The sequence below is a fragment of the Podarcis muralis genome, chromosome 6, assembly GCF_964188315.1.
Source record: "Podarcis muralis chromosome 6, rPodMur119.hap1.1, whole genome shotgun sequence".
NCBI classification, from domain to species: domain Eukaryota; kingdom Metazoa; phylum Chordata; class Lepidosauria; order Squamata; family Lacertidae; genus Podarcis; species Podarcis muralis.
Window position 1 is genome coordinate 23,984,033 of NC_135660.1, and position 56,245 is coordinate 24,040,277.

The 56,245-nt window shown below is 43.4% G+C and overlaps 2 protein-coding genes and 1 non-coding gene across 3 annotated transcripts; all 3 read left to right on the plus strand.

The window, feature by feature from the left end:
- Window positions 1–7,965: 7,965 nt before the first annotated feature.
- On the plus strand, window positions 7,966–17,875 carry CLRN1 (clarin 1). The gene is made up of 3 exons (XM_028731301.2): window positions 7,966–8,353; window positions 14,975–15,154; window positions 16,334–17,875. Exons 1-3 carry the CDS (start codon window positions 8,101–8,103, stop codon window positions 16,597–16,599), a joined length of 699 nt encoding a protein of 232 aa, XP_028587134.1. The 5' UTR covers window positions 7,966–8,100; the 3' UTR covers window positions 16,600–17,875.
- Window positions 17,876–28,991: 11,116 nt separating this feature from the next.
- On the plus strand, window positions 28,992–55,841 carry MINDY4B (MINDY family member 4B). Its single transcript, XM_028728487.2, has 12 exons — window positions 28,992–29,104; window positions 30,125–30,152; window positions 35,464–35,637; window positions 37,420–37,539; window positions 39,401–39,495; window positions 41,007–41,172; window positions 43,816–43,881; window positions 46,174–46,244; window positions 50,241–50,313; window positions 52,151–52,324; window positions 53,704–53,884; window positions 55,404–55,841. Exons 1-12 carry the CDS (start codon window positions 28,992–28,994, stop codon window positions 55,544–55,546), a joined length of 1,404 nt encoding a protein of 467 aa, XP_028584320.2. The 3' UTR covers window positions 55,547–55,841.
- Window positions 51,909–51,991, plus strand: TRNAR-CCU (transfer RNA arginine (anticodon CCU)). The gene has a single exon. It is a non-coding gene; the product is annotated as a tRNA-Arg (tRNA).
- Window positions 55,842–56,245: the final 404 nt, after the last annotated feature.

A 56,245-nucleotide genomic window follows, 5' to 3' on the forward strand; every position in this document is an offset into this window, starting at 1 on the left:
TCTTTGCAGAATACCATGTATGTGTAGAATTGGTATTCATAGCTATATAGTTGTTATATAACTACTATAGATACATAGTTGTTATATGCAATATGTTGTTTTTAAGGACATATAGAAACTTCATTCCAGTACAGTGGTACCTCAGGTTAAGTACTTAATTCGTTCTGGAGGTCCGTACTTAACCTGAAACTGTTCTTAACCTAAAGCACCACTTTAGCTAATGGGGCGTCCCACTGTTGCCACGCCGCCAGAGCACGATTTCTGTTCTCATCCTGAAGCAAAGTTCTAAACCTGAGGTACTATTTCTGGGTTAGCGGAGTCTGTAACCTGAAGTGTATGTAGCCTGAAGCATATGTAACCCGAGGTACTACTGTAGTTTCATTGTACATGTGCAGGCTTCAAATGCCACATAAATTATTGTGGCACTCCATGTACACATCAGAGCTACATACACCTCTGGCTCTCAGCAAATATATCTGTAGACCCTCAGTGCAACTTCTGTAGAGTATGTGGCCCTGCAACAAAATGATGCTCAGAGTTGCTGAGTCTGCAGATGCAAGGCAATGTGTCCCGATAGAGCATGGGTAGGCAAACTAAGGCCCGGGGGCCAAATCCGGCCCAATTCCCTTCTAAATCTGGTCTGTGGACGGTCCGGGAATCAGCGCGTTTTTACATGAGTAGAATATGTCCTTTTATTTAAAATGCATCTCTGGGTTATTTGTGGGGCATAGGAATTCGTTCATTTTATTTATTTATTTTCAAAATATAGTCCAGCCCCCCACAAGGTCTGAGGGACAGTGGACCGGCCCCCTGCTGAAAAAGTTTGCTGACCCCTGCGATAGAGCCTACATGCATGTACAAAAGGCAGGAGCCCTTGTGGACAGCACTGCAAAAACCAGTTCATTAACAGCTGGGTGTCCCCTCCCTTGTTTTATAGAATGCAGTAGCTACACAGCTTCTCCCAACACCTGTGGTGGATGTTGATAGCAATGTTGTCTCCATGGTTCCAAAGGCAAAGCATTAATTAACTCAACCAGCACCTGGTGTCTGATATTCCTAGACCTGCTGAAGTCGTGGGAGTTCTGAATGCATGTGGAACTGGTAATGAAGAATCTGGTGAGGTATATTTGAGGAAATGAAATGAGGCAGCACAAGAAGATACGATGACGGGATTTTTGTGTGCATTCACACATGCCATTCCCCCGTCCCACTCTGCCCCATCGATTATTTTTTTCATTTCCTTGCACGCCACTAACCACAAGGTCACAGGGTGGGTTACAACTACAGTGGTACCTCGGGTTACATAAGCTTCAGGTTACATACACTTCAGGTTACAGACTCCGCTAACCCAGAAATAGTACCTCGGATTAAGAACTTTGCTTCAGGATGAGAACAGAAATTGTGCTCTGGCGGCACGGCAGCAGCAGGAGGCCCCATTAGCTAAAGTGGTGCTTCAGGTTAAGAACAGTTTCAGGTTAAGAACGGACCTCCGGAACGAATTAAGTACTTAACTCGAGGTACCACTGTAGTTGCAGCTATAAAACAAGTGTATTTTTTTAATAAAAACAATCAAAAACAATTTCACATATTGAAAACAGTATAACCGTTTTTTTAAAAAAAACAATTCCACATATAAAAAGAGTAAAAAAGTAGTTCCAATACAGATGCAGGTGAGGATGAAGATCTCCACTTGAAAGACTTGTTGAAAAGAGAAAGGTCTTCCTTAGGTACCTATAATGCAACAGAGACTGTGACTTTCTAACAGGGAATACCAAAGGGTAGTTGCTACCACATTAAAGGGCCAATTCGCGTGTGTGTGTGTGTGTGTGTAAGTGTAAGGAGGGAATAATCTGCACACATCCCTGCTTAATAAATTCAGTCTTCTCTCTCTCTCTCTCTCTCTCTCACACACACACACAGAGAGAGAGAGAGAGAGAGAGTACCCTTTTAAGCATATAGGGGCTGATTCAGAAACCTGATCCATGCCTGAAAAACCAGATCCGTGCATGTATCACTCTTGTTGGATCAGGGTAAAAATGTATCTAGAACATACGCATGAGAACATATTAATGGGACCCTGACATTTACAAATGCTTTTGTTAGCATTGTGAAGCATTTCCACTCCTACCAGAATCAGAAAAGTCGCATTACTTATTATGCTGAAACACACCCCTCAATCCTTGCCTGGCTTCTTTGCTATAAATCCCTATGCTCATCTAATAACATCCTTCAGCCAATCAGCGCACAGAGATTTGTATCCTGTACGGCTGAGCAATAACCCATTTAGTCTTCATGCAAATCAAACACGGAGCCAAAAAATGGAAAGCTAAATCACAGGGGAATGAGTTTGCAGTTCTGGGTCAGTAAGTGCCCAACATTCCCACACATCTCGAGTGCCTGAGACAATTCCATGCTAGAATATATGTCAAGAAGCACTGCAAGTAATATAATTTGCCCCCAAATTTACCCTTGCCAGTTACTAGGGGCTAGACCCTGGAAATATTGCTCACTTTTACTATGGGAACTCACAGTGATAATGCAGCAAACCAAACAGAAACAACACAACATGATTTGTAAGTTTCTGGATATCACTGATATCATCAGAAGTTCAGCAACCCCAAAACACATCTTGGTGATTTCACACACACCCTTTACTTATTTACTTATTTAACTTATTATATTTCCACACTGCCTTTCAGCCAAGGTAAAGGTAAAGGGACCCCTGACCATTAGGTCCAGTCGTGACCGACTCTGGGGTTGCGGCGCTCATCTCGCTTTATTGGCCAAGGGAGCCGGCGTACAGCTTCCGGGTCATGTGGCCAGCATGACTAAGCCGCTTCTGGCGAACCAGAGCAGCTCACGGAAACGCCTTTTACCTTCCTGCCGGAGCGGTACCTATTTATCTACAGTGGTACCTCGGGTTACAGACGCTTCAGGTTACATACTCCGCTAACCCAGAAATAGTACCTCGGGTTAAGAACTTTGCTTCAGGATGAGAACAGAAATCGTGCTCCGGCGGCGCGGCGGCAGCAGGAGGCCCCATTAGCTAAAGTGGTCTTCAGGTTAAGAACATTTTCAGGTTAAGAACGGACCTCTGGAACAAATTAAGTACTTAACCCGAGGTACCACTGTTCTTGCACTTTGACGCTTTCGAACTGCTAGGTTGGCAGGAGCAGGGACTGAGCAACGGGAGCTCACCCTGTCGCAGGGATTCGAACCGCCGACCTTCTGATCAGCAAGTCCTAGGCTCTGTGGTTTAACCCACAGTGCCACTCGCATCCCTCAGCCAAGGTATTAACATACAAAAGGGGCTAACATTTTATTCCATTCAGTAATCTGTGCTGATGTGCCATTAGAGCGAGTCTCTATCCCCTTTTCATCATAGGGTTAGACTGAGATGAATAGAGAACTGTTACTTAATAATAATAAAAATTAGGCTAGACTGGAGAAGCATACCAGAAAGACTGTTTGTAATCTATTAATATACTGGTGATCAGTTTGCTCTGATCAAGCAGCAGAAAGGCCTACATGAATGCCAGTTTCCAGGACTCCAGCTAAGAGACGTGTGAGGTTTTGTGTTCCATGTGGTGAACCAGAAAACTGCATGTTTCCCTAAGTGATTTTTAGATGCAACCCATTAAAATAGAGCAGGGATGTCCAACAGCCTCCTGACTCCCCCCACCCAAAAGGCTTCCCAAAAAAAATCTCCACAACTTTGGCTCCTTAAAAAATCTCCACAACTTTGGTAGATCACTGCCAGATCGCAGTTTCTTGGAAGTTGGACATGCCTGATATAGAGGAATGCTAGGGCAAAGGGCAACTTTTGACTCAGGCACTTGTTAGAAATTTTCTCTGGCCATACTTATTTCATAAACTCTACCATAAATAGTTCAATGGAAAGCATCTAATCTGCTTTCAATGAGGCCTGGTAATGTGGCAAAACGAATGTTGTGTATGATCTAAAACCTTAAATACAGATGGTCACAGAACAATAATCACATCATTTGGGTACCAGCAGATATAGGCGTCTGCTTGGCCATCATGAGAACTGGGCTAGGTGTCCCTTTGGTCTGATCCAGCAGAGATTTCCTATGTTCTCAATATTATTTTATATATACAAACCTTGAAGACTCAGGCTGTGTTCCCCTTTCGACCACACACTGCATGGATTGCAGGTTATGTGATTTCCTTTTTAAAATGATTTCCAAAACCTTCATAATGAAGGGCAATACATCAGAGTAAAAATTGTTATATAAGCTTAAAGGCTGCCCTTGACCATGGATTTTATTTCTGAATAACACAGAAAAGTAACGTCACGTGTTTGAGTTTCCTGTCAAACCTTGAGCAACGCTGCAATGCAGAAACCTAATTTAGGAGAGCCACTATTGTTCGTAAAATTGTAGCTTTTGGATTTAGAGCGCCGTGAAATCTCAGCACCTGACAGATTACATAAATATTAATTTAGCTTTTTAATTAGCACATTAAAGGCCTGAATGGGCTGCCTACTGTGCCTGTACAAAGTTTCAGTCACATGGATGCTGGGTGGAATAATTCTGTAATGGGGGCTGCAGACAGTTGATGTTTCAATAGAACCCAGTTTAAGGCAATTAAATAATCCCATTATCTTTAGCTAACTCTTATTTTGTTAGTTCCATTTATCCTCCATGGTAAAAACCAAGCGAGACATGATAGAAGTGAGTAACAGTTTACATGGTGTGAAGAAAATGAATAGGAAGAAAAACTTCTTTCTCATGACACTAGAACTCTGGACCATCCTGTGTAGCTGAATGTTAGACGACCAACAACATCCCTTGCTTCTTAGTGTGGCGCCATAGTTCATAGTTCTTCATGTCAAAGTCCTCTGGGCAGCTAATACAGAATTCAAACAATTAAAATAATGAAATATTAGAGAAAATGATGATGATGATGATGATAACAGTAGCATTTCAAACATTACAAATGAATCAGTTCAGTTTGTTGTCTACAAATTGAGACAAGCAGCATAACAGTATTTAAAACACAGCAGAAACAAATTGTACCAAGGTCTGGGAGATTTTTTTTTAAAAGTATTAACTGGTGCCAAAAGTATCTTAATGTAGGCATCATGTAAGCCTCATTGGGGATCAGGTGGGCACTGACTGTTGAATGCTTCCAATGGTAATTAAAAGCATAATGAGCAGACAGGTAACCACCCCGTGGCTTCAGGAAACAATGGGAATCTTGATTTCTTCAAACATGTCCTTCTTCACTGTCTGATGAAGGAAATCCTTTCATTTTCCTAGTTCAGATGCTGCGGTATTCCCATTTCCTCTGTTTTGCCCTGGTTATACCTCTTCTGAGAGTCTGCTATATAGAGATCCCACACCATACCTTGGTATGATGCATTTCACACCTGTCAAGGACATTCACACCTGCACACATATGCAATGCCACATGCCTCCATATCTGAAGATGAATCTGATATATTTGTCCACATATAGTGTAAATTTGGTCCTTTTCTGGTTCACTGTTATACCGTGCTCAGATATTAAATACGCTACACAGGACACCTAGGAACGCGGGTGGCGCTGTGGGCTAAACCACTGGTCCTCTTGGGCTTGCCGATCAGAAGGTCGGCGGTTCAAATCCCTGCGACGGGGTGAGCTCCCATTCCTCAGTCCCTGCTCCTGCCAACCTAGCAGTTCGAAAGCATGTCAAAGTGCAAGTAGATAAATAGGGACCGCTCCAGCGGGAAGGTAAACGGCATTTCCGTGTGCTGCTCTGGTTCGCCAGAAGCAGCTTAGTCATGCTGGCCACATGACCTGATGACCTGGAAGCTCTACGCTGGCTCCCTCGGCCAATAAAGCGAGATGAGCGCAGCAACCCCAGAGTCGGTCACGACTGGACCTAATACACATGGACACCAATGTGTATTATCACATATCTCCATATGCATAAATTAATAGTGTCATTGTTGATTATGGATTTATTGGGGGGAAGCCACACCACCAATCACAACCATCACCTATGACCTTATCTGCACCTTTTGTATGGAAGTAGTATACTTTAAGCTTCAGAACTGTTTTGCCCTCTTGGAATTCTGAAAATTGTTCTGTAGTGATACCTTGCTTGGCATAAATCCATTTCAATGTCTTCTTAAGGCACAGTGGTGTGCCACCTTTTGGTTATACCATGTAAGTGCAAGCCACGGTGCAAGGTTTTATTTTCAGCATAAAACATAAGAGAAGAATACGCAATAAGAATAATTCTTTGCCCATTCTTTGCCAATGCTTCGTCACATTGTGCTAGCATAGTTGATGGTGCACTTAAGCATTCATGTCCTACGTGTAACTAAGAAATATGCTGTTAGGAAATTAATTTGATTTGGAACATGCATGCATTAAACAGCTGAGTGCTCCTGTTGCAAAGATCCTGTAGCACTTTTAAAAAAAATCAGACCTATACCCCATCTTTCCTCCATGGAGCACATGACAGCACACAAAATTCTCTCCTGCCCCCAACCCATTGGTTCTTCACAATAGCCCTGCAAGGCAGGTTAGACTGAGAGAAAGAGAGAGGCTTCCTTATGGTGGAAATTTGAACCTGGATCTCCCCAGTCTTAGTGTAATAGTCTAATCAGCATACCCAATTCTCAGTTGTAACAAGATGATACAATGATAGAACTATCTAGAAAACACACAAACTGTGAACGACGCCATTTTCAGCCCGCTTAAAGCCACTTTCTAACCACAGCCAACATCTGAACATATTTAATGAAGCCATGTGCTTTAAAAAAAAACAAAAAAAAAAACCCCACAACAGTCAAATTTACAAATACCTGAATTTACATGGACTTCAACAGAACCAAAGTACAGTATTTGGAAGCAAAACACCGATCAGAATGATTTACCAGTAAGTGCTTTGTGGCAAGTAAAGGTAAAGGACCCCTGACAGTTAAGTCCAGTTGCGAACGACTCTGGGGTTGCGGCACTCATCTCGCTTTACAGGTCAAGGGAGCTGGCATTGGTCCGCAGGCAGTTTCTCCGGGTCATGTGGACAGCATGACTAATCCGCTTCTGGCGAAACCAGAGCAGCGCATGGAAACGCCGTTTAGCAGTATAGTGATTGTCTCATCTGCCCTGTCTAAATATACCAGCTACATTTCAGCCACGATGAAGTGTGCACACTGGTTGAGGGTTTTTTCTTGGGGGGGGGGGCTTTTTCAGTTATAGATTTCCTGAGTTATATACAATAACATGCAATACAGTGGTACCTCGGGTTACATACGCTTCAGGTTACATACGCTTCAGGTTACAGACTCTGCTAACCCAGAAATAGTGCTTCAGGTTAAGCACTTTGCTTCAGGATGAGAACAGAAATTGTGCTCCGGCGGCGCAGCAGCAGCAGGAGGCCCCATTAGCTAAAGTGGTGCTTCAAGTTAAGAACAGTTTCAGGTTAAGTACGGACCTCTGGAACGAATTAAGGACTTAACCCGAGGTACCACTGTACTTGCACTTTGACATGCTTTTGAACTTTCGTACCACTGTAGATGATAGATAGATATAGATAGATAGATAGATAGATGATAGATAGATAGATGATAGATAGATAGATAGATAGATAGATAGATAGATAGATGATAGATAGATAGATAGATAGATAGATAGATAGATAGATAGATAGATAGATAGATAGATGATAGATAGATAGATGATAGATAGATGATAGATAGATAGATGATAGATATAGTTGATAGATGATAGATGATAGATGATAGATAGATAGATAGACAGACAGATAGATAGATAGATGATAGATAGATAATCTATATCTGTACTGATATCTCCCAAATGAAACCTTGCACAACTTCTTTGCAAAGTTGCTAACTTAATTGGAGAGCCATGTCTGTTTCTGGAATTTTCAGCTCACCCAATCAGACAAAGGGCTGTTTAGAAAAAAAGGGGGGGCGGCATTCATCAAATTACACTGAGGGTTCCATCTGTTATCTTAAACCTTTGTTCTCAAGTGACACAGAGAGGAGATGGTGCAAAACACACTTTGCTAAAGGTTTTATTTGAGGCTGCATTTTCCAGGTTGTTTGTATGCCATCCAGGATTATATATGCCAGCCCAACAGAAGAAAGTGTTATTCTGTGTTGCTGGCGTGCTAAGTTTTGCTTGTGCTCTCAGTATTGCAGCAGCCATCGGAACTCAGCTGTGGCTCAGAGGAAGAATACTCTGCAAAACTGGAGCGCTGCTTGTCAATGCTACCGGCCAAGAATTAGAGAAGTTTATTGGTGAAATTCAGTATGGACTTTTCTATGGGGAGAGGGTTAGACAATGCGGGCTCGGAGGGAGACCTTTTCGGTTTTCATGTAAGTAACAATGACATCTGAATTATTTAATGCTTTAGTGCATGCTATCGTGGTCCGACAGATAGGTACATGAGCATTCTCCTGTTTCTTCCAAAAGATGCGCTAGTGGGAGATGTGAAATTATGTCACCGTAATATACATCATGTGCTTCTTCTATCAACATGTATTTACTGTTATAATAGCTTGCTAGTTGAAGGAGCAGTCAGATCCTGTGCATGTCTTCTTGGGAGTAAGGCCCACAGAGTTCTGTAGGATTTTCTTTCAGGAAAGCTTGCATGGCATCGCAGCCTTAATTTTTCAAACTCTTTTCCAATACTGTGCTTTGGTGTCTCTTTTAATTATTATTGTTGTTATGTTATTAATTCTTATTGAATTATTGTCATTTTAATATTGTCATTTTAATATTAATGAAATGAGTGGGAAGGAACAAGAACTATTGTAAATACTTGTTTATGTTCTGGATATGCAGACTGTGAGAAATCAACAGTCCAATCCTCTGCATGTTTACTCAAAAGTAAGTCAATTGAGTCTACTGGGACTTATTCACCAGCTAAAAATCTAAATGCCAGAGTCCAATCTTATACAGGTGTACTCAGAAGCAAGTCCAGTCGAAATCCAATGAGCTTACTTCTAAGTAAGCGTGCATAGGAATACAGCCTCACTTGCTCGACAAATCATTATTATCCAGGACTGGCAACTGCAGAGTTGCATAGGATGAGAGTTTTGCAGTTCATCTGTTTACCTTCCAGGAGTAAATAATGTTAAAATGGTCAGTCATGCACTTGATTTATGCATAGCACCATATTAAAAAGAAATAAGGGTTATCTGGAGAAGAGTTCATAATATGCCACCTAACATTTATTTTCTTACCAGAAACAATTTGCAAGTAATCTGCAGAGAAACATTGTGGCTTGTGTGAGTCATTTCTGGTGTACGTCCTGAACTGCAGACATGAAAATGATTGACTGTGCAGAGGAAGTAGACCAAATTCATTTTGGATATTATTGAGAATTGCTTCATCTAATTGCATTCTATAGTAGGCTTTAGCAGTTCTTGAGACCTCACTGAAAATCCTGCTTATCATTGCTTCCCGCTCCTGTCACCCTGTAGGAATTCTCAGAATGATTTGCTAAAGAATCTAGGAAGCACTAACCAAACTTTGTTTATTAAGATGGTGGAGCTGGAAGAATGCTTAAGACATAGTCCATTCCCATGAGTTAGTGCACATAGTATTATGAGAACAGTCTGTATGGAGGCTTGCACTCCTCATGTACCCTCTTCCTTCCTCTGGCATGGTTGCAAGTTGCTCAGAAGCTTTCGCTTCCATTCCAAATTAATCATATATTGGCACATTGTCTGAACCCTATATTGTGCCTAATCTTAATAGTTAATGGTAAGAAGTTGGCATCATAAAACATAGCTTGAAATTGGCTCGATTCCACTAACCGCAGTTAAGTTAGAAGACAGTTTACCAGGTGCACGTAATGCAGTTTCGAAAGAAAAGCTTCTGAATTTCCCCTAACACCTAAGTCAGAGGGGGGAACTCAACCCACAATCTAAACCAGGGGTCCCCAAACTAAGGCCCCTCGGGCCGGATAAGGCCCAAGGGACTCGTTTATCCGGCCCGCAGCAATCCCTGCCACCAGCTGCCACTGCCCGCTCTTACTAGCGCTCCGTGGCTGCCCACTTCCGGGTCGGAGGAGCACCAGAAATAGCTTGTGCGCATGCGCAAGCATTATTTGCACATGCGCAAGCATTATTTGCAGTGCACATCCGGGTCGGAGGAGGCCCGTGCACATGCGCACAAGCTACAGTGGTGCCCCGCAAGACGAATGCCTCGCAAGATGAAAAACTCGCTAGATGAAAGAGTTTTCCGTTTTTTGAGTCGTTCCGCAAGACGAATTTCCCTATGGGCTTGCTTCGCAAGACAAAACGTCTTGCGAGTTCTTGCGAGTTTGTTTCCTTTTTCTTAAAGCCGCTAAGCCGTTAATAGCCGCTAAGCCATTAATAGCCGCTAATAGACGCTAAGCCGCTAATAGCCGTGCTTCGCAAGACGAAAAAACCGCAAGATGAAGAGACTCGCGGAATGGATTAATTTTGTCTTGCGAGGCACCACTGTATTTCCGGTGCTCCTCCGACCCAGAAGTGTGCTGGAAATAGTGTGTGCGCACACGTATGGGCACGCGCTCCCCCGCCCTCCGGCCCACCTCATGATTGGCGCTGGAGACACCGGCCCGAGGTGCAGTAAGTTTGCTGACCCCTGATCTAAACAGATGGCAGTCGAGAGCTTGAACATTTAAACACTGTGGAAGCTATTCTTCATTGAAAATATATTGTTGGAACATATCCTTATTCCCACCCCCACCCCCAAATGTTATGAAATATCCATTCCATGTGAGGGTTTTGCAAAGGGAGGTAAGTAGATCTGGTGCAGTTGGCATGCCGTAACTGTCCTGCCCTGTCCCGCATGTCCCCACTTCATGCATGTTCCCACCTGGGAACATGTGTGATGAATGCCAGGTGAAAAACCATGAGGAAGCTGGGTTGCATCAGTCTACTTCCTGGCACACCACGAGAGTAATGCGAATAGACCTCCCCGGGCAATTGTTTGCAGCCTTATTTAGATAACATATCCACCCACAATCAAAGCAAAAAGGAGGGTGGGTATGGGGTCATTCCCACTGGTCCACTCAAACACTCTACACATTGATCAGTTTACCTGCACAGAGAGCAGATACATTCAAGTTCCACACATAAAGATGACTTGATCAACACACAGAAATCAGTGGCGAGTCAGAAGCACGACTCAATTCTGCCCACTCACCCCGTATCGATTGTACAGTACTTGTGTCATCTGCCTTTTATGATGGAAAAAGGAGTTTGCAATTATCTATTTGGCTCCAGAGCAGAGCTCTGTGATTAATCCGGGGAGAGAGAAAAGTAATGGCAGTCTGAAATAGCAGTCATATTTACTTTGAATGAACTTTTTTCTTTTTCTTTTTTTTTTACTGGGTGAACATACACCTAGATGGAACTTATTAATGTTATATAATGTCCAGTAGCTTAAAGGCAGCTGCTTCCAATACAAGATTCAGTCTGCTGTGTAATTACTAGGGAACATTGGCTGTTGTTCACTGCCTTTGCTGCAATCCACAAGGAAACTCTCTCCCTAAATGGCTATAAATGTCTTAGGAAATGTTACCATTTACAGTAGATGTGTTTGCATTTTAATGCATTGAAGCACAGCATGGCAAGGCTAAGAAGAAAGGATTAAATCATCTGCCTTGTTTTTGTCCTGCGTTTGCGCCCATTAAATGCTCTCCCTGTTGGCCGCTATATCTCTTTTAATTGTAAAATGAATTTGCTCTGCCTGTAAAACCCATTCAGGCTCAGGAAAGCCTTCTGCTTCATTTACTCTGGCTCTTGTCTGTTTCTGGGTCAGCGGTTCATTTTCTAAAGGCCACTGGCATGCAGATTCAATGCTTATAATGAAGGTCTGTCTTCTCTTCCAGGGCAACATTGCTGCTGCATTAATTTTATCTGGTAGTCACCTATAAAAGTTTAATGATATGTAAAAAGTTCTGAATGTCGCTATTGAGGGAAACAGCCTGGACGACCCAGTGTTGTGTGTGGCATGGCAATAAGCATGACAAAAGCTGCTTCTGATGCGCAGTGGTACCTTGGGTTAAGAACTTAATTCATTCTGGAGGTCCGTTCTTAACCTGAAACTGTTCTTAACCTGAGGTACCACTTTAGCTAATGGGGCCTCCCACTGCCGCCGCGCCAGCACCGCATGATTTCTGTTCTCATCCTGAAGCAAAGTTCTTAACCCAAGGTACTATTTCTGGGTTAGTGGACTCTGTAACCTGAAGCATCTGTAACCTGAAGCGTCTGTAACTCGAGGTACCACTGTATATAAAACCAAATCTGTGCTGGAAAGAAACAAACTCAATCTTGCATCAAGGGAAAATGAAATTTGCAAGCTGTGTAAACAGTTCACGTTTTTGCACAATGTGCCCTTGCATGTGCTTACTCACAAGTGAGCACCATTGTGTTTTATGATGCTTACTTCCTAGTAGGTGTGTTTAGGACTGCAACCTTACCGTGCAATCCTATGCACGTCTACTCAGAAATAAGCCACGTTGCGACCACGTACTAGTGACAAACAGAGGAAACAAGCTATGTAAGAGAATAGTGTCCTTTCTCAAGTTGTTTGTCGGCAGAATTTACATCCCACCTCTCATCATACATGAATAATAATAATAATAATAATAATAATAATAATAATAATAATATATTATTTATATCCCACCCATCTGCCTGGGTTTCCCCAGCCACTCTCTGCAGCTTCCAGCAAAATATTAAAATACAATAATTCATCAAATATTAAAAGCTTCCCTAAACAGGGCTACTTTCAGATGTATTCTAAAAGTCAGATAGTTGTTTATTTCTTTGACATCTAGTGGGAGGGCGTTCCACAGGGCGGGCGCCACTACCGAAAAGGCCCTCTGCATATAGGCCCTATAACTTCGCTTTTTGCAGTGAGGGAACCGCCAGAAGGCCCTCGGCGCTGGACCTCAGTGTCCAGGCAGAATGATAGGGGTGGAGACGCTCCTTCAGGTATACTGGGCCAAGGCCATTCAGGGCTTTAAAGGTCAGCACCAACACTTTGAATTGTGCCTGGAAAGGTACTGGGAGCCTATGAACTTGCAGCAGGACACAACAATGCAAAATACAATGCGCAGTAAAAACAACAATACATTAAGGGTCATATCCAGTACTGGATGAAGGGAGTCGTGCCCATGCAACATTTCCCCATCCTCTCCTCTCCCCGTGCAACCCCAAAATCTGCTTCGGAGGGTCCTTCACTTTTGAAGGTGTGTGGGGGGCTGCAGCAGGGAGCGTGAGGAGGGCAAAGTTCCATCACTCACGTCTGTTGCACTAGTGGAACAGCAGGGTTGCATATAATCCTGTATTTTAAATTACAACTATCTCCAACTCTAAAGTATATCAACCAAGTACATAGCCAAGTATTTATCAGGTACATAATGGCTCTTTCAGAATTTTATTTATTTGTTTGTTTTAATTTAATTTGTCTAGGCCTGGTGGAAAAGGAAAGCTTTTAGCTGGGGCCAAAAAGTAATCAAAGTTGTTCCCAGCCAAACCTCAGAAGGTAGAGTGTGCCATGACCACTGAGGTGTTATTGCTTAGAAGTCCCACTGACAAGCCACAGATCTCATAATCTACTGCAGCTGACCTTATATAGGATTATACCTGATATGCCCCTTCAAATACCTGGGTCTAAGCCATTTGAGCCTTTATACTAACACTTTGAACTTGGCCCAGTGACATGTTTTTTTACAAGCTTATTTTAATGAACTTTGCTGTCATCGTCATCAACATTTCTTATTTTACAAACATTAAAACCTACAAAACAAAAAGTTGAAATTATCTGTGCTTTTCTACTGTCTGCTAGAACCAACACCTGTCTCAAAGAATTAAAAAACAACACAACCTGAGAGTCTCTTTTTGAAATATTTTTTCTTATGTTTGTAATTAATATACATAGTCTTTCAATTTCCCATTGGCTAATTGCAACCACTGAGCAAGAAGGAAGCAATGGTCATATTACAAATAATCAACAGATTGAATTGGATTGAATCAAGCAATGTTGGATGGCTCTGATATGCCGACTGCATTGCCTGCCACAAACCCACTTGCTAGCAATTTACATTTTACATGGTAGATAAAATTTATTTGAAGTGCCTACAGAGCTTTTTCTCAGCATGTTCTAACCACAGCAAGGCAGTTCAAAGGAGTATTAGCACTGGCTTAATCATACCCCCATGGAGTGGGAGCATTTACTCTGCATTCAATGATTCGTTTTGAAATATCTGCTGTCACTAAACTGTGTAGAAATATTTGAAAATTGCCCTGTGGTAGCAAGCCTAGTTCACCATCCACTCTGAATACTTCATGTATATAATAGGTTACCATATTTAATGGGGCTGGGCCAAAACAGAGACACACTTTGGGGGCTGGGAAGTATAAACCACCACCACACCAATGATTCCTATGAAACATTCACCACCTTTAGCTTCCTAGAAAGGGCACATTTCCTTCATATTGATCAGGTGTGTGTCAGCTGACCCTGGAAGGCCAATCCTTGGCCATCCAAGCCCTTCGGCTTTGCCTTAGTCAAACTTGCTTGTTGCACTCGGCCTGTTACCACACCTACTCAAGTCTATTCCTAAACCCAGGCAAGAATTTCTCGGTCTTGACCCAATATTGGAACTGGATGTTTTATGAGCCCTTATTTAACCACCCTGCCTTCCAGAATATCACCGTAAACCTAACTTGCAAGAATCATTCTGATACTTTTGCTTCTCAGAAAATTATTATGTATTGGGCCATAAATGTAGACATTGGGTCCTGCTATTATTTCTTTCTTAAGTGTTTTTGAACAGTTCTTCTCCCCTTATCAGTTTCTTCCATCTCCCAGTGATAAGCATGTTTCATGGCATCGGGGTCCTGTTTTTCAGAGATGACAACTTTGCCTGATTTCCGCAGTAATTCCATTCTCTGTCTTTTGTTCTTTTATGTGTGTGTTTGTTTTTTTAGTTTTTCCAGATTTGTTCAAAGTTATCCCTGCAAGTATCCATGTGAGTGTTATCCTCTTCTCTTTGGCGTTGTTAGTGTTTGCCCTGATTGAGACTGGGTTCTTCATGTACAACGCATTCGGCAAACCCTATGAAACACTGCATGGTCCGCTAGGGCTGTACCTGTGGAGCTTCATCTCATGTAAGTGTTCCAAATGTAATGCCGCGGTTATGTTTGTCAGAGCCTGGGATGAAAGAGTGGTTAAGCAAAGTATCCCTTACATTTTGTGGGCTCTTGTGGGCCAGCTTTGACTGATGGGTGGGACAACCCATCTGTCAATCATCTGGCATCACAACCCCAGATGACTGGCACCTGTCAAAGTCCCTTGCACAGTGCTTCCCAAGTGCCCAACCGCCAGCTGGCTGCTGGGTGATTGGGAACAATAGTGCAAGGAGATTTGCCAGCATATGTCCAGCAGAGGGTTGACAAAGCTACTCTCTGCAGGGATCTTCTGCTCAGTTGCATTGCCCATGAAAAACCCAGTTGTGCAGCTGATTCAGCCATGTCTCTATGTGCCTCACATTTGATATCACCTGTGATGTCAGGTGTGGGGCAGGTGGGTGTGGTTTGGTAGAACGTCCTCATGGGTCAAATTGGGACACGTGCTGGGTTTAAATTGGCCCATGGTCTGGAGGTTACCTGACCCTGCCTTGCATTTTGCCTGTTTTCACCTCTTAACACTGAAATATAAACCCAACTAGGGAAATTTCCTCCCATCATTTTGATGTGATTTCTTCTCATTGCACTCCCATTTGAGGCAATCTGGTTACCTACCACATTAGGTATTAGTGGGTAGCACTGTGGTCTAAACCACAGAGCCTTGGCCTTGCCGATCAGAAGGTCAGTGGTTCGAATCCCTGCGACAGGGTGAGCTCCCATTGTTCAGTCCCAGCTCCTGCCCACCTAGCGGTTCGAAAGCAAGTCAAGTGCAAGTAAATAAATAAATAGGTACCGTTCCAGCGGGAAGGTAAACGGCATTTTCGTGCACTGCTCTGGTTCACCAGAAGTGGCTTAGTCGTGCTAGCCACATGACCCGGAAGCTGTCTGCGGACAAACGCCGACTCCCTCGGCCTATAGAGCGAGATGAGCGCACAACCCCAGAGTCGTCTGTGTCTGGACCTAACGGTCAGGGGTACCTTTCCCTTTTTTACCACATTAGTTATTGGAGTAAACCATGGTGCACTCCACAGAAGAGATATGCAAAGTGGGGTGCTGCTTTGTAACTACTGAAATGCAAAGAAAACAGAAATACTGCCCTGTTGTGCAAAGGTCCGTTAGAAAACTGTCAAAATGCTAATTTTGGATTTTCTTCTTTTTCAGTTTCTTGTGGCTGCCTCATCATGATACTCTTTTCATCAGAAGTGAAAATCCACCACCTCTCAGAGAAAATAGCTAATTATAAAGAAGGGAGCTTTATTTTTAAAACTCACAGTGAGCAATTTGCAAATTCATTCTGGATCATTCTGGTGTGCTCATTGGTACACATTCTGAACATTTTGCTAATACGCCTTGCTGGATTTGAGTTTCCTTTTTCAAAGTCGAAAGATTCAGAGACAGCAAATGGAGCAGTCGATCTAATGTACTAGACAGGTTTTGAACCATGTTTAATGAAAATGGTTCATCATGACCTTTTCCCCCAAGACACCAAATGTAAATGGGTTTAAAGGCTGTTTTTTTTAAAAACAAACAAACAAACATGTATTTGTATATTGTGAGCCAGAGACATTTACAGAGATATACCAGCACAAAAAAGGAATTAAATAATATCAATAAGAGTTATGTGGCTCGCAGTAGGTGATAACTTGTCACTAGGAAGGTATTGAGTTGGTTTAGATGTAATGTCAAACAATGGTTTGTGATAACTGTAGTTTAGATTCCTAATGAAGTTGTGTGTTCCAGATACAGAGATAACTCGTGTGGGATTCCTTTTCTCTTACCTTTCCTGAGAATCCCTGGGTGCTTTCCCAAACAACCTCAAAGGTTGAGCATCATCTCAAACCATGATTTGTTGGTTCGGATGCAATGCCAAGCTGGTTTGCACAAACTGAGATGTGCAAGCCGTCTCTAAACCATGGCTTGCAGACCCTGTTATCAGATCCTAGTTTGCCGGCCACTCACAAACAATGGTTTGTGCAATGGCATTTGTTTGGACATCATGGCAAACCATTGTTTGGCATTATGTCCAAACCATCCCATTGTTTTCTTCCAAGATCTAGAACCCTAGAGGAATGTAATGTTGCTGAAATAGTGCGATAAAAGCAAAAACTCAAAACTTAGACAGCCATTTCAGTAGAAGAGGACAGCATGTGCTTTCCTCTCATGCAAAGAAGATGGTGTTCTAGAAGTATTACTCTTAAAAATCTGTGTATCAGGACAAGAATAAGAACTTGACTTCTCCCCTAGAAAATTGGAATAAGGGCTCCTTCATGAAAAGGCACTAACTTTAAAAGAAACTGTATTGGCAGCAACCAAGTTAAATTTTAGTCACAGAAAAAGAGTTGTATTCACAGGAGGACCCCTTCTACGAGCTCACCTCATGTTCCACGAATGGAAGCTCCTTCCATTCACAGAGTGGGTGCCAGCCTATATTTTTTACTTATATGGAGTGGATTTAGATGCAAATTCCTGGTTTGCAAACTTTACCAAAGATGCTGCTCAGTGTGTTTAATATCAAGTATTTGAAGAGCTGATTCCAAACGTAGCACCTAAAATCTAATCTAACATTGTGGCGTTTTTGTTCTCGTTTTGTAATGCTTTTGTTTTGTTTTTCACTTTTATAAGCTTCAGTTTTAGAAATAGAGATCTGATCCTCCTGGTGTGCAAAGTGGTACTTCAGACAATAAATACATTCTTCCCCTCGTTCTTCCATAGCACTTTCAAGTGATTGTCAGGGGGGGGACATGGCATGAAGAGAAAGAGAAGAAGAAAACTAATCTGTGCGGGAATTTCATATAACTTACTCCAGCCTTCCGCAGCCTGCTGCTCTGCAGCTGTTTTAAACTACAGCCCCAGCCAACAGGGTCATGATTAGAGTGATAAGAGTTGTAGTCAAAGCATTTAGTAGGCAAAAGGGTGAGAATGACTGGTTTATTCAGTACTTTATCGCTACATGTGGTATTTCTGAGTAACAAAACATTCTGCCCATAGCTTCATGGGAATGTAAACATAAGAATAGCCTGCTTGATCAAGCTAATGGTACTTCTAGTCTAGCATTCTCTTCTCGCAGTGTCTAGCCAGATACTTCGCCTCTTCTGTTTCTTCTATTTCCTGTGTAATAAAAAAAATCTACACTTATTCCCTTTTGGGGGACACAAGAGCCCTTATAGAGTCCTTTGTAGGTTCTCCATTGGTAGGAGAAAATAACAGAGGCCAACCAGAGAATATTGAGAAGCAAAGCAGCTAGTAAGCCTGATCTTTATTAAAGCTATTGCAACAGGGTGCTCCCCTCACACGCAGGAAAGGAGGAAGACCCAGGACCAAGGTGTGCCACCCCTTCATACATTATGCATACATCGCAGAAGGGGTGTAACCCAAGACAACCCCCCACAAACATAATACCTACATCACAGAAAAGGCGATCTACAACAGAAATTTGAATGTTGTTTTTCCTGTCTGTCAGGTTATCTGATAATGCCTTATCTGATTGCCTTTCCTGGTAGTCTGGTCATTCCTTTGAAATGGTGATTTCCCAATTCCTGAGACAATGGGAAGGTTCCCTCACCCCCTCCCTCCTTGCAGAGAAAACAGTTTGGTCAGTTTGGGAGTCAAAATGGTTTCAAGGTGCTCTTCCTGTGCTGCTCCAGACATGTGGTCCACATGTATGTGCTTGGTTGGTACATTTATTATATATAAAAGACCTTAATTTTTTAATTTCACCTGCAATTGGCATTGCTCCCAGTATGTGTATAGGTAGCAAAAGATATGCACAGCCACATATTCCCATATCATAGCATCCTTTTCTTCGGACACGTCAAGGCAGGAGCCGAGAGCAAGTCAGCAATAACTCACCAAGTGTCAGTGAAGTTAACAGATAGTTCAAAGAAACCAAACGGCTCAGGCCTACTGATCACAGCAACTCTTCCCAGCAGGTCTTGCCCCAGTTCTCACAACTGCCTTCCCACTAACAGCAGAATGCAAGGGGTGCCTCTGTGGTCATCATTCCCCCCCCCCCCCAGTACCACCAGAGAAGTGAGGAGAAGTTATTGTGGCAGATTCCGGGTTCTGGCGAGACCTTATGAGAGCCCTGCAAAATGTCGCGAGACCACCACGAGATTTTGCGGAGCCTCTGGACACCTCCGTGAGATCTCACGGGGCTCCTGTGAGATCTTGCCACAACCTGGAAGCCGTAGCCCCATGACCCTGGTAAGTGAGGCTTCATTGGGGGTGGCCAGTGTGCACACAGGGCAGTACCTTACTGTTTTGCCTCAGGCAGTGGAGTGGGATGAGCCAAGTTCAGGGGTAGTTCCCTATAGGTAAAGGCAAAGGTACCGCTGACCGTTAGGTCCAGTCGCAGACGACTCTGAAGTTGCGGTGCTCATCTCGCTCTATAGGCCGAGGAAGCCGGAGTTTGTCTGCAGACAACTTCCGGGTTATGTGGCCAGCATGACTAAGCCGCTCCTTGCGAACCAGAGCAGTGCACGGAAACGCCGTTTACCTTCCTGCCAGAGTGGTACCTATTTATCTACTTGCACTTGACATGCTTTCGAACTGCTAGGTGGGCAGGAGCTGGGACCAAGCAACGGGAGCTCACCCCATTGTGGGGATTCGAACCGCCGACCTTCTGATCAGCAAGCCCTAGGCTCTGTGGTTTAGACCACAGCACCACCCACGTCTCTTAGTTCCCTCTGTAACTTTAGACTGGACTATTGCAATGCACACTATAGAACTATAGTCCAGTTTAAAGTTACTGAGGCCTGCACCACAGTGGCCAAGCTATCCCTGTCAAGGCATGGCTGTAGCTGGTGCCCCAGGTGAAGCAGGAATAAAGCACTCTTGGGCACTCAAAGCAGGAGCCAACCCTGACCGCTTCAGCAGATGCAGGTTGTATTCTGCAAAAGATTATTCCACCACAAAAATCTGAGGTGAAGTTTGAAACAGCAGTCCCGTTGAAACTTGTTCAGGCGGAATATGCCACATAAATGTAAATTGATAGTACCTATTTGAAACAATTGTTTACTTATTACTGCATAGCTTGGTGTGAGCTCGACAGGGAAAGTGTTGACATTTCCACAGAAACCGAGGGGAAGGCACTAATTCCACGCATGACTTTCTAGCTAACTTTCTAGCAGAGACTCAGCTAGTAGGCACCCTTGGTTCTGGCCTGCCATGAAGCTACAATTCCAACTTCTGACAGAAAATTGCTCGGAGACAGGAGATTCTGAGGGCCTTCTATGACATAAAATGGTAAGAAAAAGGAGCAAAACAAAAGGGATAAAAAAGGAGAGCAAGCCAAGCAATACAGGAAGTTTGCATAGCTGTTGTATGGAAACCGCTCCAGAGGGACATAGGACAAGCTAATTCATGAGAAAGGGTGTGGAGGAATATAATACAGTACATTCAGACCAGGGAAATCTGAGAATCAAAGCTCTCTGAAGGGAAGGGAATTGGGGTCTCCTAACAACTCTCAGCACTTCTAACTATATTTCCCAGGATTCTTTGGGGGAAGCCATGACTGTTTAAAGTGGTAAGGTACTGCTTTAAATGTACAGTGGTACCTCGGGTTAAGTACTTAATTTGTTCCGGAGGTCCGTACTTAACCTGAAACTGTTCTTAACCTGAAGCACCACTTTAGCTGATGGGGCCTCCTGCTGCTGCTGCGCCCCCGGAGCACGATTTCTGTTCTCATTCTGAAGCAAAGTTCTTAACCTGAAGCACTATTTCTGGGTAAGCGGGGTCTGTAACCCGAAGCATATGTAACCTGAAGCGTATGTAACCCGAGGTACCACTGTGTAGTGCAAATGAGGCCTGACACAGAATTTATTATTGATTGCTTAAAATACACCTCCCCCCTGTGGTGATGATATTATTATTATTATTATTATTATTATTATTATTATTATTATTATTATTATTATACATTGCAGTTTTGATGATTAAATAAGAGTCTATGTTCATCAGTACTGGGTTTTTGGTTCATTGGGCTGTCTGAGAAACTTAAGCCTATGTACCATAACAAAAGAGTGGGCATATTATGTACCAGTCTCAAAAAAAATAATCACCACTTTGCACTCTTGAAGGAGCATAACAGGCTTCACAGGAAGTAGGGAGCAGAGGAACTTAGCTGTCCCCAAGAAGTTAATTTCTTTGTTTAGAGGGTTTCTGGGCCCCTCCAGATGATATTTTTATTCAGCGTTCATCCTGGTTTTCTTACACAAAGATGACATGGTGCCTAGACTATGCCTGGTCTTTACTGAGCATTCCTTCTGACTAGGGTTGCCAGTCAGGCGCCTCCCAGACCCTGAGATTTTGGGCCCAAACCTGAGGCCTAGGAGCTGGTCCTGGTGATGTCATTAAGCACAGAACATTAAGCATTAACCACAGTGCAGCACCTAGAAAGGAAGAACAAAGGACCTTGCAACCTGCGCTTGTGGTGAAGTGTTCTTGCAAATAGCTGGTGTTAATGATATAATTGCCAGTCAGTAATGTACGCATTATGGGACGCGGGTGGCGCTGTGGGTAAAAGCCTCAGTGCCTAGGGCTTGCCAATCGAAAGGTCGGCGGTTCGAATCCCTGCAGCAGGGTGCGCTCCCGTTGTTCGGTCCCAGCTCCTGCCAACCTAACAGTTTGAAAGCACATCAAAGTGCAAGTAGATAAATAGGTACCACTCCGGCGGGAAGGTAAACAGCGTTTCCGTGTGCGGCTCTGGCTCGCCAGATGCAGCTTGTCACGCTGGCCACGTGACCCAGAAGTGTCTCCGGACAGCGCTGGCCCCCGGCCTCTTGAGTGAGATGGGCGCACAACCCTAGAGTCTGTCAAGACTGGCCCGTATGAGCAGGGGTACCTTTACCTTTACCTTTTTAATGTACGCATTTAATTTCCTTCTGACCTCACTGTCTACAGGGCCACCCCTCTCACCAACACGTATGCCATTAGACAATTTGTTACTTTTTAAGGTGCCACAAGACATTCTTGTTTGTTCAGAAAAAAGAAAAGGCATTTAAGATGTTCATAGGAATACATAACATTGACATCAATGTACAAGATCAAATATCTGTCACATAAGACAATGGCAGAAGTCAGAGGGGGTACTAGCGCAAAGGAAATTAACCTTCCCAGTCTCTGCTCAACAGAAACACACACACAAAAAAATTATTCCCCGAGCCTTGGGTTCAAGACATGGGATGTGATGGGAGTTGTAGTCCACCAAAGTAAATATTACAAGGACCTTCTGTTCACACCAAGAACAGACCTTTCCAAATTTCGGTTTTACACAGAGACATAATTTATGCTCTAAACTCTGTGCTGAAGACACGGTGGGTGGGAACCAAGAACACTACTTTGCTAGCAGAATTCCCTTTTGTGAATCAATATAGATCTGTCTTCAATCCACATTTTAGTTTGGGAAACTCTTCCATAATTATTAAACACATACCACTGCACTCTTTTCCACATCCAGTGATTTTATACCCAATTACGAACATCTGACAAAGAATCTCTGGTTATTCCACTAACAATAACTAACTTCTGACTGAATATATTGTTCTGCTGGGGCTTAGAGTTGGCAGGGGAAGTGATAGCAAAGTTATTTAGGTATGGTCACATCAGGCAACAGTCTCTTTTGCTAAAGTAAAGTCAGGTTCAGAAGAAAGTAGCTTGACATAGCCAAGATATGTCCAGGTTCATGGCATACTTTATCAGGACCATGGAAAGCTCCCACTGTGCTCTTCTGGCTGTAGCTCTGCCCCAAGTGTGACTAAAGGAGAGATGTTGCATTAGCAAAGTGCTGAAGCCATCTGGAAAGCTGTGAAGGCCTGACCTGATATCAGTCCATTAACCATACAGAGGAATTCAATGTTGCACGCTTCTGATCATTCTGTCAGCACAAGCATTTCTGCTTGCCAGACAGAACGACCCCCCCACTCTCTTCCCACTGTGTTCCAGGGATTCTGCTCACCATCCAGAGCAGATTTGGGGGAGGTGCAGGGGGCTCACAGAGAGAGGAGAGGGGGGAGAGCCCTGCTGTGGAAGAGGGAGCCCTTGCTCTGGCTTCTGCTAGTGCACCGGGCTGGCTGAATCCAGGCCACAGTTTACCAAAATGTGGGAACACAGCCAATACGTCTCTTCATAATGAAAGTAAAAGGAGCAGTATTTGTCAGGTGAAGAAGAAGAAGAAGAAGAAGAAGAGGAGGAGGAGGAGGAGGAGGAGGAGGAGGAGGAGGAGGAGGAGGAGGAGGAGTTTGGACTTGATATTCTGCCTTTCACTCCCCTTAAGAAGTCCCAAGCAGCTAACAATCTTCTTTCCCTTCCTCCCCCACAACAAACACTCTGTGAAGTGAGTGAGGCTGAGTTCACCAGATTACGAGTCCACCGTTCTTTTTTAAAAAAACAACAACTTTTTTATTCAAAATTAAAACAAAACATATTATCCAGAAACATATCGTTCTTATCCCCCCATTTTTCCTCCCCCTCCCTCCCCCCACAAAACCCACCCACCCCCACCCCCCAACTTCCCTCAGTTCCAGTCTTTGATTTCTCTAAAAATGCAGTTTTCTGCATGTTACACAGTTGTATAGATCCTCAAACTATTTAGCTGATTATTATCAATAAAAAGTTTGTGAATTTTTATTCAAAGCCAGCCAAGGAGTCCAGTTTGCTTTGTTGCGTCTTCAAATACTTTGTAAAGGGTTCCCATTCATCTTTAAAGTCACAGTTAATGAGTCCACCATTCTTAACCACTACACCACGCTGGCTCTTTTATTTAAATACTTAAATGAAATCCAGTGGGTAAGTCAGCCTTCTGTGATATATTGGCTCCTAAACAGAGCTGAAAGTAGTCAAACTTTTCAGATGCACAGTTCAAATTAAGATCTCTAAATTGAATTATTATAGATATAAATAAAATTCAGCTGAGTGTTCCATGTTCAGTGAGAAAAAGAAGAGAGGATAGCTTTATTCTGACATTCATAATTATGTAACACAAGAACATAAAAACAGTCTGGTGGATCAGGCCAACAGCCCATCTAGTCCAGCATCCTATTCTCACAGTGGCCAACTAGATGAGTAAAATGAGACCTTTCCTTCTTTGCATCTGGTCACTCTATATGTAGTTGGGATGTTAAATACTCACCTCTAAATAATAACCTCTGATCCTTCTTTAGCATCCGTCAATATCTTAAGTTTTACTCGAGGCTTCCTGCCCTGCCAAACCAATCCAGGAACATCCCTCTGCCACCTCCTGAAACAATCCCTCCCATCAAAAACTTTTTGACACAAAAGCAACATCCCCGGCAACACAGCAACCCTCATCCCCACCACAACAGCTCAGCCCAACCATAACAACTTCAGATTTGTCCATATTTCCCAATCGCCCTTCTCTTCAATCCAACGTCCTTCACAGTTACCCTTAAGTAAGGAGGTGGACCTGCCCTGCCAGACACCTAAACTTTGTTGTGAATCATCTGCTTTTTGCTGGCTGAGAGAATGGCTGTCTTTTAAAAGCACTGAAGTGTTGGATAATGGCAGATGAAGTTGATGGACTAGACGGAATTGGCGGAAAAGACTGGCAAGATCCAAGACCAGGGAGAAGAGTCGGTGGAAGAAGACTGGGAAAAGTTTAAAGACTATTTATAGAAAAGTTTAAAGACTATTTATAGAAATATTGTAAAATTAATGAATGTTAGAAGAACGTTGGAATGAAATTATATGGCTTCAGTAGAAATGTTATAAGGAATTAAGTATAAATAGATTAATAGAGTATTAAAGGAAAATAAGGTTAAAAGGTGTTAAGATAATTATAGGATAGAAAACAGGGGAAGATGGTAAGGAATTGCTGAAATAATTAATAGAAGTGGAATACAAAAAGGGAGGTGTGAGGAGGCCGTGGAAATATGGGAAAGAAAGATAAGATATTGGAAGTTTTTTCTTTTTTCTTTTTTTCCCCTTCTTCTTTCTTTTGATGTGTTTTTAAAGTGTTTTTGTTTTGTTTTGTTAATTTTTATGTAGTGTTTTTGTATTATAATGTATTGGTTTTTTTCTTTGTTTTTTCTTTTGTAAGTGTTTAAATTGTTGTAAAACTAATAAATATTATTATATAAAAAAATAACCTCTGATTGCCTCTGCTTCACCGATGTAAAGTTATAAGGAAAAAATGAAGTTATGTCACACGAAACTGCTCCATATTTCATGAAAGAGCTTTCCAGAGAACCGCGGTGAATGACAAATTCCCGCTTTAAAATTAATTCAAAGAAAGCTATTTTGGGCTCCTTTCACAGTTTGCTCAAATATTGGCCAGCTCCCTTTCACAGTCCAAACCCCTCTCTTTTGCATGTCGCGCTCGACTCCCAAGTCCCAGAAGTGTTCTTTTATCACTCCAGTTCCCATGAAATCTCATTATAGTCTGCAGCAGTTAACAGTTTATGTCATTGCTCACTGCAGCAACTGTTCTTAAATGTGCTGTTCCTGCAGAGAATGCTGTGAGCTATTCTTTCAAGGGCAATTACAGGCCAATTAATAAATAAAAGCACTTTAGTTTGTTTTGAAGTTGCTTGGTGCTGCTTATGAGGCCAAATGCAAGGATGGGAGCAAGTTCAGGGGAGAATCAGTCAGCAGGAAGGCTTTCCCTCCCTGGTTCTCTTTTGCTGGTGACATAAGAATATAAGAGGCCTGTTCAGTCAGGCCAATGGCCCATCTAGTCCATCATCTTGTTCTCACAGTGGCCAACCAGAAGCCTGTGAGGAAGCCCAAAACCAGGACCTGAGCACAACAGCATTCTCCTCACTTATCTCCCATGAATTTGTCTAATCCTCATTTAAAACCGTCCAAGTTGGGGGCTGTTGCTACATCTTGCAGCAGCAAATTCTATATAGGTTAAATATGCATTGTGTGAAGAAGTGGCTCTGTATGCAGGATGTCTCTAAGGCCATATTAATAACTTCTCCTGAAGCCAGGCTCTGAAACCTCAAGTAAGTCCACTAGATCCATAGGACAATTGCAAGATGTGGAAGAAGTTAAGCAACCGTTCTTTCCAGTGCTGTCTCTTTTTTGTGATGTGTTTCCTCTTCTATGGTGATGCATTAATGCTCACCCTAAATGGAGATTGTGTTGCATCATATGTTTGGATGCCCTTTTTATAAAGAGCCAAGTGAGAAACGTATTTACAAAATTATAATTAAAGTATCAGGGCCTAGAATATTAGCTAGGCCTTTTTAGCTCCTTTTTAATATATGTGTGTAGGGACACGAGTGGTGCTGTGGGTTAAACCACAGAGCCTAGGACTTGCCGATCAGAATGTCGGCGGTTCGAATCCCCACGACAGGGTGAGCTCCCGTTGTTCGGTCCCTGCTCCTGCCAACCTAGCAGTTCGAAAGCACGTCAAAGTGCAAGTAGATAAATAGGTACCGCTCCGGCAGGAAGGGAAACGGTGTTTCCATGCGCTGCTCTGGTTCGCCAGAAGCGGCTTAGTCACGCTGGCCACATGACCCAGAAGCTGTACGCCAGCTCCCTCGGCCAATAAAGCGAGATGAGCGCCGCAACCCCAGAGTCGGTCTCGACTGGAGCTAATGGTCAGGGATCCCTTTACCTTAATATATGTGTGTGTGTATTTTAGCTCCTTTTTAATACATGTGTGTAAACATGCACACACAAAAAGCTCTGTTTGCTGAAAAGGAATTTGCTGCTCCTTCTTTTGGAGACCAGGTTATATATACTTTTGAGAGCCCTCCACACTGTTGGTTTTGTGTGTGGATATATTCTGCAAAATATCATTGGTGCAATAATAGTGCATGAGTGGTGGGTTTACCCTGGACGGTCGGCACATCATACTGCTTTGTTAGTTGTTCCACAATGCTTCCTTGGTGTTGCTGCATTATTTCCATCTGGAGGGACACTGCTGTGCTACAGTGCATCCAAGGTGAAACAAAGCACCCCAGAACTTTAGCATACCCTTCAACTGTCCCACTTTGAGCAGGACATTCTGGAATTACAGAACCTACCCTGGCTTTTGATGGGATCCCGGGATGTCCTGTTTTGGCTCTCATGAGAGTGTGGTACCAAAAGACAGTCATTTGGGAGGAGCTGTGCTCTCATGTGAGTCACCTGGCTCCCACAAAGATGCATGTTGACTCGTCACATGACTCGTGTGAGAGCACAGCTCCCCATAATGGGCATCCTGGTTTTCCTCTGCAGGATGTTGGAGGGTATACATTTGTGGTATGAAAAGCAATAGGCTTTCAATAGGAAGCTGCAAGATACGCACTGCCTGGAAATGAAGCAGTATATCTGCACACACACACCCCAAGCTTCTGCAGGTGCAAAAGCAAGATTGCATATAACTCTTCCAACCCACTGACCACAAAGTACAATAAAAAGGAAGCCTGGTGTCAGGAGTCCAGGCCCCGGCTTGATCACACAGTAAGCGTAGTTAATTTAAAAGGATGATTTATTGTCAAAACAAACAGATAGCTCCAGAAGGCTCTAACACAGCCTCCAGCATCATCAGTCAAGATGACCCTTCTGAAGACTCCTTACGGTTTCTACAGAAGATATTAAACTTTCGCACTTTGCATCTGTTGCTTTGTTTCTGTTGCTTTGTAACAGCCCTCCCCTTAGCCGACTCTTAGGAGGGATTGGATCAGCTCCAATCTCTTCCCATTCTGACAGACTACTTTTTTCTCTGTTCGCGCCTATTTGAACTCCCCAAGAGCTTTGGCTGGGTTCCCGCCCGCTCTCAGTCATTCCCTTATCAACTGGCATTCCAAGGGACGGGGGAGTTGGCACTAGCCGATGTTCATCCTGCATGCCAGTTAACCCTCTCTGCTCCTGGCTGCTTTCTTCAGTTGGCTGCAAACCTTCACTGGGAGCTGGCTCATTCCTGACACCTGGAGGGACCATTTGTCCTTTAAATGTGCCATTTTCAAGCATTCATGTTCCCACCCATCCCCAGTAAAGAGAACTGCGATGCCAAGCGTGCTGAAACTGCAGCTGCAATCCTGCAGTGTTGAACAATCCACATGGACAGAGCCAGTCTTAACACACCAAAGCTGAGCTAAAGAATAAATGAGAAAGAATAACCTAATTCCTGAAACCAAAACTGCTGTGCTGACCACAGTTTAGTGTGTATGCCATGTAGAAGACATAGTCGACCACTGCTATCAACAAGCAGCACTAGCTGCCAATAAATTGGTGTCCATCAAAGATCAAGTGCCTTTCTTCAGTGTAAGTGTCTCGCTTACTGAGTGTAACACGGCCTTACCTTTACAAAGTTATATGAGAGTTTACAGAAAGGAGATCTTCATGAAAAGTATTTGTCCTTTGGCCATTTCATTTAAGAACAAGATCTTGTTCTCATTCTGCTCCACTAGGCATCCTGCTATCACCTTCAGCGGAATCAAGCATGAGGCTTAAAACGCATCACCATTCCGTCCGGTGACTTGAAAGCAACCTGTCAGTCTTCCTGTGCTGCATCAAGGCCCATGCCTTCAATTATTAAATAATTCTGATTTCCCTGAAATAGATATGTAATTGCAGCCTGTTTTTATATAAATCTGTGTCTTAAATTAAACATTCATGCTGTATATACAATGGACAGAAAAACACAGAGGCCCTGTCCAACTCTAATGAAAGTTTAATTGCTAAGAGACAGTATTGAGTTTACAATTAAGTGCAGAGTGGAGATAGAAAAGGGAGGGAGCTTCCTTCCTGCCATTTAAACCCCAAGATCAGGACAGTTCATATCGGCACTTGTGTGGAAGAAGGATGAGCTGCTCTTATGTGCTGGAGAGCTGGTTTTTTAAGCTATCGCATCGTTCTCTGCCGTGAACAGATGGACAAGAAGGCGTCCAGTGATCTACATAGCTTGGGAAACATGGAGCTAGAAGAGATATCCAGCAAAATATCTGATCTAGACAAGTGGAGAAAGATCTTTAGTTGTCATGGGTAAGTTTTTTAAAAATTCCTACTTAATTCTTGCATGTGCCTCTTGATAGGTCATTTTTAAGGTTGCAATCCTACGAAATCACATTCCGTGGAATTTGGTAGGGCTTACTTTTGAGTAAGGATGGAAGGCTCTGTCCATCTTCGTTCCCTTGATTTCCCATCTTTCCTATTTTGAATTCAGTTCTCCACATTTCTGCAGCGATTTCTAGATTTTTCTTAAAAAAAAAAAAAATCCCCATGAAAATGGATCAGACATTTTCCCCAATAAACATATATTTGCTTGAAGCTTTGTCTAATGTACACATTTTGGCAAGCGATTGCCTCAACATGCTACATTTTTGTATGCTACTTTCACTAATATATAAATTTTTATGCATCTATTAATTCCACTAATGTAAAGGTAAAGGACCCCTGGACGGCTAAGTCCAGTCAAAGGCGACTATGGGGTGTGGCGCTCATCTTGCTTTTCAGCCCAAGGGAGCCGGCGTTTATCCAGAGTGCACGAAAATGCCGTTTACCTTCCTGCTGCAGCAGTACCTATTTATCTACTTGCACTGGTGTGCTTTTGAACTGCTAGGCTAGCAGAAGTGGGGACAGAGCAATGGGAGCTCACCCCATTGTGGGGATTCGAACCGCTGACCTTCCAATCAGCAAGCCCAAGAGGCTCAGTGGTTTAGACCACAGCGCCACCCACTCCCTAATTCTCCTAATGTATGCATTTTTGTAAAACATGCTTCGGAGATTGCAAAATTCGAATAAGTAAGAATTTCAGAGGATGACTGTGGTTTGATTCTCATATTGTTTCTAATTTAATAGATTTGACTCTAAATGTGAACCGAGTCTAATTTCTCCCCCATCCCTACTTTTGAGTAAACATACATAGAAATGGAAGGCCCAGGATATGCTTGTGTGACAGAAGGCGTGGTGGCACACACTAGGGTTTGTTTTTTGGGGGGGTGGTAGAGTCTTTGCTAGATTTGCACTTTTAGCAAATCCATCTTGTTTGTTTTTATTTTTCAGATTGGAAATCAGCCGCACCACCCATCAGGTAACTTCCTCCCATCTTATTTCCCAGTGTTGTGATCTTGCCAGCAGCAGCAACTGCTTTTAAAAAGATTGCTGCTGTATGAAAGAAATGCAGGTGATGACACTTCTAAAACGAATCCAGCAAACTGTAAAGAAGGCATTTCTGGAAGTGTCTTCCTACACAGGTTTAACTCGGCTTAACTACTTCCAAACAAATTTTAGAGAAACATTCATGATTGGATTCCCTGTGACGTAGAATACCGACAGTATACTGCAGAAGCGCTGCTGTGCATGCAGAAAGTGCCAAATTCAATCCCTGGCATCTCTAGGTAGGTCTGGGGGAGATGGGACCCCTGTCTGAAATCCTGGAGAGCCATTGCCAGTCAGTGTTGGCAATATGGAGCTAAGTGGACTAATAGGTTGTCTCAGTATAAGGCAGTTTCTTAGGTTCCTAGGTTTTATCTATCTATCATCTATCTATATCTATCTATCTATCTATCTATATCTATCTATCTATCTATCTATCTATCTATCTATCTATCTATCATCTATCTATCTCATCTATCTATCTATCATCTATCTATCTATCTATCATCTATCTATCTATCTATCTATCATCTATCTATCATCTATCTATCATCTATCTATCTATCTATCTATCTATCATCTATCTATCTATCTATCTATCTATCTATCTAATCTATCTATCTATCGGACACGGGTGGCGCTGTGGGTTAAACCACAGAGCCTAGGACTTGCTGATCGGAAGGTTGCGGTTCGAATCCCCGCAACGGGGTGAGCTCCCGTTGCTCGGTCCCTGCTCCTGCCAACCTAGCAGTTCGAAAAAACGTCAAAGTGCAAGTAGATAAATAGGTACCGCTCTGGTGGGAAGGTAAACGGCGTTTCCGTGTGCTGCTCTGGTTTCATCAGTCATGCTGGCCACATGACCTGTACGCCGGCTCCCTCGGCCAATAAAGCGACATGAGCGCCGCAACCCCAGAGTCGGCCACGACTGGACCTAATGGTCAGGGGTCCCTTTACCTTATCTATCTATCATCTATCTATCTATCTATCTATCTATCTATCTATCTATCATCTATCTATCTATCTATCTATCTATCTATCATCTCTATCTATCTATCAAAATCAAGCCTTTATTTATCAGTTTTCAAACACAAGAAGAGTCCTGCTGGATCAGGCCAATGTTTCCTTCACTCCAGCATCCTGTTCCCACAGTGCTTTTAACCAGATGCCTACAGGAAGCCTGCAAACAAGACATGAGTGCAACAGCACTCTGCTGCAACTGGTATTCAGAGACATACTGCCCCCAGCAGTGGAGATAAAAACATGTCAAACCTATATTAAAACATAACATCAATATATTTGTTTCTATATAACTTTTGCATGCCCTTCACACAGTCCTCCCTTGTCCTTTGATTTTCCCATTTAGGATTGCCATTTTGCATGCACGCACACCCAGACACTTTGGTCACGTGTCTTTAGCATGGGCTGACACCAGAGGCAGATTTAGGGCAAAGTGCTCTCTTGCTGGCACCAGGGGTGCCAACTTGAATAAAGTATTTGGGGGAGGGAGCAGGTAAGCCCTGCTCCACATAACCACAAGACACGGTGCACACACATAATTTGACTGGCAATGTCCATCCACTTGAGGGTGGGTGGGGGGTGGATCCATCAAATATTTTATGGGGGGCAAAGGGACCTCAGCCCCTAGTAGTTGGCCCCTATGGCTGGCACACACTAAATTAAATGGCCTCGGTCCAGTATACCTGAAGGAGCGTCTCCACCCCCATCGTTCTGCCCGGACACTGAGATCCAACGCCGAGGGCCTTCTGGCGGTGCCCTCACTGCGAGAAGCCACGTTACAGGGAACCAGGCAGAGGGCCTTCTCAGTAGTGGCGCCCGCCCTGTGGAATGCCCTCCCATCAGATGTCAAAGAGAAAAACAACTACCAGACTTTTAGAAGACATCTGAAGGCAGCCCTGTTTAGGGAAGCTTTTAATGTTTAATAGACTATTGTATTTTAATATTCTGTTGGAAGCCACCCAGAGTAGCTGGAAAACCCAGCCAGATGGTTGGGGTGTAAATAAAATATTATTATTATTATTATTATTATTATTATTATTATTATTATTATTATTATTATTATTTTACACTTAGCTCCCAGCAGGAAATGCCTCACTGCCTTACATTTTGTGATCAAGATGGCAGTCCTCCCTGCAGGGCCTATGATATGAGAATCACTGAGTAGAATGGGAGTTATGAGGTCACCTTGCTCAATGTGGGATCGGCAAAGCAGGCTGTAACTACAGTACCATCCATCCTCCACTTCAATACGCTGCCAGAGAGAGGTCCACCAAGGAAGTCCAATGGAATTTATTTACTGTATAGGAAAATTCTCTTGATGATGAACTTCCCTGTTATTTCTGCCCTTTGTGCCCTCTGAAGCATCAAGGAACGAGTCCGGTCTCTTTTCTGCATGGCTGTCCTTCAGATACTTGAAGACATCCATCATGTCTCCCTTTGATCGTATCTTCCCTAGGCAAAACATACCCAGCCATTTGAGCCATTCATAGGACTTGCAATAGCCCCTTTAGGAACAGGCAAATTATGCTCAGTGTATTAGCATGTCCTCGTGTTTCTCCATGTATGTATTATTTTCCTGGCAGCAACTGCTCATGCTACATCAGAAGTGACTTCATATGGTTCTCCCCAGTTTTTAAGCCTTCTTCAGCAATGTGATGGGGAACTGCTTTTCCAAATGGAGAGAAAGCTCAGAATTCCTACTTCATGTAAGATGCCCAGCTGACCAAAAGCAGCCAGAGCCTGTGCCTTTAAGGGCAGCTTGATCTGCAATAATCACAGCAACAGCAATGAGATACATATAATCTGATCAAGCAGCTGTTATCTGCACAGGAGCAGAGACCATTAGAATGTTGGCAACCCTCTCTGTGTCTGTTTACTTTGGCATGTCTGTATCTGTACTCTGCTTCCTTCTATGCTCAAACTGGTTTACACCATAGGCAGCACACAAGCAATCTATTTAAACGTTTCCCTCTTCTTTTATCTCTGAGAGGTGGTTGCTTTTCAAGTAATCAATTTCCCTGCGAGGATTGCTGCTACCTGAGCTGAGCAACAGTGTGTTTTGAAATTCTGTTCATTTAAATATATCAAACTAGTAAGTATCTATGTAAATGGAACAAATGTTGATAGAATGGATGTATATTTCAGGAAGTGCGGCAAAATAGTTGGCCACACAGCTCACCAGCAACTCCTCTACATTTTGAATCATCTATATATGCCATATAAACTTCAAACAGGTAGAATTACTATCTGCTCCTGGAGTTTCATATAACAAAATTAAAAAGCAATAACGCAACACAAAGTTAGGTTTCCTATGGCAGCTGAAACCAGGGAATGCTGTACAACTGAATTTTGAAATAAAAGAATGCATTAAATGAAACATAAACCTGTGGTGGAAAGGAATAGATTTCTGGAGTGAAATGCAAAAATGGTTTTAGTGGACAAATGGCACAAATTAAAATTAACCAAGAAATGTATATTTTTTTCTAGTTTTCTTCCAATATTTGTAACGATTAGCACATTTAACTTTCCAGGCCATCTGTTGCCACCCCATATTGTCCTTACACATTTTTACCCAAATCCCAGTTGGTTAACAATTAAATGGCAATAATTCATTAACCGTGCAATCCAATATATGTAAGTCCCATTGAATTCATACTACTATGAAACAATATATTTCCAGAGGAATCCCATCACTCACATATCCATCACATATGGATGCCAGTCCCTTGCATGCCACTCTCAGCATATATTCCTGGAATTAGAGTAGATCTTGACACATATATTAAAAAGGCAAAATGTTAAATTGATGTTCCTTTAAGTAAACCCAAAATGAACAAGCAGCTCATTTCATATAACTCTCCAACCATCTCCACAAATTTCAAAAACTCATTCATGTAAGTTATTTGCATGAAAAACAGCCCCCGTCTACTGGGGGGGGGGGGGGAGGAATTCCACTAAGTTCACATTTAGAGGCGAACTTTACATGGGAACCGGTATAATGCAATCCTTCAACATTCACACTTTTCTGAATTTTACAATGCAGTTCTCCAGCCAAGTAATGTGTACACAATTGCTTACACTAATGTAGAGTATGCATAAAAATGCATTATATTCGGTTAAATTGATTTGCAGATATATATGCACAGCAGAATTGCATACAAACATTAGAAGAAATTTGCACTAAACCAGCTTACATTTTTTTATTTTAAAAAAAATGCAATCTGAAAAATGAGAAATTGAGAGAATCTGACACTGACGGTTTTGCCCCACCCTAGTGGGACAATGAAAAGGAGAATAAAAATAGAACAACTATTAACTTCAATATTTCTTTTATCAAGGCAGGGTTCATGCCTTTATTTCCAAAACCTTTCCTAGTGCTGTAATTTGGACAAGAGCCATTTAATTTCTAAACCAGAAGGAGAGCTCCTGTTCTTTGGTAATCCAGGAAACTGAGCCAAGGCAGTTCTCCTTTCCAAGTGTCACTATCACTAGGTAATTTTGCCTGTGACTACTTTCGGTCTATTGGAAGCTATGGAAAACAGAACAGCACTGCAGCAGGTCAAAAGATGGGTAGATTCCAAGTTGAGTTACATAGAAATATTGCAGGAAGAAGTTAAGAAGAGTCAACTAGTAAGTATGAAAAGTATTTGCTTTATTTTTTTGCCAAAAGAAAACAATCCTTTCTTGCTGGGAGTTTGAATTGTTTTGGGCTGTGTCATGCTCCACGGGCAACAAAAGCAATGCTTTAAAAAAAACATTGCATTGAGGGTGACTCTGAAGTAACATCAACATCTCAGTCCAGGACACCTCCCTGCATTTACCTGGAAGTACCAGGTAAGTTCCACTGGTTTCAGTGGAATTCACGTATAAGGAAATATGCTTACTAACACAACAGGTATCAAATGGCTAACTTTGTAAGCTGTAGTCTCTGCAAACCTACTGGCACTTGTTCCCTTTAAACACCTTGCACTGTTTTTAAATGATGTATTAACTTATGTGCACTGAAAAGAGATTTATATTCTTGACACGCTGGTTTGAAACAATATAGAAACCTTTCGTCTCCTTGCAGATACAAACCATGTTATGGGATGGGTTTTTGTGCAGTTCCTTCGTTTTAGGAGAATGTTTGCTACAAAAAGAAAAAAGTCAGAAAAGGTGGAGCCTGATACGAACGTATTTAGGGATATGCCGTATAGCTTGGTTTCTGTTTGTTTATATTGTTTATATAGAAGTGCCAAGACCACAAATCGGAGGATGACAAAGAGGACGCAGCTGCAGTGTCGCAAATGACAAACCCCCTAAAGCAAAGCCGTTTCCCATCCAATATTCTTTATTCGATTCCCAAAGCTCTCATCGTCTCATCGAACCTCGGAGGGCGGCCCATCTCACTGGAAATGGCAGTGGTAAGCGGACCTTGTCAATTAAGTATGAGATGAAACTTAATCTCGCCAGAATTAAAGAGACACAGAAATCTTATCCAGGAGCACTGTTGGAATCAAGGCTGCAGTTGGCTGCTGTCAGAAATAATTTAAAAGGGATATAGTGGGGATTGGCTGTTTGGAATGGTTTTCGAGGCTGCTACTGGCCCCTGAATGTACCGTACACAACAGATCCTGCACTAGGTATTAAGCAATACAGATATGATGTGATATTTAACTTCCTTGTTCCAATTCTACTGGTGGTTTGCTGTGTTGTATCCAGGGCTAGAGGAGAAATTCAAGCCCTAAACAACAGTGTTAGAGAGCCAGTCGACCGCTGCCTCTGAAAATGGCTCCATTTGTGAATAGCCATTGATCGATAGACCTCCTGACAGATAACTCTCCACAAATTTATCTAATTCCTTCTGAAAGCCATCCAAGCTGGTTGTCATCGCTGCATCTTGTGGCAGCAAATCCCATTAATTAATTTTGTTTTGCGTGAAGAAGTACTTTTCTTTGATCTGCCCCAAAACTGCTGCCAGTTAATTTAGTCGGGTGACCTAGAGTTCTGGTTTTATCGGAAGTCATCACTTTCTTCACAACTGCTTAGGTGAGGTGTAGTAGAAAACCTGTCCCAAGCAATTTTTTATTAAGAAGCACTAAACATTCCCCTTGATTATGTTTTCCTCAAAGCACATTGGGAACCATTTATGCAGCCATCTTTTGTGCAAAATGGGTGTGGGTGTCATTATTATTCTATTTACTTATTCATTGCCCTTAGCAGTTGTTGGTTACCAAGTGACTTGCATTTAAAAACATAAACATTATACCATAAAAGAAAAAAGAAAGAAAAGTCATATAAAAAAATAATAGTATGCTTATGGTTCAAATTATAGTATGTTTATATCCCTCCATAGTTGTCCTTTCTGTAAACTGAAATGTTCCAAATACATTAACATTAGCAATGTTTCAACTGTGTATTGGAGGTTCATGAGCTGCAGTGAGATGATTTGTGAAAAGCTTGCAGGACATGCAAGTATATTTGTACTACTTACCGTGCACTTGATTCATATTTCTTTCCTCGCCACTGATGATGGAGACTGAGGACATTTTGACGAGGGCCAGATTATCGAGAAAGTTAACAAGACCCTGCCTGGAGGCTATGATTCTCATATTGCTCCACTGGCTTTGACAATGAAACTGTAAAGATGGTTTCAGAATATGAGTTTATTTATGTGCTCTGATTTGTAGTACAAGTACAATTTCAAGTGATCTGCCAAGAACCACAGTGATTTTCATGTCATCCATGAAGAAAGGGGTGGCATTTAAGAAGAAGAAGAAGAAGAAGAAGAAGAAGAAGAAGAAGAAGAAGAAGAGTTTGGATTTGATATCCCGCCTTTCACTCCCCTTCAGGAGTCTCAAAGCGGCTAACAATCTCCTTTCCCTTCCTCCCCCACAACAAACACTCTGTGAGGTGAGTGGGGCTGAGAGACTTCAAAGAAATGTGACTGGCCCAAGGTCACCCAGCAGCTGCATGTGGAGGAGCGGAGACGCGAACCCGGTTACCCAGATTACGTGACTACCGCTCTTAACCACTACACCACACTGGCTTAAGAACAGCCGCCTTAACTGTTTATCATTTGGAAAGTGCTCCAGTTCCCTGATCATTGTGGTAAATGCCTGTTTCGTTCAGAGGAAGCCAGGAATATTAGCTTTCTTTTAATAAAGACCATATTTTTGTTGCTGTTTAATTCTTACCATTTCAAGGGACTACGGAGGATGTTATTTGGAAGCACATATCAAGTCTTCAGCTATGAATGGAAAAGAGCATATTTCAGATTCCACGAACCTTATACTGATTTGGCCTATGCACTGGAGACAGATAAGGTAATAATACCTGGCAGCCATTTTTATACTGGTAAGTGCTCAGCATGGATCAGGCCAATCCCAGCCCAGTCATGTGCTCCCTGGATGTTCAAGGGCAAAATCACAATCTATCTGCTTCAGTTGACCCCTGTCTAAAGTGGCTATTGGCGTCACCTCCTTTGCAGAATGGTGATAATGTAAGTGGGTTGTAAACCCCTTTCCTTATCAAGGGAGTTATACCAAGTATCAAACAGAAATGACATAGAGCTGGTTTACACAGCAGCATATGACTTGCACACACCCCCTCCATATGTACAGAAGCTTCCAATTGCCTAAAACAGCTATATGCTCTGAAAGTTGCCATAGAGGGCCCCAACCTAGCCTTAAGACAGCTGCCCTGCTGTATTAAGCCCAGTCCTTGTAGGCATTGCAGGAAAGGGGGAGGGATGCCCGACACATTTAAACCGCACAACATACTTGAATTATACCACAACAATCAGTAGCAGCCAGTGTGTGTCACAAGGTGGGGCTGCCCTCCCGACAGCAGCGTTGTTGTTGGGCTGAGCCAAGGTGCTGGCAAGGTTAGGGCGGCGTGGATAGGACTGCCATGACTGATCTGGCACTCCCATCGGTACATCACATGGCCCTGACCATGGGTCGGCAAACTAAGGTCCGCGGGCCGGATCAGGCCCAACTGCCTTCTAAATCCGGCCCGCGAATGGTCCGGGAATCGCCACGTGGATCGTCAGTACATGGATCGCCAGTGCGCACATTCTTTCCCTCTCCCTCCCTCTGCCTCACACGGCAGAAGCGCCGCCTCCTCCCTCCCTCCTCCTGGCTTCTCCCCGCCCTGCCCAGAGGAGGAAGGGGGCTGGGGTTTGTTGGTGCCAGCCCCTCTCTGGAGCCCTTTTGTGCGCCACTCACCTTTGTCAGGCTGCATTTTAATATTTTAATGTTGTATTTTAATCTTGTTTTTTAAGTTGTATTTCAATCAATTGTTTTTATATCGGGTGTTAGCCGCCCTGAGCCCGGTTTTGGCTGGGGAGGGCGGGGTATAAATAAATTTATTATTAATTATTATTATTATTATTATTATTATTATTATTATTATTATTATCATTATCATTATCATCATCCCTCCACCGCCGCTGCTAGCTCCTCCTGCTCGCAAAACACAGGAGCCATGGTTGGCTGGGCGCCCCTCTCAAGCGGCCACTATTTAAAGCAGGCCCTCTTCAGAACCCTTTCACACACTGCTCATCGTCCCTCGTTTATTTCCCCCCCCCCAAAAAAAATAGTCTGACCCCCAACAATGTCTGAGGGACAGTGGACCAGCCCTCTGCTGAAAAAGTTTGAGGACCCCTGGCCCTGATTTTGCCATTGCTCTGCCTCCGTCCCGTCCAGATAAACAGCAGTGATACAGGCGTCAGGAGGGTCACCTGATCACACGTGTCACTATTGGCATGAGTAAATGTATGACATAATTTACACAGAGCTTAAAAGGGAAAGGTATCCCTGACCATTAGGTCCAGTCGCAGACGACTCTGGGGTTGCGGCGCTCATCTTGCTCTATAGGCCGAGGGAGCCGGCGTTTGTCCGCAGACAGCTTCCAGGTCATGTGGCCAGCATGACTAAGCCGCTTCTAGCGAACCAGAGCAGTGCATGGAAACGCCATTTACCTTCCTGCTGGAGCGGTACCTATTTATCTACTTGCACTTTGTCCTGCTTTCGAACTGCTAGGTGGGCAGGAGCAGGGACCGAGCAACGGGAGCTCACCCCGTCACGGGGATTCGAACTGCCAACCTTCTGATCGGCAAGTCCTAGGCTCTGTGGTTTAACCCACAGCGCCACCCGCTTACGCTGTGTAAATGCTTTCTTTCAGGGAGGAGCAGTAGCTGTTCAGATGGCTGTTCAAGTGAACATCATTAAATACTTGTTGTTTGTACAAAATAAAGAAGAAAATATGCGCCTACAAAGGTAAGGATGGGCCGGAGAGATATTTGCTTAAGCTGGATGGGTTTGGGGGATCCAGAAGGTGGGTTCCCAGACCACCTCCCATATGTGGCCCAGTAAATCTAGCGGTAGATTCACAGTGCCTCCCAATGCTTGAAAGCCAAGGAGCTGTTTTGTAGTCTTTAACGGGGAGATACTGTGGAACGCAAGCTGGTGTTGGATTCCAACCCCTGTCAGCCCCAGCCAACATAGTCAGTGCTCAGGGATCATAGCAGCTGTACTCAGCGGTGCAGCTGGGAATTTTTTATACCGTGTACGTACTACCCTTACAGGGTAAGGGTTCTCTAGATTAGGCTTCCTCAACCTTGGCCCTTCAGATGTTTTGAGACTACAATTCCCATCATCCCTGACCACTGGTCCTGCTAGCTAGGGATGATGGGAGTTGTAGGCCAAAAACATCTGGAGGGCTGAAGTTGAGGTCATGTGTATTACATGTGAAGCCCTTCATAAGAATAAAAAAACAATGGTGCCGCACCTCTGTGAGTCGTTGCAGGAGGCTCCACCAATAATTAGCATTAAACTGGAGAGCATACTTCTCTTCTCAGCATGCAGATATAAAACAGAAGCTCCAAGAGGAAGGCATGGATTGGATGAGAAATCTGAAAGAAGCACTGGAGAATGGAGAGAAGCAGAATGCCTCTGTGTTCCCAATAGTGGGAAAGGAGAGCTGAAAATAATGCAAATATATTTCACGTCTGGCAACCAATGCACCCATTGGGTTTCAGATAGTACATGGGTAGACGAGTCGAAAAAGCACAGGACACACATTTTTACATCCCTCTAGTGGTTATATGGTGGATCATTTACCAGATGTAATATATTCAGTGTTAACTCTGGATGTGAATACTCGATTCTGACCAAATTAAGCCTCCTGATGTATATTTTGCTCAATCAGATGGGGTCTGCTTTTGCTGCCCTGGTGGTAAGCACATTTACTTAGGATTAAGCAGCCTTGTCTTGTAGAAAAGGGTAATATACGTTCAAAGTAAAAATAATAAAATGGGCATCTATAGCAGGCATAGGCAAACTCTGGCCCTCCAGACGTTTGGGACTACAATTCCCATCATCCCTAACTAACAGGACCAGTGGTCAGGGATGATGGGAATTATAGTCCCAAACATCTGGAGGGCCAGAGTTTGTCTATGCCTGATCTATAGCCATGTAAATGCCTGGCTGCCCCACTGCTGACCTACAAAAAGGATGCTGCAGTGATGAGTGTCAGCCCTGGTAGACTCTAGCATCGCCGTGCCAAGTGTGGATGCCTTGGACTGTTTGCTACTGCATTTGTCACCTGCCACTCTCTGGGTGGTCATTGGGGTGGAATCCTGCACTGCAATGGCCTGGGTTTAGCCCTGAGGTCCAGCCCTAGCTGCACCATTGTCAACAATGTCTTGGGGCTGACAGTTTTCCTGTTCCTGGACTATGGATTGCTAGCGTCTCTCTCTCACAGTCTCTTTTTCTATCTGTCTTTGCAGTTTATGTGAAATAAGCCAAAAAGAACAAGAAAAGACTCTTGCAGCAGCCTTGGCTGATATTCTGTGGGTAGCAGGAGAAGGTCAGAAAGCTACTGTCTGCCTTGTCACCAGTAATACTTATTTTACTCCCAGTATAGACTACAAAGCGGATCACTTTACTGAAAGAGTAAGTAAGAGAAGCTATGCTTTAAAAGACACAAGATTTGCAAGGGGGAATTGTTGGGCTTGGTTCTAAAAACTAAGAAACAGAAAAACCCCAGAAACACGAGGACTGTTGTATGTTGTGGTACAAACAACAAGCACATAAAGATCCACTTCGCAGCCAGAGACTGGCTGAGATTTGCTGGCCAAGAAAAACCAATAGCATTGTGTGAATCGAGGTGCTATAATTCTTTCTTTTATTAGACGCCATAAAGAAAAGAAGGAACTCCAAACAGAGAGAAAATAAGTTAAATTTAGCATAATGTATTGAGCTATCCTGTGTGTGCAGTTAAATATCTTGAGGCCTGACCAGATGTTTCAGTGAAAGTAGATCAATAGAGTAGTATTTGGAATGGGTGCCACATGCAATGTGATCCAACTGGTCTGTAACACATTTGTCTGTGTGTGGAATCTCTGGGACTAAGATTTTCATATTCAAATCTCCCAAGAAAGGACAAGGTAAAACAGGTTTTGGTGTATAGTTCAATGAAAATGTTGGCTCTGGGCTCATCCAGAGGACCTATTTATTGAGCATTCATCGAGATTTGCTTACACAAAGTTTATGCAGCTGAAATTCTACTCAGTCTTTACTGAGCATTTGTTAGTATTTGTTTGCAGGGAGATTATACAACAATGAGCATTCATCCTGAATTCACCCTGACTTGGCTTCAGGGTCTTCATATGTCTTCCTGTTTATCATTTATTCATTCCAAACTTCTCAGTGCATTTCCCTGTTACGTTCCTAACCATGAAAAGATTTTTTTTTCATTGTGCTTGGGCAACAGAGCACTTCTATTGTGAAAATCTAAATTTCCCAGAATGCACCCGAATCCCTCCTATAATATGGCACCCCTAGAATGTGACAGCTGTGGAATAGGCAAATTAGGAAAGGACTTTTTTTTAAATGCAACTACCAGCATTGTCATGCCTTTCTAGAAATCTATGGACCTACCACAGTTGGAATCCTGTGTACGGTTCTGGTTGCCACATCTTAAAGAGAATATTGTGGGTCTGCAAGAGTGGAGGAAGGGGAGACCAGCTGGTACCCATTGGGACTGGTAGGTCGGAGGGCAGGGCACCCAGCAACAGGTAAAAGCAGAGCCGATGACAGGTGCAAACAGCTGATTATTGGTTTTGTCCCCATCCTCCTCCCTGTTGATTAAGGAGGAAGAAGCTTGAAATATACTCGGAGTCGAGAGTGGATTTCATGCTCTTTATTCAGCTCATAGTGGTGAGGAGGAATGGAAGTTCCCCCAGAATGTCTGCTTTATATACATTATTTACACAATGGGCCCCACGTGATTGGCTAATTCCGGAATTCTCCTGTAGGCCAATCAGGTTGCGGATTCACTTCCACCTGGAGCTGGATTGGGTGGCTCCTGTGGACCAATCAGCCTGCTGCGTTCTGAATCCTATTGTTCTAGGACCAATCAGACTGCTGCATTTTGGATCCTATTCAACTCAGTACATAACAAAGCTGATAGGAAGTGTCTGGATTGGCTACTAGTATGGAGGCAGAGAGGTGCAGGCTGGCTAAGAGCAAGCTGAAGATGGAGGGGCAGTGCACTATTTGCCTTACTAGACCAACTTCCACTAGGGGAAGCCAACATTATTAGGGGACTGAAGAAACTCTTTGAGGAAGTATGATGGCTAGGGCATGAGTAAGAATAGAGAAAGTAAAAGAGGGGAAAGCTCCCTCTCTCAAGATACCAGACCCTGGAGTCATCCAATGAAGCTGAACAGTGGGAGATTCGGCACAGACAAAAGGAGGTACTGGCACCAAATTCGCTGCCAGATGTGATGAACATCCATTTGGAACACCAGGGCTCTCCTTCTGTCATCCACCCCTCCTTCCCAACTTGCTGTAATTATTTGGAGCTCCAAGGCAGTCAGGGGAGGAGAAGAGATGACAGGACCTGGGAGGGACGGGCAGGAGAAGTGAGGACTGCCTTGTCTCCTGCCGCATTGGTATGTTTAATATTTGCCAGCTTTGAATATGGCTGCCTTGACCCTTATTCCACCATCCATCCATCCCTGCACCCCGCTCTATCTCTGCATGGCACTAGAAGGTCAAAGAGAACTCAGGTGCAGATACACACAGGTACTAATGCAGGGGTCAGCAAAAAATTTCAGCAGGGGGCCGGTCCACTGTCCCTCAGACCTTATGGGGGCCAGACTATATTTTTTTGGGGGGGGATGAACAAATTCCTATGCCCCACAAATAACCCAGAGATGCATTTTAAATAAAAGGACACATTCTACTCATGTAAAAACACACTGATTCCCAGGCCGTCCGCGGACCGGATTTAGAAGGCGATTGGGCCGGATCCAGCCCCTGGGCCTTAGTTTGCCTACCCATGTTCTAATGCTTCGTTATCTCTGTGCAATAAGGGAGCTGGAGAGCACAGAGCCTAGGCTGAAAGCGAAGCAGTCAGAGTCGTCTTCACAGAGCTCATGTATATGGAAAAGTCTGTTCAGGACAAAATTTAATTTAGGCTAAACTGTGCTCGTGTGTAATAGAGATGAATGATGTGATTACTGCACCACCTGACCAGTTTTCCAAAATTTTATTCCTGTGTTGATGGAATTCTTAATGATCATTTTGCAGGTTCAGCTGTTTGACTTTTTTGAGAAGGAAACAGCTCAGCAGTTCCTCTGCGATCACATACACTGTGTAAGTTCGGGGGGGGGGTATATGCAGCATCCTTACAAATGTGTACTTGTGGCCAAGTTTTATGTGGCTTTTAACAGTACCTACAGGTGGAACTGCACACATGCCTGTTTGTTCGTACCTTAGTGCACCACTGTGTTCAGTGGGGATTATTTCATTTCATTTTTTCATTTCACTTTTAATTTGTATACCGTCTTTCTCTTTCACAACACCCAAGGCGGTTTACAAGCTGAAGAAACAAAGAATGTACACCTTAGAACAATCTAATCCAATACAAAAATGTGATAATAAAACATAACTTTAAAATAAGCAACTTGTATAAAATAAAGTAATATTCAACAATCCATTAGAATAGCATAGAATAATATTAAATACCAGCATATAAAAATTAAACAAATCCACTCTTAACAATTATAATAAATAATTTCCAAACTGTAATCAATAAAACAACGGCAAGTCACAGTGCAGAAAATAATACAATACAAATCGAGAAGCAGAGACTGGAGGGGGGGCAAGGCAGATGGAAGAAGGCCTTGCCTGATGAAGTCTCTCCCCTCACAGTTCTAGATCCAAAGATTCAAAAATTGTTCTGAATCTCATTCTTCAGTAGATGTACTCTCAGATGACTGTAAATGGGGCTGCAGTCTTACTTGTCTTATTATACAATGTTGTAAAACGGATCTATCTTTTGTTCTGATCCAGCTTTTGGCTAATAAACCTCGACTGCATTTTGAATTGCCTCGTGCATTTAGCACAATGCTCTTTTCCTCATCTCAGTCATCACAGGTAGGTACAGCAGGTGGGACCTGCAACAAACTGTTGCAGCGTGGAGTGCTGCTGTTTAGGAAGCCAGTCGATGTCAGTACAGTAGTACCTCGGGTTACATATGCTTCAGGTTACATACGCTTCAGGTTACACACTCCACTAAGCCAGAAATAGTGCTTCAGGTTAAGAACTTTGCTTCAGGATAAGAACAGAAATTGGGCTCTTGCGGCACGGCAGCAGCAGGAGGCCCCATTAGCTAAAGTGGTGCTTCAGGTTAAGAACAGTTTCAGGTTAAGTACAGACCTCCAGAACGAATTAAGTACTTAACCCAAGGTACCACTGTACGCCTTTCAACCGATGTGCAGCGACTGGGCTCAATAACTGGTTCTGCCCCGACTGGGCTAGGCGACTGGAGCACTTTCAGAGACCTTCCAATCCTGGAAAACAGGTCCCAGTGCACTGGACCCACAACTGTGCATTGTGAGCACCAGGCTCATGCAGAGTATAAACAACGTGGAAGCTAGCTGTGAAGCATAACTCCTTTTATTTCTAATAGCTGCTACAAACTAATGAACTACTGGCTTGCATGAGTCTCCCACTCAGCCATCTAGTCACCACATAGATAAGACTCTCTCTACACACAGAGTCAGGTAATCAGTCAGGAGTAGAAGAGCAGTTTCCACCCCCTCCTTTCTCAAAACATCAGATCAGGAGATTCTGTCAATGGGAGGGGTGAAAATATCAACAGTCCCTCCCTTCTATTTCCCCTGTTTTCTGTTCTCTTCCCCACAATTGTCAGTCAGCATTCCGTGGCCATTGAGCATGCTCAGTGCTTATTGGGCTTGGGCTTTTTTCCCCTTTGCCTGTACATATTATCTGGACTGGGGTTCTGCACTTGGGTCCCCCCCCCTTGCCTGTACGTATTTTCTGCACTGAAAATCCTTGGGGATTCCCCAAACACAGAAACCTAGAAAGCTGCCTTATCCTGCGTCAGACCATTGCTTCATCTACCTCAGTATTGTCTACACTGATAGGCAGCAGCCCTCCACAGTTCCAAGCAGGAGTCTTTTTTCCAGACCTGCCTGGAAATCCCGGGGTTTGAACCCGGGACCTTCTGCATGCAACACAGGTGCTCTCCCACTAAGCTATGGCCCCTTCCCAACTGATGTCTTTCTTTTGTGTGTGGGTAAATTTTGTGTGTTCTGGCTAAATAAGCAACAGCCTGAACTCACAGCCTGAACACCAGAAATCAAGGATGTGTGTCAACATGAACGTGAGCAGTGGTGGACTTTGGTAATATGGGGCTTGAGCGAAGACAAAAGCCCCCCCCCCTTCTTATTTCCATAATAATTCATTAGGGTACAGTTGTTTTTTATGGATCTTCTCAGTAGCTACCTGTATAAATAGGGTGTTGTTGTTGTTGTTGTTGTTATGCACACCCTCGGCTTGGTGCCCTGTGTGAGGAAACTACCTGCACTGCCCTGAATCTGATGCTGACCTGAGTAACATTCATCCTTCTCTTCTAATCAGCTGAACTGTGAAGGAAGTCATGGAGTGATTCTATTTCTGTACAGCTTGCTTTTCTCAAGGACATTTGAAAGGTAACAAAAATGTTCCCCTACTTTATCAATACCTAGATTTAAATTAAACAATAAGTCACTGCGTCATCCTTTCTTTCTTCTTATCTTTTTTTAATTTAAGAATAGTTTATTTGCCACAGCATATATTTCAAACATTCTCATGATCATAAAAACCATAAAATAACACGTCGTGTGCTCCAACCTCATTAAATGGAAGGGATACATTATATCTGCAACAATTTGAAAGGTTCAAATGTATACTTCAAGTATTCCAAACTATGTTACCCACCCCAAACACTACTCCCCCATGTGCCTCACTAACTGTGTGTTCAATGAAACAGTGTAGAAGTTATCATTTTTCTTTTGGTCTCTTGCTACCTGCAATTTCCATGTTAGCTCTTCCAACAAAGCTGTCTGCCAGACCACTTCATACCACTTATCCATGGTCAACAGTTGCAATGTTTTTCATGTTCTGACTATGGTCGTTCTCGCCGCAGTCAATAACTGGGTTATAAGAACTTTATTTCTAATTCTTGGCGAGTCCTGACTGTACAAATTAAGCAATGCCAATCCTGGGGACATAGGAACTGTCTGCCTTGTAATCAAAGATATCTCTGCAAAGACATTTTCCCAGAATTTTTTTTATTTTTGAACACTCCCACCATGTATGTCTGTTTGTCCCAATAGTGGGACACCCTCTCCAACACATAGGGGAGCTGTTGGGTTTTATATAAGTTAGACTTCTAGGTGTTAAATACCAGCAATTTGCGATTTTGAGGGCTCTTTCTCTTGTCATTTCCGAAATAATTTATACAGGGCTTTGAGCCACAGCCCATTCCATGCCTCTTCCTCAATTTCTAAATCCCAATCTGATTCCCACCATTATATTATTCTGGGGAGGGAAATATGCCTCTATAGTTGATATATACAGAGATGATATTAATCCTTTCATTGCTATATTTTCTTCTACTATTATTTTTTTGTATGTGGTTATTAATAATCTCCCCATTAAGTTGTTCTATAAAGTTATTATCATTATGGCAGATACCAGCAGGCAACTGCCCTCGTTGTGCAGGCGATGTCAGCAAAGCAGCTTCTTGGACACTAGTTTCTAAGATTTCCTGTGCTAAGGATCTACAGTTCCCAAGTCCCTGATCCCAGGGGTGGAGGAAGGGGGCAGTGGGGGCGAGCTGCCCCAGGTGTCACCACTGAGAGGGGTGACAAAATGGCGGGCGGCACTCACCGCGGGCCTGCAGCATGCCTGAGCCACGCGTTTTAAAGACTCTCTCAAGGCAAATCTAAAAAAATGTAGTATAAACTCCAACAACTGGGAAACACTGGCCTGTGAGTGCTCCAATTGGAGAGCAGCCTCTACCAAAGGTGTCATGGGCTTTGAAGACACGCAAAGTCAGGACGAAAAGGGAGAAATGTGCTAAGAGGAAGGAACGCTTGGCAAACCCTCACCATGATCAACTCCCGCCCAAAAACCTATGTCCCCACTGTGGAAGGATGTGTAGACCCAGAATTGCCTCCACAGTCACAGACTCACTGTTAAAACCATGTTTATGGGAGACAATCTTACTCGGCTACAAGTGATAGAAGAAGAAGAAGAAGAAGAAGAAGAAGAAGAAGAAGAAGAAGAGAGGGTGACTGGAAATTACAGAGCAGCCAGCTTCATAAAGCATAGGGTTTGTCTTGCAGCATTATTGTTGTGTTTGAGTGGACTGAACATCCTGCAATGTCTTATCAGCATTAGTAGTTGAAGCTAAAGCTGCTTGAGTGGCTGGGGTGTTTTGACTACTGTCAGCTTTATCGTCAAGGAATGCTGAATAAATTCCTTTTGACAGCCAAGGCCAGGGAGGCCTAAACTTTGGACAACTGTAAGTCTGAGTATAGACTGAGTGTAAGCTCCCCCCTCTGGATTATTCTGCAGTTACCGTCTTCAGTTCAACTAATTATTAGCTTGTTTAGCTTATGTAGGTAGCAACTTAAAATTTTAAAGAGGTTTTCTCACCGCTGCTGTATTGCAGTTGCCATCTTTGTAGTGTTACTTTAATAAAAAAATTGTCACCAGCTGCAGGGCAGCTGGACCCTTACAATGCTGGATTGGATGAATCCCAAGCAGGAATTAAGATTGCTGGAAGAAATATCAACAACCTCAGATATGCTGATGACACAACCTTGATGGCAGAAAGTGAGGAGGAATTAAAGAACCTTTTAATGAGGGTGAAAGAGGAGAGCGCAAAATATGGTCTGAAGCTCAACATCAAAAAAACTAAGGTCATGGCCACTGGTCCCATCACCTCCTGACAAATAGAAGGGGAAGAAATGGAGGCAGTGAGAGATTTTACTTTCTTGGGTTCCATGATCACTACAGATGGTGACAGCAGTCACGAAATTAAAAGACGCCTGCTTCTTGGGAGAAAAGCAATGACAAACCTAGACAGCATCTTAAAAACAGAGACATCATCAGCATCTTAAAAGCAGCATCTTGAAAGCAGTGAGCGCTGGACCATAAAGAAGGCTGATCGCCGAAGCATTGATGCTTTTGAATTCTGGTGCTGGAAGAGACTCTTGAGAGTCCCATGGACTGCAAGAAGATCAAACCTATCCATTCTGAAGGAAATCAGCCCTGAGTGCTCACTGGAAAGACAGATCCTGAAGCTGAGGCTCCAATACTTTGGCCACCTCATGAGAAGAGAAGACTCCCTGGAAAAGACCCTGATGTTAGGAAAGATGGAGGGCACAAGGAGAAGGGGACGACAGAGGACGAGATGGTTGGACAGTGTTCTCGAAGCTATCAACATGAGTTTGACCAAACTGCGGGAGGCAGTGGAAGACAGGAGTGCCTGGCGTGCCCTGGTCCATGGGGTCACGAAGAGTCGGACATGACTAAACAACAACCAGAGCATAAAGTTAGAACGAAGTTGGTATAAGGCTCAAAACTTAAGGAGAAAGCACGGGCTCTAATATCTGGAGGAGATATTAGAAGTTAATAGGATTGGGACACAATGGAGGGAAGACTGATGGAACTGAGAGAAGCTCGTTCATTTTGTGACCAGGCATGTTCAATCTACTGCAGGGGGTTGGACTAAATGAGTCTTTGAGTCCCTTCCAACTCTACAGTTGATATTTCTGTGTGACTCACAAGCATTGGATCTGTCATTCTTACTGTGCAGCATACCCATGCAAGCTTTCATTTGGCAGTGCTTTTGGGGGGACCGCGTATAAAATCATACATACTCAAGAGGATCTGCTTTAATAGTACTGGATATGATGTTGACCTCAACTCTTGGAAAAGCAAAGTGTGCCTGTGTGCCTCCTTTCTTGTTTTCTTCTGTCAGGCAGGGTGGAGACTAGCAAACAGATGGGCTGGTGCTGCCCACACCATTTAATTGAAAGTCCAAATTGGCCTATGGGCCCCGAAAAAGATTCGTGGCCCCTGCTCTAACCACTACACCAGACTGATTGTCAAACCCATCCTGTGCTGTGGGAACACTATGAGAACATCATCCATTGCTTCCCTGCCCTCCCACAACAGCTGGGTATAGCATATTCAAATGCATCCCTATAGTCATCCTGGGATAGTTCAGTTGGTAGAGCATGAGGCTCTTAATCTCTGGGTCGTGGGTTTGTGTTCCATATTGGGTGAAAGATTCCTACATTGCAGGGGGTTGGATTAGATGACCCCCTTTAGCCCCTTCCAACTCTACAATTCTATCATTCTATGATCCCTGCTCTTCCATCCCTGAGACTGTAAGGTTGTATCCAAAGTTGTCCAAGTGGGTGGAAAGCTCATGCAGGATATCTCCCCACCCCACCTCAAAAAGCCTCTCCAGATTTTCAGGGGAACCTACAAAACTTTGGGGCTGCGGCGGGAGAGGGGGATCCACCTGAAATCGGAGTCTGGCGTTCTGTTAGCAAAACTCTGGCAAGCAGGTTGACAGTGAAGAGTGACTCACGGCACCGAGCGACAATAGGGAACGCTAATTTTGTCTTTGTGCTTTGGTTGGGTAGGCTGCAAAAAGACCTTGACTGTACCACAACTCATCTGTTGCAATGCAGGCTTGGAAGCTTCATCTGCAGACAAGTAGGTGTATCGGAGGGGGGGCAGCTGTGGCTCGTGGGGGTGGGTGGGTGTAAGCTGCCATGTTCTCCCAGCAGTGGTGTTGTGCTCAATGGGATGGAGATGGAATCAGAGGGAGGCTGTGGTGGGGCAGTCAGGGTGGCAGTGGCGCTGTGAGGCTGCCACTGCTGCTAACCCAGGGCTCTGCTTTTCGCTTTTTTTTAAGAAAATCTTTATTAATTTTCACATAGACAAATATACACAAGTTACATAACATAGAAAACAGAAAATGATACAAATGAATAGAAACGATGAAATAAGAACAGATAAAGAAACAAACATAAACAAATACAATATACTACACTTACATGACAGATTAAAATGTATAACTTCCAATAATTCTCATTATACTACTTATATTATCTGTACTCCTTGCACAGATTCATATTATTATTATTATTGTTGTTGTTGTTGTTGTTGTTGTTGTTGTTGTTGTTGTGTGTGTGTATATATATTCCACTATTATATTTCATGTAATTCTTGGTTAACAGTATCACTTGATTTCTGCAAGTATCTTATTGTTCGTACAATACGTTTTTAAATATTCTTTGAATATTTTCCATTCCCTATAAACCTTCTGGTTTGACACTCCTCTAATTTTTCCAGTCAATTTTGCTAGTTGCAGGTATTCTATCATAAGAATTTGCCACTCTGTAATCGTTGGTAAGATTTCATTCTTCCAATTTCTTTCCACTGTTATTCTGGCTCCGCTAACCTTGCCACTGTCACTGTGGGAACGCCACGGGCTGCATCTCCCTGCACGAGGCATCACTATTGGACTTTATTTTCTTTAAGTAATGTTGTGAAGGCTGCGTGCTACCCCCAGTCTCTGACTAGCAGCAGAGGTGGAGCTAGCTGCTCTGGCACCTGGAGCAGCGTGACCTGGGGGCGGGGCTAGTGTCCCAGGGGGTGGGGCAAGCATCCCAGGGGTGCATTGCCCAAGGTGAGCATCCCAGGGAGGTGGCGATGTCACCCCCCCCTCAGGGATGACACCCGGGGCACGCTGCACCCACCGCACCCACCTTGCTCTGCCTCTGTCTATCAGTAGCAATATTCCAGGGGGCTCCAGGGTTCTGTTTCTGTTGGGAAAATCAAAGCACAATGGAAGCTAGTGTCTTTAAGACAGGCATCCCCAACCTGCAGCCCTCCAGATGTTTTGGCCTACAACTCCCATGGTCCCTAGCTAACAGGACCAGTGGTCAGGGATGATGGGAACTGTAGTCCAAAACATCTGGAGGGCCGAAGGTTGGGGATGCCTGCTTTAAGATATATGGTTTATTGTATACCTGCTTACACCTTCAATGGAGGGAGTGCAGAACATTCCGACTAAACATCGGGAAGAACTTTCCGACAGTAAGAGCTGTTCAACAGTGGAACCGCCCCCCTCAGGAGTTTGTGGGCTCTGCTTCGTTGGAGGTTTTTAAGCAGAGGTTGGATGGCCACCTGTCATGGATGCTTTAGCTGAGATTTCTGAATTGCAGGGAGTTCGGCTAGACGACCATTGGGGGGGGTCCCTTCCAGCTCTACCATTCAATTATATCCCAAGAGTGTCTCCCGTTGCCTCTCCTTCCCAGAATGGCTCAGTTGGTAGAGCATGAGATTCCTAACCTTAGGGTCGTGGGTTCGAGCCCCACGTTGGGCAAAAAGATTCCTGCATGGCAGGAGGTTGGACCAGATGACCCTCATGGTCCCTTCCAACTCTGCAATTCTATGATTGCTGAACACTGAGGAACAAGCCGCTTTTGAGGTCAGCTTCTGATTCCCCACCTGAAAGCATGATTTGGGTCGTTTTCTCCTTTAGGCCATTCTGAACATCATCTTAACAGGCAGAGCTTGTCCACACGTGTTTAATGGGCTCCAGAAACTTGAGGCCGAAGGCAATGTGCAGAAACAGCTGCATGGTGTCTCGTCCCGCAGCGAGGTGGGCTATTTACACTGGAGCAAGGAAGAAGTGGAACATTACAGATTCCCACAGGTAAGGTAAACATGCAAATCAGTGCACAGGTCTTTTCAGTGCAGGTAAGCATTTGAGCTACAGGGCCAAACTACACGTAACATTAGCAATGTGTTTGAAGGAGCATGTTTTACCGAAGTGGTTTTATTTTGGAGAAAAAGCAGTCATGAGCCCCTAGTCCAGAACATGCTCCTGATCTGATCCAGCACCCCCTCCCAATTTTCTGCTTCCTGGTTGGGCCTTAGGTTACCTACCCTTGCTCCTGCTTATGAAATTCATGGGTGTGACTAAATTACATTATCAATTTCAATGGGTTTACTCTGAGTAGAACTTAGTTGGCGCCAACCCATTATTTATTGTCCTGTAGAACAGACCCACATGAGGAATCTCCAGCCCAGTCGAAAATGCAACAGTTATTTAGCATTAAGATAAATTCAACAGTGTAAATAAGTTTTTGTGGATGTAATAATAGAATACTGAATGGTTTAGTTTATGTAAAATATGCAGGGATTTATGATATGCAAAATGAACCATGGAAAGAGAAAACAAAAAAAATTCCTTCCAGTAGCACCTTAAAGACCAACTGGAAGGAATTTTTTTTGTTTTGACTATGGCAGACCAAATCAAATTTTATTAAACGGTCATAGACCAGATTAACTCGTACAGCTAGTCAGCAAAACATAACACCGGAAAAAACAAAGGACAATTTCAATACAGATTAGGCCATAACAGCAATTTAAAAGTAGACAGCATAAATAAAATTAAGTATTTGCCTTCGAGTGCATATTGACATTGGAAAGCTCTTGTTTCCTGCACCTAATAGCGGCTACACAAAATTTGGCAACATTGATCGTAATTTCAGGAACCTTATCTTCTACCAAGGCTCTCATACATTGGAGTTCTGGTTCATTTTTAAGCTTTTGTAGAACTGGGGCAATAAAGGTCAGGCGTAGATCCTCGTAGTAACTACAGTGCAGCAATACATGCAGACTTGTTTCCACTTCCGATGAGCCACATGGGCAAACACGTGACTCATATGGTTTGCCATATGGCAGACCAACACGGCTACCTATCTGTACATGGAAAGAGAAGTCATTGATATTTTAAGGATGTTTAAATGAGTATTTGAAATTGTAAAACAGAAAATTATATATATATGGAAATGCAACAATTAGTAGCTAAACCATATGTGATGATGATGGGGATGATTTATTAATTGCACCCTGCCCATCTGACTGGGTTGCCCCAGCCACTCTGAGTGATCGCAAATTCCTAGCAGCCAGTCAGGAAGTTTTTTGAAAAAGATGAAGATGTTGGTTGTGTTTGGGGGATCTGTGTTTTCTTTTTAATGCCTTACCGCACCATGAGACTGTGAATGAAGTATGCCCTCCCCTCCCTAGGTTGGCAGCATGCTGAAAACTCCTAAATTGCCTGTTTGGTTGTGCAACATCAGTGGAACATACAGCGTCCTTTTCAGCACTAACAGGCTGCTCTTGTCCGACTGGAAAATGGAACACCTCTTTGATTTGTATTTTTATAATGGACAGCCCTCGCAGAAGACAACAGTGCATCTAACAGTAGGTAGGCACTTACCTTTACTGAAAGAGAACTTTTCAAATGAACACTCCTGACATCCCTTCAATTTTATATGTCCATCAATGCCCTTTTTTCCACAAGTGATACTTAAATCCATTTTGGTGTGCTTTGCATGGATCAAATATATATCTATATCTGTATCTATATTTAACAAAAAAAAAGTTCTGTGGCCTTGCCTGCACCTTCTGAGTTTTAAACTGGCATACATTTGCATCCTGTGCTACATTAACAATACATTCTAAACTAAAATGTACTTTAGATAAGCAGACCTTATGAAAACACCCATACAAGCAACAGTAAACAGCACAATAAGAGAGAGGGGGCAACTCTGAGAGCAGATCTGAAAGGAGACTCCAGCAATTAGGAGAGAGGAGAAGTACAGTCCCTGGGGGAAATTCTGAAAGCATTCTCAGTAGGGGAGAAAAATACCCCCAATCGTTTTTTAAGCTACATAATCCATTAAGAGCCCAGTTCTTCTTCTTCTTTTTACTAAGCACTCAGTGACCATTGAATGTCAAGAAAGCCTCTATGTTTTTAAGATGTTTTATCACTTGCAGTTTGCCACCCTGGGCTCCTTTGGGAGGAAGGGAGGGCTATATCACATAAGGATATGTTTTGAGTCCCAGTGTGGTGTAGTGGTTAGAGAGTCAAGCTAGGACCTGGTATGTAGAGTTTGTGTGTGTGTTTTTAAGCTGCAGGCCCTGATCCAGATTGGGTCTGTGGAACAGGGAAAGTGGGGTATAACCCTTTCCTCCTGCATCATTCCCCCCACAAAAGCCCCCTCCCCAAAGCCATCTTTGGGCAATTTGCCCTTATTTAACCCCATTGTGTCCTAGAAAGAAAGATACAGGAGCATATGGGGCCTGATCCACAGGACGCTGTCATATAATATATCAGTAATGGGACGCAGGTGATGCTGTGGTCTAAACCACTGAGCCTAGGACTTGCCGATCGAAAGGTCGGCGGTTCGAATCCCCGCGATGGGGTGAGCTCCCGTTGCTCGGTCCCTGCTCCTGCCAACCTAGCAGTTCGAAAGCATGTCAAAGTGCAAGTAGATAAATAGGTACCATTCCAGCTGGAAGGTAAATGGCGTTTCCATACACTGCTCTGGCTTCACTAGAAGCGGCTTAGTCATGCTGGTCACATAACCTGGAAAAACTTTCTGTGGAAAAACGTCGGCTCCCTCGGCCCGTAAAACGAGATGAGCACTGCAACCCCAGAGTCATCCACAACTGGACTTAACTGTCATTGGTCCTTTGCCTTTTTTAATGTCTACACTGACTGGCAGTGGGTCTCAGGGTTTCAGGCAGGAGTCTTTTCCAGTCCCGTGTGGAGACTCCAGGAATTGCATTTGGGGGCTTTTGCATACAATGCATGTGCTTTGCCAACTGACCTAAAGGCAGACAGCTGAAGCACAGGAGAGCTTGAGAGGCGTGAGAAACACCAATGCCAGAAGCTTCCATTTTGCACGAAACAGCACACACACAAGCTTCTTTTCTTTCAGACACCCATTCTCATCACTGGGAGGAAAATCACCGTGAGGAAGACGGCGATGCAGAAAAGCGATTCCCTTCTGTGGAGATGGCCATCCGAACAAAGTGGGAGGGTGCTGCTATTAATTGGAACGGCGTGGTCCCCTTCTTCTGAAGATAGAGGGTGCGGGCGCAGAGCTGGTCCACAGGCTCTCTTGCACGGATCCTGCAGCCCAGGCCTGGAGGAAGAAGAAAGGAAACTGCTACCAATGGACAGCTCAATGGGCCTGCCAGTTTGGACTTCCAGCCTGCATTCGGTAAATAAATTAGGTGTGCTTATGGGATAAGCAAAAGACAAACTGTGCAACATGTGCGCACACAGAGAGAGAACGCTGCAAGCTAAACACAGAACTGAGATCAAATCGGAGTATAGCAAGACAGTTTTACACACACACACACACACACACACACACACACACACACACACACTTTCAACTTTTGCTTCTCCCACCAGCCGGGCCTCATGGAAGGGTGCTGCCTGTCATGCAAATATAATTGGTGTGAAATGACTGAGGACCTAAAGTCAATTAGGAATGTTGGAAGTGACAGAATGAAGTCATGACCCTGCCGTTTCATATCTTCATGATGATTTCTCCCTGTTGTTGAAAATTATTACTGTTTCTGTTGTTGAATTTTTCTGCTGCCAGGATGCACAGTCTGTAGTGTACAGATGTCCCAGCCCAGAGTTCTTTGAGTCAGAATGTCTGCAGTCCATTCCTAAGAAGCATATAGATTTGGAATTCAATTTAATTAAGTGGCAATTACTGTGGCTGAGCATGGGTGAAAGGGCACTTTAAACATGACAAATACGTGA

Coding starts and splice junctions, on each gene's coding strand:
- CLRN1 (XM_028731301.2), top strand. CDS start 8,101: ATGCCAGCCCAACAGAAGAAAGTGTTATTCTGTGTTGCTGGCGTGCTA. Junction 8,354..14,974: donor GAGACCTTTTCGGTTTTCAT/GTAAGTAACAAT, acceptor TTGTTTTTTTAG/TTTTTCCAGATTTGTTCAAA. Junction 15,155..16,333: donor CCTGTGGAGCTTCATCTCAT/GTAAGTGTTCCA, acceptor CTTCTTTTTCAG/TTTCTTGTGGCTGCCTCATC.
- MINDY4B (XM_028728487.2), top strand. CDS start 28,992: ATGGACAAGAAGGCGTCCAGTGATCTACATAGCTTGGGAAACATGGAG. Junction 37,540..39,400: donor ATGCACTGGAGACAGATAAG/GTAATAATACCT, acceptor GCTTTCTTTCAG/GGAGGAGCAGTAGCTGTTCA. Junction 46,245..50,240: donor TTCTCAAGGACATTTGAAAG/GTAACAAAAATG, acceptor TTGGTTGGGTAG/GCTGCAAAAAGACCTTGACT.